The sequence below is a fragment of the Pseudorca crassidens genome, chromosome 6 (assembly GCF_039906515.1).
Source record: "Pseudorca crassidens isolate mPseCra1 chromosome 6, mPseCra1.hap1, whole genome shotgun sequence".
Lineage (NCBI taxonomy): Eukaryota > Metazoa > Chordata > Mammalia > Artiodactyla > Delphinidae > Pseudorca > Pseudorca crassidens.
Genome location: NC_090301.1, coordinates 129485227 through 129555045, shown reverse-complemented (window position 1 = coordinate 129555045; position 69819 = coordinate 129485227).

The following is a 69819-nucleotide window of genomic DNA, read 5'->3' as shown; positions in this document are numbered from 1 at the left end:
AAAGCCACCTGCATTGAGGTGAACACTCTGCTCAGCGTTCTTTCCGGGAGCTCACAATTGCCCCCTCTCTAGGTTAAGCAGGATGTCGAGGTGAGGTCCAAACTGAGCAAAGAGCACAATTGCTCACTTTGCAGTGGTAGTCGTCGTAAGAGGCATTGCCTACTAGGCCTTGCTAAGGTCTTCGTTCTGTTAGGGAAGTCGCCACACTTAGACGCCTGTAAAGGAAACTTTATTCAGCGAAGTTCTCAGTGTCTTGCGACGGTCTCCCTTCGCAGGGCCAATACAGCAGGGACTTAGGTTTGCTGCTAACAGGGCTAGGTGACCCTGCATACAGAAGCAGGCGTTTCCCTTTGGAAGCTTGGATCCCGGTTTCTCAGGGGCTGCTTGCAAGACCCTGCTATTGCCCAGCATCTCTCCTCTGCCCCTACGACCGGGTAGGAAGCGAGTATTTTAGCCTGAGAAGCAGGGCTCTTGCAACTCTGGCGGAGAGCTAATCCTGCAGCCCACGTTCGTCCTGGGAAACCGCAAGGCGACCCTTGGCCTCAGTGTAGTGGCGAAATGGCCGCCGGACAGGTCTTGCCTGCCGCGGTTTCCGTGAGTTCTCCACCGTCTTCGGGCTTAAATGGAGAGCGAGGAGAGCTGTCGGCTCTCACAGAACTCTGGCCTCCGCACTGTTTGCCATGCAGCCGAACGCAAGACCACACGTCTCCTCCCGGCCTGCTGAGAAACAGGCCGCCGTGCAGGCCCTTCGTAACACTTCTTGGCATGTAGACTCCAAGGCGACACGCTGTCCTCTTCCTTGGAAACCTACGTTGCCCCAGCATGCCAAAGCTCACGAAGGCAGTCCGAGCCCGTCTCATGTGCTGGGCCACTTGCATTCAGTGAGGAAAAGCCACCTGCATTGAGGTGAACACTCTGCTCAGCGTTCTTTCCGGGAGCTCACACTTGCCGCCTCTCTAGGTTAAGCAGGAAGTCGTAGTGAGGACCAACCTGAGCAAAGAGCACAATTCCTCACGTTACACTGGTAGTCGTCGTAAGAGGAATTGCCAACTACGCCTGGCTGAGGCCTTCCCTGTGTTAAGGAACCAGCCACACTTAGAGGCCTTGAAAGAACAATTTATTCAGCGAAGTTCCCATTGTTTGGCGATGGTCAACCTTTGCAGCGCCAGTACTGCAGGGACTTAGGTTTGCTGCTAACAGGGCTAGGTGACCCTGCATACAGAAGCAGGCGTTTCCCTTTGGAAGCTTGGATCCCGGTTTCTCAGGGGCTGCTTGCAAGACCCTGCTATTGCCCAGCATCTCTCCTCTGCCCCTACGCCCGGGTAGGAAGCGAGTATTTTAGCCTGAGAAGCAGGGCTCTTGCAACTCTGGAGGAGAGCTAATCCTGCAGCCCACGTTCGTCCTGGGAAACCGCAAGGCGACCCTTGGCCTCAGTGTAGTGGCGAAATGGCCGCCGGACAGGTCTTGCCTGCCGCGGTTTCCGTGAGTTCTCCACCGTCTTCGGGCTTAAATGGAGAGCGAGGAGAGCTGTCGGCTCTCACAGAACTCTGGCCTCCGCACTGTTTGCCATGCAACTGCACGCAAGACCACACGTCTCCTCCCGACCTGCTGAGAAACAGGCATCCGTGTAGGCCCTTGTTAACATTTCCTGGCGTGCAGAGTCCAAGGCGACACGCTGTCCTCTGCCTTGGAAACCTACGTTGCCACAGCTTGCCAAACGCTACCGAAGGCAGTCCTAACCAGTCTCGTGTGCTGCGCAACTTTGATTCGGTTACGAAAAGCCACCTGCATTGAGGTGAACACTCTGCTCAGCGTTCTTTCCGGGAGCTCACAATTGCCCCCTCTCTAGGTTAAGCAGGATGTCGAGGTGAGGTCCAAACTGAGCAAAGAGCACAATTGCTCACTTTGCAGTGGTAGTCGTCGTAAGAGGCATTGCCTACTAGGCCTTGCTAAGGTCTTCGTTCTGTTAGGGAAGTCGCCACACTTAGACGCCTGTAAAGGAAACTTTATTCAGCGAAGTTCCCAGTGTCTTGCGACGGTCTCCCTTCGCAGGGCCAATACCGCAGGGACTTAGGTTTGCTGCTAACTAGGCTAGGTGACCCTGCATACAGAAGCAGGCGTTTCCCTTTGGAAGCTTGGATCCCGGTTTCTCAGGGGCTGCTTGCAAGACCCTGCTATTGCCCAGCATCTCTCCTCTGCCCCTACGCCCGGGTAGGAAGCGAGTATTTTAGCCTGAGAAGCAGGGCTCTTGCAACTCTGGAGGAGAGCTAATCCTGCAGCCCACGTTCATCCTGGGAAACCGCAAGGCGACCCTTGGCCTCAGTGTAGTGGCGAAATGGCCGCCGGACAGGTCTTGCCTGCCGCGGTTTCCGTGAGTTCTCCACCGTCTTCGGGCTTAAATGGAGAGCGAGGAGAGCTGTCGGCTCTCACAGAACTCTGGCCTCCGCACTGTTTGCCATGCAGCCGAACGCAGGACCACACGTCTCCTCCCGACCTGCTGAGAAACAGGCCGCCGTGGAGGCCCTTCGTAACACTTCTTGGCATGTAGACTCCAAGGCGACACGCTGTCCTCTTCCTTGGAAACCTACGTTGCCCCAGCATGCCAACGCTCACGAAGGCAGTCCGAGCCCGTCTCATGTGCTGGGCCACTTGCATTCAGTGAGGAAAAGCCACCTGCATTGAGGTGAACATTCTGCTCAGCGTTCTTTCCGGGAGCTCACACTTGCCGCCTCTCTAGGTTAAGCAGGAAGTCGTAGTGAGGACCAACCTGAGCAAAGAGCACAATTCCTCACGTTACACTGGTAGTCGTCGTAAGAGGAATTGCCAACTACGCCTGGCTGAGGCCTTCCCTGTGTTAAGGAACCAGCCACACTTAGAGGCCTTGAAAGAACAATTTATTCAGCGAAGTTCCCATTGTTTGGCGATGGTCAACCTTTGCAGCGCCAGTACTGCAGGGACTTAGGTTTGCTGCTAACAGGGCTAGGTGACCCTGCATACAGAAGCAGGCGTTTCCCTTTGGAAGCTTGGATCCCGGTTTCTCAGGGGCTGCTTGCAAGACCCTGCTATTGCCCAGCATCTCTCCTCTGCCCCTACGCCCGGGTAGGAAGCGAGTATTTTAGCCTGAGAAGCAGGGCTCTTGCAACTCTGGAGGAGAGCTAATCCTGCAGCCCACGTTTGTCCTGGGAAACCGCAAGGCGACCCTTGGCCTCAGTGTAGTGGCGAAATGGCCGCCGGACAGGTCTTGCCTGCCGCGGTTTCCGTGAGTTCTCCACCGTCTTCGGGCTTAAATGGAGAGCGAGGAGAGCTGTCGGCTCTCACAGAACTCTGGCCTCCGCACTGTTTGCCATGCAACTGCACGCAAGACCACACGTCTCCTCCCGACCTGCTGAGAAACAGGCATCCGTGTAGGCCCTTGTTAACATTTCCTGGCGTGCAGAGTCCAAGGCGACACGCTGTCCTCTGCCTTGGAAACCTACGTTGCCACAGCTTGCCAAACGCTACCGAAGGCAGTCCTAACCAGTCTCGTGTGCTGCGCAGCTTTGATTCGGTTACGAAAAGCCACCTGCATTGAGGTGAACACTCTGCTCAGCGTTCTTTCCGGGAGCTCACAATTGCCCCCTCTCTAGGTTAAGCAGGATGTCGAGGTGAGGTCCAAACTGAGCAAAGAGCACAATTGCTCACTTTGCAGTGGTAGTCGTCGTAAGAGGCATTGCCTACTAGGCCTTGCTAAGGTCTTCGTTCTGTTAGGGAAGTCGCCACACTTAGACGCCTGTAAAGGAAACTTTATTCAGCGAAGTTCCCAGTGTCTTGCGACGGTCTCCCTTCGCAGGGCCAATACAGCAGGGACTTAGGTTTGCTGCTTACTAGGCTAGGTGACCCTGCATACAGAAACAGGCGTTTCCCATTGGAAGCTTGGATCCCGGTTTCTCAGGGGCTGCTTGCAAGACCCTGCTATTGCCCAGCATCTCTCCTCTGCCCCTACGCCCGGGTAGGAAGCGAGTATTTTAGCCTGAGAAGCAGGGCTCTTGCAACTCTGGCGGAGAGCTAATCCTGCAGCCCACGTTCGTCCTGGGAAACCGCAAGGCGACCCTTGGCCTCAGTGTAGTGGCGAAATGGCCGCCAGACAGGTCTTGCCTGCCGCGGTTTCCGTGAGTTCTCCACCGTCTTCGGGCTTAAATGGAGAGCGAGGAGAGCTGTCAGCTCTCACAGAACTCTGGCCTCCGCACTGTTTGCCATGCAGCCGGAAGCAAGACCGCACGTCTCCTCCCGGCCGGCTGAGAAACAGGCCGCCGTGCAGGCCCTTCGTAACACTTCTTGGCATGTAGACTCCAAGGCGACACGCTGTCCTCTTCCTTGGAAACCTACGTTGCCCCAGCATGCCAACGCTCACGAAGGCAGTCCGAGCCCGTCTCATGTGCTGGGCCACTTGCATTCAGTGAGGAAAAGCCACCTGCATTGAGGTGAACACTCTGCTCAGCGTTCTTTCCGGGAGCTCACACTTGCCGCCTCTCTAGGTTAAGCAGGAAGTCGTAGTGAGGACCAACCTGAGCAAAGAGCACAATTCCTCACGTTACACTGGTAGTCGTCGTAAGAGGAATTGCCAACTACGCCTGGCTGAGGCCTTCCCTGTGTTAAGGAACCAGCCACACTTAGAGGCCTTGAAAAAACAATTTATTCAGCGAAGTTCCCATTGTTTGGCGATGGTCAACCTTTGCAGCGCCAGTACTGCAGGGACTTAGGTTTGCTGCTAACAGGGCTAGGTGACCCTGCATACAGAAGCAGGCGTTTCCCTTTGGAAGCTTGGATCCCGGTTTCTCAGGGGCTGCTTGCAAGACCCTGCTATTGCCCAGCATCTCTCCTCTGCCCCTACGCCCGGGTAGGAAGCGAGTATTTTAGCCTGAGAAGCAGGGCTCTTGCAACTCTGGAGGAGAGCTAATCCTGCAGCCCACGTTCGTCCTGGGAAACCGCAAGGCGACCCTTGGCCTCAGTGTAGTGGCGAAATGGCCGCCGGACAGGTCTTGCCTGCCGCGGTTTCCGTGAGTTCTCCACCGTCTTCGGGCTTAAATGGAGAGCGAGGAGAGCTGTCGGCTCTCACAGAACTCTGGCCTCCGCACTGTTTGCCATGCAACTGCACGCAAGACCACACGTCTCCTCCCGACCTGCTGAGAAACAGGCATCCGTGTAGGCCCTTGTTAACATTTCCTGGCGTGCAGAGTCCAAGGCGACACGCTGTCCTCTGCCTTGGAAACCTACGTTGCCACAGCTTGCCAAACGCTACCGAAGGCAGTACTAACCAGTCTCGTGTGCTGCGCAGCTTTGATTCGGTTACGAAAAGCCACCTGCATTGAGGTGAACACTCTGCTCAGCGTTCTTTCCGGGAGCTCACAATTGCCCCCTCTCTAGGTTAAGCAGGATGTCGAGGTGAGGTCCAAACTGAGCAAAGAGCACAATTGCTCACTTTGCAGTGGTAGTCGTCGTAAGAGGCATTGCCTACTAGGCCTTGCTAAGGTCTTCGTTCTGTTAGGGAAGTCGCCACACTTAGACGCCTGTAAAGGAAACTTTATTCAGCGAAGTTCCCAGTGTCTTGCGACGGTCTCCCTTCGCAGGGCCAATACAGCAGGGACTTAGGTTTGCTGCTAACTAGGCTAGGTGACCCTGCATACAGAAGCAGGCGTTTCCCTTTGGAAGCTTGGATCCCGGTTTCTCAGGGGCTGCTTGCAAGACCCTGCTATTGCCCAGCATCTCTCCTCTGCCCCTACGCCCGGGTAGGAAGCGAGTATTTTAGCCTGAAAAGCAGGGCTCTTGCAACTCTGGCAGAGAGCTAATCCTGCAGCCCACGTTCGTCCTGGGAAACCGCAAGGCGACCCTTGGCCTCAGTGTAGTGGCGAAATGGCCGCCGGACAGGTCTTGCCTGCCGCGGTTTCCGTGAGTTCTCCACCGTCTTCGGGCTTAAATGGAGAGCGAGGAGAGCAGTCAGCTCTCACAGAACTCTGGCCTCCGCACTGTTTGCCATGCAGCCGGAAGCAAGACCGCACGTCTCCTCCCGGCCTGCTGAGAAACAGGCCGCCGTGCAGGCCCTTCGTAACACTTCTTGGCATGTAGACTCCAAGGCGACACGCTGTCCTCTTCCTTGGAAACCTACGTTGCCCCAGCATGCCAACGCTCACGAAGGCAGTCCGAGCCCGTCTCATGTGCTGGGCCACTTGCATTCAGTGAGGAAAAGCCACCTGCATTGAGGTGAACACTCTGCTCAGCGTTCTTTCCGGGAGCTCACACTTGCCGCCTCTCTAGGTTAAGCAGGAAGTCGTAGTGAGGACCAACCTGAGCAAAGAGCACAATTCCTCACGTTACACTGGTAGTCGTCGTAAGAGGAATTGCCAACTACGCCTGGCTGAGGCCTTCCCTGTGTTAAGGAACCAGCCACACTTAGAGGCCTTGAAAGAACAATTTATTCAGCGAAGTTCCCATTGTTTGGCGATGGTCAACCTTTGCAGCGCCAGTACTGCAGGGACTTAGGTTTGCTGCTAACAGGGCTAGGTGACCCTGCATACAGAAGCAGGCGTTTCCCTTTGGAAGCTTGGATCCCGGTTTCTCAGGGGCTGCTTGCAAGACCCTGCTATTGCCCAGCATCTCTCCTCTGCCCCTACGCCCGGGTAGGAAGCGAGTATTTTAGCCTGAGAAGCAGGGCTCTTGCAACTCTGGCGGAGAGCTAATCCTGCAGCCCACGTTCGTCCTGGGAAACCGCAAGGCGACCCTTGGCCTCAGTGTAGTGGCGAAATGGCCGCCAGACAGGTCTTGCCTGCCGCGGTTTCCGTGAGTTCTCCACCGTCTTCGGGCTTAAATGGAGAGCGAGGAGAGCTGTCAGCTCTCACAGAACTCTGGCCTCCGCACTGTTTGCCATGCAGCCGGAAGCAAGACCGCACGTCTCCTCCCGGCCGGCTGAGAAACAGGCCGCCGTGCAGGCCCTTCGTAACACTTCTTGGCATGTAGACTCCAAGGCGACACGCTGTCCTCTTCCTTGGAAACCTACGTTGCCCCAGCATGCCAACGCTCACGAAGGCAGTCCGAGCCCGTCTCATGTGCTGGGCCACTTGCATTCAGTGAGGAAAAGCCACCTGCATTGAGGTGAACACTCTGCTCAGCGTTCTTTCCGGGAGCTCACACTTGCCGCCTCTCTAGGTTAAGCAGGAAGTCGTAGTGAGGACCAACCTGAGCAAAGAGCACAATTCCTCACGTTACACTGGTAGTCGTCGTAAGAGGAATTGCCAACTACACCTGGCTGAGGCCTTCCCTGTGTTAAGGAACCAGCCACACTTAGAGGCCTTGAAAGAACAATTTATTCAGCGAAGTTCCCATTGTTTGGCGATGGTCAACCTTTGCAGCGCCAGTACTGCAGGGACTTAGGTTTGCTGCTAACAGGGCTAGGTGACCCTGCATACAGAAGCAGGCGTTTCCCTTTGGAAGCTTGGATCCCGGTTTCTCAGGGGCTGCTTGCAAGACCCTGCTATTGCCCAGCATCTCTCCTCTGCCCCTACGCCCGGGTAGGAAGCGAGTATTTTAGCCTGAGAAGCAGGGCTCTTGCAACTCTGGAGGAGAGCTAATCCTGCAGCCCACGTTCGTCCTGGGAAACCGCAAGGCGACCCTTGGCCTCAGTGTAGTGGCGAAATGGCCGCCGGACAGGTCTTGCCTGCCGCGGTTTCCGTGAGTTCTCCACCGTCTTCGGGCTTAAATGGAGAGCGAGGAGAGCTGTCGGCTCTCACAGAACTCTGGCCTCCGCACTGTTTGCCATGCAACTGCACGCAAGACCACACGTCTCCTCCCGACCTGCTGAGAAACAGGCATCCGTGTAGGCCCTTGTTAACATTTCCTGGCGTGCAGAGTCCAAGGCGACACGCTGTCCTCTGCCTTGGAAACCTACGTTGCCACAGCTTGCCAAACGCTACCGAAGGCAGTCCTAACCAGTCTCGTGTGCTGCGCAGCTTTGATTCGGTTACGAAAAGCCACCTGCATTGAGGTGAACACTCTGCTCAGCGTTCTTTCCGGGAGCTCACAATTGCCCCCTCTCTAGGTTAAGCAGGATGTCGAGGTGAGGTCCAAACTGAGCAAAGAGCACAATTGCTCACTTTGCAGTGGTAGTCGTCGTAAGAGGCATTGCCTACTAGGCCTTGCTAAGGTCTTCGTTCTGTTAGGGAAGTCGCCACACTTAGACGCCTGTAAAGGAAACTTTATTCAGCGAAGTTCCCAGTGTCTTGCGACGGTCTCCCTTCGCAGGGCCAATACAGCAGGGACTTAGGTTTGCTGCTAACTAGGCTAGGTGACCCTGCATACAGAAGCAGGCGTTTCCCTTTGGAAGCTTGGATCCCGGTTTCTCAGGGGCTGCTTGCAAGACCCTGCTATTGCCCAGCATCTCTCCTCTGCCCCTACGCCCGTGTAGGAAGCGAGTATTTTAGCCTGAGAAGCAGGGCTCTTGCAACTCTGGCGGAGAGCTAATCCTGCAGCCCACGTTCGTCCTGGGAAACCGCAAGGCGACCCTTGGCCTCAGTGTAGTGGCGAAATGGCCGCCAGACAGTTCTTGCCTGCCGCGGTTTCCGTGAGTTCTCCACCGTCTTCGGGCTTAAATGGAGAGCGAGGAGAGCTGTCGGCTCTCACAGAACTCTGGCCTCCGCACTGTTTGCCATGCAGCCGAACGCAAGACCACACGTCTCCTCCCGGCCTGCTGAGAAACAGGCCGCCGTGCAGGCCCTTCGTAACACTTCTTGGCATGTAGACTCCAAGGCGACACGCTGTCCTCTTCCTTGGAAACCTACGTTGCCCCAGCATGCCAACGCTCACGAAGGCAGTCCGAGCCCGTCTCATGTGCTGGGCCACTTGCATTCAGTGAGGAAAAGCCACCTGCATTGAGGTGAACACTCTGCTCAGCGTTCTTTCCGGGAGCTCACACTTGCCGCCTCTCTAGGTTAAGCAGGAAGTCGTAGTGAGGACCAACCTGAGCAAAGAGCACAATTCCTCACGTTACACTGGTAGTCGTCGTAAGAGGAATTGCCAACTACGCCTGGCTGAGGCCTTCCCTGTGTTAAGGAACCAGCCACACTTAGAGGCCTTGAAAGAACAATTTATTCAGCGAAGTTCCCATTGTTTGGCGATGGTCAACCTTTGCAGCGCCAGTACTGCAGGGACTTAGGTTTGCTGCTAACAGGGCTAGGTGACCCTGCATACAGAAGCAGGCGTTTCCCTTTGGAAGCTTGGATCCCGGTTTCTCAGGGGCTGCTTGCAAGACCCTGCTATTGCCCAGCATCTCTCCTCTGCCCCTACACCCGGGTAGGAAGCATTTTAGCCTGAGAAGCAGGGCTCTTGCAACTCTGGCGGAGAGCTAATCCTGCAGCCCACGTTCGTCCTGGGAAACCGCAAGGTGACCCTTGGCCTCAGTGTAGTGGCGAAATGGCCGCCGGACAGGTCTTGCCTGCCGCGGTTTCCGTGAGTTCTCCACCGTCTTCGGGCTTAAATGGAGAGCGAGGAGAGCTGTCGGCTCTCACAGAACTCTGGCCTCCGCACTGTTTGCCATGCAACTGCACGCAAGACCACACGTCTCCTCCCGACCTGCTGAGAAACAGGCATCCGTGTAGGCCCTTGTTAACATTTCCTGGCGTGCAGAGTCCAAGGCGACACGCTGTCCTCTGCCTTGGAAACCTACGTTGCCACAGCTTGCCAAACGCTACCGAAGGCAGTCCTAACCAGTCTCGTGTGCTGCGCAGCTTTGATTCGGTTACGAAAAGCCACCTGCATTGAGGTGAACACTCTGCTCAGCGTTCTTTCCGGGAGCTCACAATTGCCCCCTCTCTAGGTTAAGCAGGATGTCGAGGTGAGGTCCAAACTGAGCAAAGAGCACAATTGCTCACTTTGCAGTGGTAGTCGTTGTAAGAGGCATTGCCTACTAGGCCTTGCTAAGGTCTTCGTTCTGTTAGGGAAGTCGCCACACTTAGACGCCTGTAAAGGAAACTTTATTCAGCGAAGTTCCCAGTGTCTTGCGACGGTCTCCCTTCGCAGGGCCAATACAGCAGGGACTTAGGTTTGCTGCTAACTAGGCTAGGTGACCCTGCATACAGAAGCAGGCGTTTCCCTTTGGAAGCTTGGATCCCGGTTTCTCAGGGGCTGCTTGCAAGACCCTGCTATTGCCCAGCATCTCTCCTCTGCCCCTACGCCCGGGTAGGAAGCGAGTATTTTAGCCTGAGAAGCAGGGCTCTTGCAACTCTGGCGGAGAGCTAATCCTGCAGCCCACGTTCGTCCTGGGAAACCACAAGGGGACCCTTGGCCTCAGTGTAGTGGCGAAATGGCCGCCGGACAGGTCTTGCCTGCCGCGGTTTCCGTGAGTTCTCCACCGTCTTCGGGCTTAAATGGAGAGCGAGGAGAGCTGTCGGCTCTCACAGAACTCTGGCCTCCGCACTGTTTGCCATGCAGCCGAACGCAAGACCACACGTCTCCTCCCGGCCTGCTGAGAAACAGGCCGCCGTGCAGGCCCTTCGTAACACTTCTTGGCATGTAGACTCCAAGGCGACACGCTGTCCTCTTCCTTGGAAACCTACGTTGCCCCAGCATGCCAACGCTCACGAAGGCAGTCCGAGCCCGTCTCATGTGCTGGGCCACTTGCATTCAGTGAGGAAAAGCCACCTGCATTGAGGTGAACACTCTGCTCAGCGTTCTTTCCGGGAGCTCACACTTGCCACCTCTCTAGGTTAAGCAGGAAGTCGTAGTGAGGACCAACCTGAGCAAAGAGCACAATTCCTCACGTTACACTGGTAGTCGTCGTAAGAGGAATTGCCAACTACGCCTGGCTGAGGCCTTCCCTGTGTTAAGGAACCAGCCACACTTAGAGGCCTTGAAAGAACAATTTATTCATTGAAGTTCCCATTGTTTGGCGATGGTCAACCTTTGCAGCGCCAGTACTGCAGGGACTTAGGTTTGCTGCTAACAGGGCTAGGTGACCCTGCATACAGAAGCAGGCGTTTCCCTTTGGAAGCTTGGATCCCGGTTTCTCAGGGGCTGCTTGCAAGACCCTGTTATTGCCCAGCATCTCTCCTCTGCCCCTACACCCGGGTAGGAAGCGAGTATTTTAGCCTGAGAAGCAGGGCTCTTGCAACTCTGGAGGAGAGCTAATCCTGCAGCCCACGTTCGTCCTGGGAAACCGCAAGGCGACCCTTGGCCTCAGTGTAGTGGCGAAATGGCCGCCGTACAGGTCTTGCCTGCCGCGGTTTCCGTGAGTTCTCCACCGTCTTCGGGCTTAAATGGAGAGCGAGGAGAGCTGTCGGCTCTCACAGAACTCTGGCCTCCGCACTGTTTGCCATGCAACTGCACGCAAGACCACACGTCTCCTCCCGACCTGCTGAGAAACAGGCATCCGTGTAGGCCCTTGTTAACATTTCCTGGTGTGCAGAGTCCAAGGCGACACGCTGTCCTCTGCCTTGGAAACCTATGTTGCCACAGCTTGCCAAACGCTACCGAAGGCAGTCCTAACCAGTCTCGTGTGCTGCGCAGCTTTGATTCGGTTACGAAAAGCCACCTGCATTGAGGTGAACACTCTGCTCAGCGTTCTTTCCGGGAGCTCACAATTGCCCCCTCTCTAGGTTAAGCAGGATGTCGAGGTGAGGTCCAAACTGAGCAAAGAGCACAATTGCTCACTTTGCAGTGGTAGTCGTCGTAAGAGGCATTGCCTACTAGGCCTTGCTAAGGTCTTCGTTCTGTTAGGGAAGTCGCCACACTTAGACGCCTGTAAAGGAAATTTTATTCAGCGAAGTTCCCAGTGTCTTGCGACGGTCTCCCTTCGCAGGGCCAATACAGCAGGGACTTAGGTTTGCTGCTAACTAGGCTAGGTGACCCTGCATACAGAAGCAGGCGTTTCCCTTTGGAAGCTTGGATCCCGGTTTCTCAGGGGCTGCTTGCAAGACCCTGCTATTGCCCAGCATCTCTCCTCTGCCCCTACGCCCGGGTAGGAAGCGAGTATTTTAGCCTGAGAAGCAGGGCTCTTGCAACTCTGGCGGAGAGCTAATCCTGCAGCCCACGTTCATCCTGGGAAACCGCAAGGCGACCCTTGGCCTCAGTGTAGTGGCGAAATGGCCGCCGGACAGGTCTTGCCTGCCGCAGTTTCCGTGAGTTCTCCACCGTCTTCGGGCTTAAATGGAGAGCGAGGAGAGCTGTCGGCTCTCACAGAACTCTGGCCTCCGCACTGTTTGCCATGCAGCCGAACGCAAGACCACACGTCTCCTCCCCTCCTGCTGAGAAACAGGCCGCCGTGCAGGCCCTTCGTAACACTTCTTGGCATGTAGACTCCAAGGCGACACGCTGTCCTCTTCCTTGGAAACCTACGTTGCCCCAGCATGCCAACGCTCATGAAGGCAGTCCGAGCCCGTCTCATGTGCTGGGCCACTTGCATTCAGTGAGGAAAAGCCACCTGCATTGAGGTGAACACTCTGCTCAGCGTTCTTTCCGGGAGCTCACACTTGCCGCCTCTCTAGGTTAAGCAGGAAGTCGTAGTGAGGACCAACCTGAGCAAAGAGCACAATTCCTCACGTTACACTGGTAGTCGTCGTAAGAGGAATTGCCAACTACGCCTGGCTGAGGCCTTCCCTGTGTTAAGGAACCAGCCACACTTAGAGGCCTTGAAAGAACAATTTATTCAGCGAAGTTCCCATTGTTTGGCGATGGTCAACCTTTGCAGCGCCAGTACTGCAGGGACTTAGGTTTGCTGCTAACAGGGCTAGGTGACCCTGCATACAGAAGCAGGCATTTCCCTTTGGAAGCTTGGATCCCGGTTTCTCAGGGGCTGCTTGCAAGACCCTGCTATTGCCCAGCATCTCTCCTCTGCCCCTACGCCCGGGTAGGAAGCGAGTATTTTAGCCTGAGAAGCAGGGCTCTTGCAACTCTGGCGGAGAGCTAATCCTGCAGCCCACGTTCGTCCTGGGAAACCGCAAGGCGACCCTTGGCCTCAGTGTAGTGGCGAAATGGCCGCCAGACAGGTCTTGCCTGCCGCGGTTTCCGTGAGTTCTCCACCGTCTTCGGGCTTAAATGGAGAGCGAGGAGAGCTGTCAGCTCTCACAGAACTCTGGCCTCCGCACTGTTTGCCATGCAACTGCACGCGAGACCGCACGTCTCCTCCCGGCCTGCTGAGAAACAGGCCGCCGTGCAGGCCCTTCGTAACACTTCTTGGCATGTAGACTCCAAGGCGACACGCTGTCCTCTTCCTTGGAAACCTACGTTGCCCCAGCATGCCAACGCTCACGAAGGCAGTCCGAGCCCGTCTCATGTGCTGGGCCACTTGCATTCAGTGAGGAAAAGCCACCTGCATTGAGGTGAACACTCTGCTCAGCGTTCTTTCCGGGAGCTCACACTTGCCGCCTCTCTAGGTTAAGCAGGAAGTCGTAGTGAGGACCAACCTGAGCAAAGAGCACAATTCCTCACGTTACACTGGTAGTCGTCGTAAGAGGAATTGCCAACTACGCCTGGCTGAGGCCTTCCCTGTGTTAAGGAACCAGCCACACTTAGAGGCCTTGAAAGAACAATTTATTCAGCGAAGTTCCCATTGTTTGGCGATGGTCAACCTTTGCAGCGCCAGTACTGCAGGGACTTAGGTTTGCTGCTAACAGGGCTAGGTGACCCTGCATACAGAAGCAGGCGTTTCCCTTTGGAAGCTTGGATCCCGGTTTCTCAGGGGCTGCTTGCAAGACCCTGCTATTGCCCAGCATCTCTCCTCTGCCCCTACGCCCGGGTAGGAAGCGAGTATTTTAGCCTGAGAAGCAGGGCTCTTGCAACTCTGGCGGAGAGCTAATCCTGCAGCCCACGTTCGTCCTGGGAAACCGCAAGGCGACCCTTGGCCTCAGTGTAGTGGCGAAATGGCCGCCAGACAGGTCTTGCCTGCCGCGGTTTCCGTGAGTTCTCCACCGTCTTCGGGCTTAAATGGAGAGCGAGGAGAGCTGTCAGCTCTCACAGAACTCTGGCCTCCGCACTGTTTGCCATGCAGCCGGAAGCAAGACCGCACGTCTCCTCCCGGCCGGCTGAGAAACAGGCCGCCGTGCAGGCCCTTCGTAACACTTCTTGGCATGTAGACTCCAAGGCGACACGCTGTCCTCTTCCTTGGAAACCTACGTTGCCCCAGCATGCCAACGCTCACGAAGGCAGTCCGAGCCCGTCTCATGTGCTGGGCCACTTGCATTCAGTGAGGAAAAGCCACCTGCATTGAGGTGAACACTCTGCTCAGCGTTCTTTCCGGGAGCTCACACTTGCCGCCTCTCTAGGTTAAGCAGGAAGTCGTAGTGAGGACCAACCTGAGCAAAGAGCACAATTCCTCACGTTACACTGGTAGTCGTCGTAAGAGGAATTGCCAACTACGCCTGGCTGAGGCCTTCCCTGTGTTAAGGAACCAGCCACACTTAGAGGCCTTGAAAGAACAATTTATTCAGCGAAGTTCCCATTGTTTGGCGATGGTCAACCTTTGCAGCGCCAGTACTGCAGGGACTTAGGTTTGCTGCTAACAGGGCTAGGTGACCCTGCATACAGAAGCAGGCGTTTCCCTTTGGAAGCTTGGATCCCGGTTTCTCAGGGGCTGCTTGCAAGACCCTGCTATTGCCCAGCATCTCTCCTCTGCCCCTACGCCCGGGTAGGAAGCGAGTATTTTAGCCTGAGAAGCAGGGCTCTTGCAACTCTGGCGGAGAGCTAATCCTGCAGCCCACGTTCGTCCTGGGAAACCGCAAGGCGACCCTTGGCCTCAGTGTAGTGGCGAAATGGCCGCCAGACAGGTCTTGCCTGCCGCGGTTTCCGTGAGTTCTCCACCGTCTTCGGGCTTAAATGGAGAGCGAGGAGAGCTGTCAGCTCTCACAGAACTCTGGCCTCCGCACTGTTTGCCATGCAGCCGGAAGCAAGACCGCACGTCTCCTCCCGGCCTGCTGAGAAACAGGCCGCCGTGCAGGCCCTTCGTAACACTTCTTGGCATGTAGACTCCAAGGCGACACGCTGTCCTCTTCCTTGGAAACCTACGTTGCCCCAGCATGCCAACGCTCACGAAGGCAGTCCGAGCCCGTCTCATGTGCTGGGCCACTTGCATTCAGTGAGGAAAAGCCACCTGCATTGAGGTGAACATTCTGCTCAGCGTTCTTTACGGGAGCTCACACTTGCCGCCTCTCTAGGTTAAGCAGGAAGTCGTAGTGAGGACCAACCTGAGCAAAGAGCACAATTCCTCACGTTACACTGGTAGTCGTCGTAAGAGGAATTGCCAACTACGCCTGGCTGAGGCCTTCCCTGTGTTAAGGAACCAGCCACACTTAGAGGCCTTGAAAGAACAATTTATTCAGCGAAGTTCCCATTGTTTGGCGATGGTCAACCTTTGCAGCGCCAGTACTGCAGGGACTTAGGTTTGCTGCTAACAGGGCTAGGTGACCCTGCATACAGAAGCAGGCGTTTCCCTTTGGAAGCTTGGATCCCGGTTTCTCAGGGGCTGCTTGCAAGACCCTGCTATTGCCCAGCATCTCTCCTCTGCCCCTACGCCCGGGTAGGAAGCGAGTATTTTAGCCTGAGAAGCAGGGCTCTTGCAACTCTGGAGGAGAGCTAATCCTGCAGCCCACGTTCGTCCTGGGAAACCGCAAGGCGACCCTTGGCCTCAGTGTAGTGGCGAAATGGCCGCCAGACAGGTCTTGCCTGCCGCGGTTTCCGTGAGTTCTCCACCGTCTTCGGGCTTAAATGGAGAGCGAGGAGAGCTGTCGGCTCTCACAGAACTCTGGCCTCCGAAATGTTTGCCATGCAACTGCACGCAAGACCACACGTCTCCTCCCGACCTGCTGAGAAACAGGCATCCGTGTAGGCCCTTGTTAACATTTCCTGGCGTGCAGAGTCCAAGGCGACACGCTGTCCTCTGCCTTGGAAACCTACGTTGCCACAGCTTGCCAAACGCTACCGAAGGCAGTCCTAACCAGTCTCGTGTGCTGCGCAACTTTGATTCGGTTACGAAAAGCCACCTGCATTGAGGTGAACACTCTGCTCAGTGTTCTTTCCGGGAGCTCACAATTGCCCCCTCTCTAGGTTAAGCAGGATGTCGAGGTGAGGTCCAAACTGAGCAAAGAGCACAATTGCTCACTTTGCAGTGGTAGTCGTCGTAAGAGGCATTGCCTACTAGGCCTTGCTAAGGTCTTCGTTCTGTTAGGGAAGTCGCCACACTTAGACGCCTGTAAAGGAAACTTTATTCAGTAAAGTTCCCAGTGTCTTGCGACGGTCTCCCTTCGCAGGGCCAATACAGCAGGGACTTAGGTTTGCTGCTAACTAGGCTAGGTGACCCTGCATACAGAAGCAGGCTTTTCCCTTTGGAAGCTTGGATCCCGGTTTCTCAGGGGCTGCTTGCAAGACCCTGTTATTGCCCAGCATCTCTCCTCTGACCCTACGCCCGGGTAGGAAGCGAGTATTTTAGCCTGAGAAGCAGGGCTCTTGCAACTCTGGAGGAGAGCTAATCCTGCAGCCCACGTTCGTCCTGGGAAACCGCAAGGCGACCCTTGGCCTCAGTGTAGTGGCAAAATGGCCGCCGGAGAGGTCTTGCCTGCCACGGTTTCCGTGAGTTCTCCACCGTCTTCGGGCTTAAATGGAGAGCGAGGAGAGCTGTCGGCTCTCACAGAACTCTGGCCTCCGCACTGTTTGCCATGCAGCCGAACGCAAGACCACACGTCTCCTCCCGGCCTGCTGAGAAACAGGCCGCCGTGCAGGCCCTTCGTAACACTTCTTGGCATGTAGACTCCAAGGCGACACGCTGTCCTCTTCCTTGGAAACCTACGTTGCCCCAGCATGCCAACGCTCACGAAGGCAGTCCGAGCCCGTCTCATGTGCTGGGCCACTTGCATTCAGTGAGGAAAAGCCACCTGCATTGAGGTGAACACTCTGCTCAGCGTTCTTTCCGGGAGCTCACACTTGCCGCCTCTCTAGGTTAAGCAGGAAGTCGTAGTGAGGACCAACCTGAGCAAAGAGCACAATTCCTCACGTTACACTGGTAGTCGTCGTAAGAGGAATTGCCAACTACGCCTGGCTGAGGCCTTCCCTGTGTTAAGGAACCAGCCACACTTAGAGGCCTTGAAAGAACAATTTATTCAGCGAAGTTCCCATTGTTTGGCGATGGTCAACCTTTGCAGCGCCAGTACTGCAGGGACTTAGGTTTGCTGCTAACAGGGCTAGGTGACCTTGCATACAGAAGCAGGCGTTTCCCTTTGGAAGCTTGGATCCCGGTTTCTCAGGGGCTGCTTGCAAGACCCTGCTATTGCCCAGCATCTCTCCTCTGCCCCTACACCCGGGTAGGAAGCATTTTAGCCTGAGAAGCAGGGCTCTTGCAACTCTGGCGGAGAGCTAATCCTGCAGCCCACGTTCGTCCTGGGAAACCACAAGGCGACCCTTGGCCTCAGTGTAGTGGCGAAATGGCTGCCGGAGAGGTCTTGCCTGCCGCGGTTTCCGTGAGTTCTCCACCGTCTTCGGGCTTAAATGGAGAGCGAGGAGAGCTGTCGGCTCTCACAGAACTCTGGCCTCCGCACTGTTTGCCATGCAACTGCACGCAAGACCACACGTCTCCTGCCGACCTGCTGAGAAACAGGCATCCGTGTAGGTCCTTGTTAACATTTCCTGGCGTGCAGAGTCCAAGGCAACACGCTGTCCTCTGCCTTGGAAACCTACATTGCCCCAGCATGCCAACGCTCATGAAGGCAGTCCGAGCCCGTCTCATGTGCTGGGCCACTTGCATTCAGTGAGGAAAAGCCACCTGCATTGAGGTGAACACTCTTCTCAGCGTTCTTTCCGGGAGCTCACACTTGCCGCCTCTCTAGGTTAAGCAGGAAGTCGTAGTGAGGACCAACCTGAGCAAAGAGCACAATTCCTCACGTTACACTGGTAGTCGTCGTAAGAGGAATTGCCAACTACGCCTGGCTGAGGCCTTCCCTGTGTTAAGGAACCAGCCACACTTAGAGGCCTTGAAAGAACAATTTATTCAGCGAAGTTCCCATTGTTTGGCGATGGTCAACCTTTGCAGTGCCAGTACTGCAGGGACTTAGGTTTGCTGCTAACAGGGCTAGGTGACCCTGCATACAGAAGCAGGCGTTTCCCTTTGGAAGCTTGGATCCCGGTTTCTCAGGGGCTGCTTGCAAGACCCTGCTATTGCCCAGCATCTCTCCTCTGCCCCTACGCCCGGGTAGGAAGCGAGTATTTTAGCCTGAGAAGCAGGGCTCTTGCAACTCTGGAGGAGAGCTAATCCTGCAGCCCACGTTCGTCCTGGGAAACCGCAAGGAGACAGTTGGCCTCAGTGTAGTGGTGAAATGGCCGCCGGACAGGTCTTGCCTGCCGCGGTTTCCGTGAGTTCTCCACCGGCTTCGGGCTTAAATGGAGAGCGAGGAGAGCTGTCGGCTCTCACAGAACTCTGGCCTCCGCACTGTTTGCCATGCAACTGCACGCAAGACCACACGTCTCCTCCCGACCTGCTGAGAAACAGGCATCCGTGTAGGCCCTTGTTAACATTTCCTGGCGTGCAGAGTCCAAGGCGACACGCTGTCCTCTGCCTTGGAAACCTACGTTGCCACAGCTTGCCAAACGCTACCGAAGGCAGTCCTAACCAGTCTCGTGTGCTGCGCAGCTTTGATTCGGTTACGAAAAGCCACCTGCATTGAGGTGAACACTCTGCTCAGCGTTCTTTCCGGGAGCTCACAATTGCCCCCTCTCTAGGTTAAGCAGGATGTCGAGGTGAGGTCCAAACTGAGCAAAGAGCACAATTGCTCACTTTGCAGTGGTAGTCGTCGTAAGAGGCATTGCCTACTAGGCCTTGCTAAGGTCTTCGTTCTGTTAGGGAAGTCGCCACACTTAGACGCCTGTAAAGGAAACTTTATTCAGCGAAGTTCCCAGTGTCTTGCGACGGTCTCCCTTCGCAGGGCCAATACAGCAGGGACTTAGGTTTGCTGCTAACTAGGCTAGGTGACCCTGCATACAGAAGCAGGCATTTCCCTTTGGAAGCTTGGATCCCGGTTTCTCAGGGGCTGCTTGCAAGACCCTGCTATTGCCCAGCATCTCTCCTCTGCCCCTACGCCCGGGTAGGAAGCGAGTATTTTAGCCTGAGAAGCAGGGCTCTTGCAACTCTGGCGGAGAGCTAATCCTGCAGCCCACGTTCGTCCTGGGAAACCGCAAGGCGACCCTTGGCCTCAGTGTAGTGGCGAAATGGCCGCCAGACAGGTCTTGCCTGCCGCGGTTTCCGTGAGTTCTCCACCGTCTTCGGGCTTAAATGGAGAGCGAGGAGAGCAGTCAGCTCTCACAGAACTCTGGCCTCCGCACTGTTTGCCATGCAGCCGGAAGAAAGACCGCACGTCTCCTCCCGGCCTGCTGAGAAACAGGCCACCGTGCAGGCCCTTCGTAACACTTCTTGGCATGTAGACTCCAAGGCGACACGCTGTCCTCTTCCTTGGAAACCTACGTTGCCCCAGCATGCCAACGCTCACGAAGGCAGTCCGAGCCCGTCTCATGTGCTGGGCCACTTGCATTCAGTGAGGAAAAGCCACCTGCATTGAGGTGAACACTCTGCTCAGCGTTCTTTCCGGGAGCTCACACTTGCCGCCTCTCTAGGTTAAGCAGGAAGTCGTAGTGAGGACCAACCTGAGCAAAGAGCACAATTCCTCACGTTACACTGGTAGTCGTCGTAAGAGGAATTGCCAACTACGCCTGGCTGAGGCCTTCCCTGTGTTAAGGAACCAGCCACACTTAGAGGCCTTGAAAGAACAATTTATTCAGCGAAGTTCCCATTGTTTGGCGATGGTCAACCTTTGCAGCGCCAGTACTGCAGGGACTTAGGTTTGCTGCTAACAGGGCTAGGTGACCCTGCATACAGAAGCAGGCGTTTCCCTTTGGAAGCTTGGATCCCGGTTTCTCAGGGGCTGCTTGCAAGACCCTGCTATTGCCCAGCATCTCTCCTCTGCCCCTACGCCCGGGTAGGAAGCGAGTATTTTAGCCTGAGAAGCAGGGCTCTTGCAACTCTGGCGGAGAGCTAATCCTGCAGCCCACGTTCGTCCTGGGAAACCGCAAGGCGACCCTTGGCCTCAGTGTAGTGGCGAAATGGCCGCCAGACAGGTCTTGCCTGCCGCGGTTTCCGTGAGTTCTCCACCGTCTTCGGGCTTAAATGGAGAGCGAGGAGAGCAGTCAGCTCTCACAGAACTCTGGCCTCCGCACTGTTTGCCATGCAGCCGGAAGCAAGACCGCACGTCTCCTCCCGGCCGGCTGAGAAACAGGCCGCCGTGCAGGCCCTTCGTAACACTTCTTGGCATGTAGACTCCAAGGCGACACGCTGTCCTCTTCCTTGGAAACCTACGTTGCCCCAGCATGCCAACGCTCACGAAGGCAGTCCGAGCCCGTCTCATGTGCTGGGCCACTTGCATTCAGTGAGGAAAAGCCACCTGCATTGAGGTGAACACTCTGCTCAGCGTTCTTTCCGGGAGCTCACACTTGCCGCCTCTCTAGGTTAAGCAGGAAGTCGTAGTGAGGACCAACCTGAGCAAAGAGCACAATTCCTCACGTTACACTGGTAGTCGTCGTAAGAGGAATTGCCAACTACGCCTGGCTGAGGCCTTCCCTGTGTTAAGGAACCAGCCACACTTAGAGGCCTTGAAAGAACAATTTATTCAGCGAAGTTCCCATTGTTTGGCGATGGTCAACCTTTGCAGCGCCAGTACTGCAGGGACTTAGGTTTGCTGCTAACAGGGCTAGGTGACCCTGCATACATACAGAAGCAGGCGTTTCCCTTTGGAAGCTTGGATCCCGGTTTCTCAGGGGCTGCTTGCAAGACCCTGCTATTGCCCAGCATCTCTCCTCTGCCCCTACGCCCGGGTAGGAAGCGAGTATTTTAGCCTGAGAAGCAGGGCTCTTGCAACTCTGGAGGAGAGCTAATCCTGCAGCCCACGTTCGTCCTGGGAAACCGCAAGGCGACCCTTGGCCTCAGTGTAGTGGCGAAATGGCCGCCGGACAGGTCTTGCCTGCCGCGGTTTCCGTGAGTTCTCCACCGTCTTCGGGCTTAAATGGAGAGCGAGGAGAGCTGTCGGCTCTCACAGAACTCTGGCCTCCGCACTGTTTGCCATGCAGCCGAACGCAAGACCACACGTCTCCTCCCGGCCTGCTGAGAAACAGTCCACCGTGCAGGCCCTTCGTAACACTTCTTGGCATGTAGACTCCAAGGCGACACGCTGTCCTCTTCCTTGGAAACCTACGTTGCCCCAGCATGCCAAAGCTCACGAAGGCAGTCCGAGCCCGTCTCATGTGCTGGGCCACTTGCATTCAGTGAGGAAAAGCCACCTGCATTGAGGTGAACACTCTGCTCAGCGTTCTTTCCGGGAGCTCACACTTGCCGCCTCTCTAGGTTAAGCAGGAAGTCGTAGTGAGGACCAACCTGAGCAAAGAGCACAATTCCTCACGTTACACTGGTAGTCATCGTAAGAGGAATTGCCAACTACGCCTGGCTGAGGCCTTCCCTGTGTTAAGGAACCAGCCACACTTAGAGGCCTTGAAAGAACAATTTATTCAGCGAAGTTCCCATTGTTTGGCAATGGTCAACCTTTGCAGCGCCAGTACTGCAGGGACTTAGGTTTGCTGCTAACAGGGCTAGGTGACCCTGCATACAGAAGCAGGCGTTTCCGTTTGGAAGCTTGGATCCCGGTTTCTCAGGGGCTGCTTGCAAGACCCTGCTATTGCCCAGCATCTCTCCTCTGCCCCTACGCCCGGGTAGGAAGCGAGTATTTTAGCCTGAGAAGCAGGGCTCTTGCAACTCTGGAGGAGAGCTAATCCTGCAGCCCACGTTCGTCCTGGGAAACCGCAAGGCGACCCTTGGCCTCAGTGTAGTGGCGAAATGGCCGCCGGACAGGTCTTGCCTGCCGCGGTTTCCGTGAGTTCTCCACCGTCTTCGGGCTTAAATGGAGAGCGAGGAGAGCTGTCGGCTCTCACAGAACTCTGGCCTCCGCACTGTTTGCCATGCAACTGCACGCAAGACCACACGTCTCCTCCCGACCTGCTGAGAAACAGGCATCCGTGTAGGCCCTTGTTAACATTTCCTGGCGTGCAGAGTCCAAGGCGACACGCTGTCCTCTGCCTTGGAAACCTACGTTGCCACAGCTTGCCAAACGCTACCGAAGGCAGTACTAACCAGTCTCGTGTGCTGCGCAGCTTTGATTCGGTTACGAAAAGCCACCTGCATTGAGGTGAACACTCTGCTCAGCGTTCTTTCCGGGAGCTCACAATTGCCCCCTCTCTAGGTTAAGCAGGATGTCGAGGTGAGGTCCAAACTGAGCAAAGAGCACAATTGCTCACTTTGCAGTGGTAGTCGTCGTAAGAGGCATTGCCTACTAGGCCTTGCTAAGGTCTTCGTTCTGTTAGGGAAGTCGCCACACTTAGACGCCTGTAAAGGAAACTTTATTCAGCGAAGTTCCCAGTGTCTTGCGACGGTCTCCCTTCGCAGGGCCAATACAGCAGGGACTTAGGTTTGCTGCTAACTAGGCTAGGTGACCCTGCATACAGAAGCAGGCGTTTCCCTTTGGAAGCTTGGATCCCGGTTTCTCAGGGGCTGCTTGCAAGACCCTGCTATTGCCCAGCATCTCTCCTCTGCCCCTACGCCCGGGTAGGAAGCGAGTATTTTAGCCTGAGAAGCAGGGCTCTTGCAACTCTGGCGGAGAGCTAATCCTGCAGCCCACGTTCGTCCTGGGAAACCGCAAGGCGACCCTTGGCCTCAGTGTAGTGGCGAAATGGCCGCCGGACAGGTCTTGCCTGCCGCGGTTTCCGTGAGTTCTCCACCGTCTTCGGGCTTAAATGGAGAGCGAGGAGAGCTGTCGGCTCTCACAGAACTCTGGCCTCCGCACTGTTTGCCATGCAGCCGAACGCAAGACCGCACGTCTCCTCCCGGCCTGCTGAGAAACAGGCCGCCGTGCAGGCCCTTCGTAACACTTCTTGGCATGTAGACTCCAAGGCGACACGCTGTCCTCTTCCTTGGAAACCTACGTTGCCCCAGCATGCCAACGCTCACGAAGGCAGTCCGAGCCCGTCTCATGTGCTGGGCCACTTGCATTCAGTGAGGAAAAGCCACCTGCATTGAGGTGAACACTCTGCTCAGCGTTCTTTCCGGGAGCTCACACTTGCCGCCTCTCTAGGTTAAGCAGGAAGTCGTAGTGAGGACCAACCTGAGCAAAGAGCACAATTCCTCACGTTACACTGGTAGTCGTCGTAAGAGGAATTGCCAACTACGCCTGGCTGAGGCCTTCCCTGTGTTAAGGAACCAGCCACACTTAGAGGCCTTGAAAGAACAATTTATTCAGCGAAGTTCCCATTGTTTGGCGATGGTCAACCTTTGCAGCGCCAGTACTGCAGGGACTTAGGTTTGCTGCTAACAGGGCTAGGTGACCCTGCATACAGAAGCAGGCGTTTCCCTTTGGAAGCTTGGATCCCGGTTTCTCAGGGGCTGCTTGCAAGACCCTGTTATTGCCCAGCATCTCTCCTCTGCCCCTACACCCGGGTAGGAAGCGAGTATTTTAGCCTGAGAAGCAGGGCTCTTGCAACTCTGGAGGAGAGCTAATCCTGCAGCCCACGTTCGTCCTGGGAAACCGCAAGGCGACCCTTGGCCTCAGTGTAGTGGCGAAATGGCCGCCGGACAGGTCTTGCCTGCCGCGGTTTCCGTGAGTTCTCCACCGTCTTCGGGCTTAAATGGAGAGCGAGGAGAGCTGTCGGCTCTCACAGAACTCTGGCCTCCGCACTGTTTGCCATGCAACTGCACGCAAGACCACACGTCTCCTCCCGACCTGCTGAGAAACAGGCATCCGTGTAGGCCCTTGTTAACATTTCCTGGTGTGCAGAGTCCAAGGCGACACGCTGTCCTCTGCCTTGGAAACCTATGTTGCCACAGCTTGCCAAACGCTACCGAAGGCAGTCCTAACCAGTCTCGTGTGCTGCGCAGCTTTGATTCGGTTACGAAAAGCCACCTGCATTGAGGTGAACACTCTGCTCAGCGTTCTTTCCGGGAGCTCACAATTGCCCCCTCTCTAGGTTAAGCAGGATGTCGAGGTGAGGTCCAAACTGAGCAAAGAGCACAATTGCTCACTTTGCAGTGGTAGTCGTCGTAAGAGGCATTGCCTACTAGGCCTTGCTAAGGTCTTCGTTCTGTTAGGGAAGTCGCCACACTTAGACGCCTGTAAAGGAAATTTTATTCAGCGAAGTTCCCAGTGTCTTGCGACGGTCTCCCTTCGCAGGGCCAATACAGCAGGGACTTAGGTTTGCTGCTAACTAGGCTAGGTGACCCTGCATACAGAAGCAGGCGTTTCCCTTTGGAAGCTTGGATCCCGGTTTCTCAGGGGCTGCTTGCAAGACCCTGCTATTGCCCAGCATCTCTCCTCTGCCCCTACGCCCGGGTAGGAAGCGAGTATTTTAGCCTGAGAAGCAGGGCTCTTGCAACTCTGGCGGAGAGCTAATCCTGCAGCCCACGTTCATACTGGGAAACCGCAAGGCGACCCTTGGCCTCTGTGTAGTGGCGAAATGGCCGCCCGACAGGTCTTGCCTGCCGCAGTTTCCGTGAGTTCTCCACCGTCTTCGGGCTTAAATGGAGAGCGAGGAGAGCTGTCGGCTCTCACAGAACTCTGGCGTCCGCACTGTTTGCCATGCAGCCGAACGCAAGACCACACGTCTCCTCCCGGCCTGCTGAGAAACAGGCCGCCGTGCAGGCCCTTCGTAACACTTCTTGGCATGTAGACTCCAAGGCGACACGCTGTCCTCTTCCTTGGAAACCTACGTTGCCCCAGCATGCCAACGCTCATGAAGGCAGTCCGAGCCCGTCTCATGTGCTGGGCCACTTGCATTCAGTGAGGAAAAGCCACCTGCATTGAGGTGAACACTCTGCTCAGCGTTCTTTCCGGGAGCTCACACTTGCCGCCTCTCTAGGTTAAGCAGGAAGTCGTAGTGAGGACCAACCTGAGCAAAGAGCACAATTCCTCACGTTACACTGGTAGTCGTCGTAAGAGGAATTGCCAACTACGCCTGGCTGAGGCCTTCCCTGTGTTAAGGAACCAGCCACACTTAGAGGCCTTGAAAGAACAATTTATTCAGCGAAGTTCCCATTGTTTGGCGATGGTCAACCTTTGCAGCGCCAGTACTGCAGGGACTTAGGTTTGCTGCTAACAGGGCTAGGTGACCCTGCATACAGAAGCAGGCGTTTCCCTTTGGAAGCTTGGATCCCGGTTTCTCAGGGGCTGCTTGCAAGACCCTGCTATTGCCCAGCATCTGTCCTCTGCCCCTACGCCCGGGTAGGAAGCGAGTATTTTAGCCTGAGAAGCAGGGCTCTTGCAACTCTGGAGGAGAGCTAATCCTGCAGCCCACGTTCGTCCTGGGAAACCGCAAGGCGACCCTTGGCCTCAGTGTAGTGGCGAAATGGCCGCCGGACAGGTCTTGCCTGCCGCGGTTTCCGTGAGTTCTCCACCGTCTTCGGGCTTAAATGGAGAGCGAGGAGAGCTGTCGGCTCTCACAGAACTCTGGCCTCCGCACTGTTTGCCATGCAACTGCACGCAAGACCACACATCTCCTCCCGACCTGCTGAGAAACAGGCATCCGTGTAGGCCCTTGTTAACATTTCCTGGCGTGCAGAGTCCAAGGCGACACGCTGTCCTCTGCCTTGGAAACCTACGTTGCCACAGCTTGCCAAACGCTACCGAAGGCAGTCCTAACCAGTCTCGTGTGCTGCGCAGCTTTGATTCGGTTACGAAAAGCCACCTGCATTGAGGTGAACACTCTGCTCAGCGTTCTTTCCGGGAGCTCACAATTGCCCCCTCTCTAGGTTAAGCAGGATGTCGAGGTGAGGTCCAAACTGAGCAAAGAGCACAATTGCTCACTTTGCAGTGGTAGTCGTCGTAAGAGGCATTGCCTACTAGGCCTTGCTAAGGTCTTCGTTCTGTTAGGGAAGTCGCCACACTTAGACGCCTGTAAAGGAAACTTTATTCAGCGAAGTTCCCAGTGTCTTGCGACGGTCTCCCTTCGCAGGGCCAATACAGCAGGGACTTAGGTTTGCTGCTAACTAGGCTAGGTGACCCTGCATACAGAAGCAGGCGTTTCCCTTTGGAAGCTTGGATCCCGGTTTCTCAGGGGCTGCTTGCAAGACCCTGCTATTGCCCAGCATCTCTCCTCTGCCCCTACGCCCGGGTAGGAAGCGAGTATTTTAGCCTGAGAAGCAGGGCTCTTGCAACTCTGGCGGAGAGCTAATCCTGCAGCCCACGTTCGTCCTGGGAAACCGCAAGGCGACCCTTGGCCTCAGTGTAGTGGCGAAATGGCCGCCGGACAGGTCTTGCCTGCCGCGGTTTCCGTGAGTTCTCCACCGTCTTCGGGCTTAAATGGAGAGCGAGGAGAGCTGTCGGCTCTCACAGAACTCTGGCCTCCGCACTGTTTGCCATGCAGCCGAACGCAAGACCGCACGTCTCCTCCCGGCCTGCTGAGAAACAGGCCGCCGTGCAGGCCCTTCGTAACACTTCTTGGCATGTAGACTCCAAGGCGACACGCTGTCCTCTTCCTTGGAAACCTACGTTGCCCCAGCATGCCAACGCTCACGAAGGCAGTCCGAGCCCGTCTCATGTGCTGGGCCACTTGCATTCAGTGAGGAAAAGCCACCTGCATTGAGGTGAACACTCTGCTCAGCGTTCTTTCCGGGAGCTCACACTTGCCGCCTCTCTAGGTTAAGCAGGAAGTCGTAGTGAGGACCAACCTGAGCAAAGAGCACAATTCCTCACGTTACACTGGTAGTCGTCGTAAGAGGAATTGCCAACTACGCCTGGCTGAGGCCTTCCCTGTGTTAAGGAACCAGCCACACTTAGAGGCCTTGAAAGAGCAATTTATTCAGCGAAGTTCCCATTGTTTGGCGATGGTCAACCTTTGCAGCGCCAGTACTGCAGGGACTTAGGTTTGCTGCTAACAGGGCTAGGTGACCCTGCATACAGAAGCAGGCGTTTCCCTTTGGAAGCTTGGATCCCGGTTTCTCAGGGGCTGCTTGCAAGACCCTGCTATTGCCCAGCATCTCTCCTCTGCCCCTACACCCGGGTAGGAACCGAGTATTTTAGCCTGAGAAGCAGGGCTCTTGCAACTCTGGTGGAGAGCTAATCCTGCAGCCCACGTTCGTCCTGGGAAACCGCAAGGCGACCCTTGGCCTCAGTGTAGTGGCGAAATGGCCGCCGGACAGGTCTTGCCTGCCGCGGTTTCCGTGAGTTCTCCACCGTCTTCTGGCTTAAATGGAGAGTGAGGAGAGCTGTCGGCTCTCACAGAACTCTGGCCTCCGCACTGTTTGCCATGCAACTGCACGCAAGACCACACGTCTCCTCCCGACCTGCTGAGAAACAGGCATCCGTGTAGGACCTTGTTAACATTTCCTGGCATGCAGAGTCCAAGGCGACACGCTGTCCTCTGCCTTGGAAACCTACATTGCCACAGCTTGCCAAACGCTACCGAAGGCAGTCCTAACCAGTCTCGTGTGCTGCGCAGCTTTGATTCGGTTACGAAAAGCCACCTGCATTGAGGTGAACACTCTGCTCAGCGTTCTTTCCGGGAGCTCACAATTGCCCCCTCTCTAGGTTAAGCAGGATGTCGAGGTGAGGTCCAAACTGAGCAAAGAGCACAATTGCTCACTTTGCAGTGGTAGTCGTCGTAAGAGGCATTGCCTACTAGGCCTTGCTAAGGTCTTCGTTCTGTTAGGGAAGTCGCCACACTTAGACGCCTGTAAAGGAAACTTTATTCAGCGAAGTTCCCAGTGTCTTGCGACGGTCTCCCTTCGCAGGGCCAATACAGCAGGTTCTTAGGTTTGCTGCTAACTAGGCTAGGTGACCCTGCATACAGAAGCAGGCTTTTCCCTTTGGAAGCTTGGATCCCGGTTTCTCAGGGGCTGCTTGCAAGACCCTGCTATTGCCCAGCATCTCTCCTCTGCCCCTACGCCCGGGTAGGAAGCGAGTATTTTAGCCTGAGAAGCAGGGCTCTTGCAACTCTGGAGGAGAGCTAATCCTGCAGCCCACGTTCGTCCTGGGAAACCGCAAGGCGACCCTTGGCCTCAGTGTAGTGGCAAAATGGCCGCCGGGAAAGTCTTGCCTGCCGCGGTTACCGTGAGTTCTCCACCGTCTTCGGGCTTAAATGGAGAGCGAGGAGAGCTGTCGGCTCTCACAGAACTCTGGCCTCCGCACTGTTTGCCATGCAGCTGAACGCAAGACCACACGTCTCCTCCCGGCCTGCTGAGAAACAGGCCGCCGTGCAGGACCTTCGTAACACTTCTTGGCATGTAGACTCCAAGGCGACACGCTGTCCTCTTCCTTGGAAACCTACGTTGCCCCAGCATGCCAACGCTCACGAAGGCAGTCCGAGCCCGTCTCATGTGCTGGGCCACTTGCATTCAGTGAGGAAAAGCCACCTGCATTGAGGTGAACACTCTGCTCAACGTTCTTTCCGGGAGCTCACACTTGCCGCCTCTCTAGGTTAAGCAGGAAGTCGTAGTGAGGACCAACCTGAGCAAAGAGCACAATTCCTCACGTTACACTGGTAGTCGTCGTAAGAGGAATTGCCAACTACGCCTGGCTGAGGCCTTCCCTGTGTTAAGGAACCAGCCACACTTAGAGGCCTTGAAAGAACAATTTATTCAGCGAAGTTCCCATTGTTTGGCGATGGTCAACCTTTGCAGCGCCAGTACTGCAGGGACTTAGGTTTGCTGCTAACAGGGCTAGGTGACCCTGCATACAGAAGCAGGCGTTTCCCTTTGGAAGCTTGGATCCCGGTTTCTCAGGGGCTGTTTGCAAGACCCTGCTATTTCCCAGCATCTCTCCTCTGCCCCTACGCCCGGGTAGGAAGCGAGTATTTTAGCCTGAGAAGCAGGGCTCTTGCAACTCTGGAGGAGAGCTAATCCTGCAGCCCATGTTCGTCCTGGGAAACCGCAAGGAGACCCTTGGCCTCAGTGTAGTGGCGAAATGGCCGCCGGACAGGTCTTGCCTGCCGCGGTTTCCGTGAGTTCTCCACCGTCTTCGGGCTTAAATGGAGAGCGAGGAGAGCTGTCGGCTCTCACAGAACTCTGGCCTCCGCACTGTTTGCCATGCAACTGCACGCAAGACCACACGTCTCCTCCCGACCTGCTGAGAAACAGGCATCCGTGTAGGCCCTTGTTAACATTTCCTGGCGTGCAGAGTCCAAGGCGACACGCTGTCCTCTGCCTTGGAAACCTACGTTGCCACAGCTTGCCAAACGCTACCGAAGGCAGTCCTAACCAGTCTCGTGTGCTGCGCAGCTTTGATTCGGTTACGAAAAGCCACCTGCATTGAGGTGAACACTCTGCTCAGCGTTCTTTCCGGGAGCTCACAATTGCCCCCTCTCTAGGTTAAGCAGGATGTCGAGGTGAGGTCCAAACTGAGCAAAGAGCACAATTGCTCACTTTGCAGTGGTAGTCGTCGTAAGAGGCATTGCCTACTAGGCCTTGCTAAGGTCTTCGTTCTGTTAGGGAAGTCGCCACACTTAGACGCCTGTAAAGGAAACTTTATTCAGCGAAGTTCCCAGTGTCTTGCGACGGTCTCCCTTCGCAGGGCCAATACAGCAGGGACTTAGGTTTGCTGCTAACTAGGCTAGGTGACCCTGCATACAGAAGCAGGCGTTTCCCTTTGGAAGCTTGGATCCCGGTTTCTCAGGGGCTGCTTGCAAGACCCTGCTATTGCCCAGCATCTCTCCTCTGCCCCTACACCCAGGTAGGAAGCGAGTATTTTAGCCTGAGAAGCAGGGCTGTTGCAACTCTGGAGGAGAGCTAATCCTGCAGCCCACGTTCGTCCTGGGAAACTGCAAGGCGACCCTTGGCCTCAGTGTAGTGGCGAAATGGCCGCCGGACAGGTCTTGCCTGCCACGGTTTCCGTGAGTTCTCCAGCGTCTTCAGGCTTAAATGGAGAGCGAGGAGAGCTTTCGGCTCTCACAGAACTCTGGCCTCCGCACTGTTTGCCATGCAGCCGAACGCAAGACCACACGTCTCCTCCTGGCCTGCTGAGAAACAGGCCGCCGTGCAGGCCCTTCGTAACACTTCTTGGCATGTAGACTCCAAGGCGACACGCTGTCCTCTTCCTTGGAAACCTACGTTGCCCCAGCATGCCAACGCTCACGAAGGCAGTCCGAGCCCGTCTCATGTGCTGGGCCACTTGCATTCAGTGAGGAAAAGCCACCTGCATTGAGGTGAACACTCTGCTCAGCGTTCTTTCCGGGAGCTCACACTTGCCGCCTCTCTAGGTTAAGCAGGAAGTCATAGTGAGGACCAACCTGAGCAAAGAGCACAATTCCTCACGTTACACTGGTAGTCGTCATAAGAGGAATTGCCAACTACGCCTGGCTGAGGCCTTCCCTGTGTTAAGGAACCAGCCACACTTAGAGGCCTTGAAAGAACAATTTATTCAGCGAAGTTCCCATTGTTTGGCGATGGTCAACCTTTGCAGCGCCAGTACTGCAGGGACTTAGGTTTGCTGCTAACAGGGCTAGGTGACCCTGCATACAGAAGCAGGCGTTTCCCTTTGGAAGCTTGGATCCCGGTTTCTCAGGGGCTGCTTGCAAGACCCTGCTATTGCCCAGCATCTGTCCTCTGCCCCTACGCCCGGGTAGGAAGCGAGTATTTTAGCCTGAGAAGCAGGGCTCTTGCAACTCTGGAGGAGAGCTAATCCTGCAGCCCACGTTCGTCCTGGGAAACCGCAAGGCGACCCTTGGCCTCAGTGTAGTGGCAAAATGGCCGCCGGACAGGTCTTGCCTGCCGCGGTTTCCGTGAGTTCTCCACCGTCTTCGGGCTTAAATGGAGAGCGAGGAGAGCTGTCGGCTCTCACAGAACTCTGGCCTCCGCACTGTTTGCCATGCAACTGCACGCAAGACCACACGTCTCCTCCTGACCTGCTGAGAAACAGGCATCCGTGTAGGCCCTTGTTAACATTTCCTGGCGTGCAGAGTCCAAGGCGACACGCTGTCCTCTGCCTTGGAAACCTACGTTGCCACAGCTTGCCAAACGCTACCGAAGGCAGTCCTAACCAGTCTCGTGTGCTGCGCAACTTTGATTCGGTTACGAAAAGCCACCTGCATTGAGGTGAACACTCTGCTCAGCGTTCTTTCCGGGAGCTCACAATTGCCCCCTCTCTAGGTTAAGCAGGATGTCGAGGTGAGGTCCAAACTGAGCAAAGAGCACAATTGCTCACTTTGCAGTGGTAGTCATCGTAAGAGGCATTGCCTACTAGGCCTTGCTAAGGTCTTCGTTCTGTTAGGGAAGTCGCCACACTTAGACGCCTGTAAAGGAAACTTTATTCAGCGAAGTTCCCAGTGTCTTGCGACGGTCTCCCTTCGCAGGGCCAATACAGCAGGGACTTAGGTTTGCTGCTAACTAGGCTAGGTGACCCTGCATACAGAAGCAGGCGTTTCCCTTTGGAAGCTTGGATCCCGGTTTCTCAGGGGCTGCTTGCAAGACCCTGCTATTGCCCAGCATCTCTCCTCTGCCCCTACGCCCGGGTAGGAAGCGAGTATTTTAGCCTGAGAAGCAGGGCTCTTGCAACTCTGGCGGAGAGCTAATCCTGCAGCCCACGTTCATCCTGGGAAACCGCAAGGCGACCCTTGGCCTCAGTGTAGTGCCGAAATGGCCGCCGGGAAGGTCTTGCCTGCCACGGTTTCCGTGAGTTCTCCAGCGTCTTCGGGCTTAAATGGAGAGCGAGGAGAGCTGTCGGCTCTCACAGAACTCTGGCCTCCGCACTGTTTGCCATGCAGCCGAACGCAAGACCACACGTCTCCTCCCGGCCTGCTGAGAAACAGGCCGCCGTGCAGGCCCTTCGTAACACTTCTTGGCATGTAGACTCCAAGGCGACACGCTGTCCTCTTCCTTGGAAACCTACGTTGCCCCAGCATGCCAACGCTCACGAAGGCAGTCCGAGCCCGTCTCATGTGCTGGGCCACTTGCATTCAGTGAGGAAAAGCCACCTGCATTGAGGTGAACACTCTGCTCAGCGTTCTTTCCGGGAGCTCACACTTGCCGCCTCTCTAGGTTAAGCAGGAAGTCGTAGTGAGGACCAACCTGAGCAAAGAGCACAATTCCTCACGTTACACTGGTAGTCGTCGTAAGAGGAATTGCCAACTACGCCTGGCTGAGGCCTTCCCTGTGTTAAGGAACCAGCCACACTTAGAGGCCTTGAAAGAACAATTTATTCAACGAAGTTCCCATTGTTTGGCGATGGTCAACCTTTGCAGCGCCAGTACTGCAGGGACTTAGGTTTGCTGCTAACAGGGCTAGGTGACCCTGCATACAGAAGCAGGCGTTTCCCTTTGGAAGCTTGGATCCCGGTTTCTCAGGGGCTGCTTGCAAGACCCTGCTATTGCCCAGCATCTCTCCTCTGCCCCTACACCCGGGTAGGAACCGAGTATTTTAGCCTGAGAAGCAGGGCTCTTGCAACTCTGGTGGAGAGCTAATCCTGCAGCCCACGTTCGTCCTGGGAAACCGCAAGGCGACCCTTGGCCTCAGTGTAGTGGCGAAATGGCCGCCGGACAGGTCTTGCCTGCCGCGGTTTCCGTGAGTTCTCCACCGTCTTCGGGCTTAAATGGAGAGTGAGGAGAGCTGTCGGCTCTCACAGAACTCTGGCCTCCGCACTGTTTGCCATGCAACTGCACGCAAGACCACACGTCTCCTCCCGACCTGCTGAGAAACAGGCATCCGTGTAGGACCTTGTTAACATTTCCTGGCATGCAGAGTCCAAGGCGACACGCTGTCCTCTGCCTTGGAAACCTACATTGCCACAGCTTGCCAAACGCTACCGAAGGCAGTCCTAACCAGTCTCGTGTGCTGCGCAGCTTTGATTCGGTTACGAAAAGCCACCTGCATTGAGGTGAACACTCTGCTCAGCGTTCTTTCCGGGAGCTCACAATTGCCCCCTCTCTAGGTTAAGCAGGATGTCGAGGTGAGGTCCAAACTGAGCAAAGAGCACAATTGCTCACTTTGCAGTGGTAGTCGTCGTAAGAGGCATTGCCTACTAGGCCTTGCTAAGGTCTTCGTTCTGTTAGGGAAGTCGCCACACTTAGACGCCTGTAAAGGAAACTTTATTCAGCGAAGTTCCCAGTGTCTTGCGACGGTCTCCCTTCGCAGGGCCAATACAGCAGGTTCTTAGGTTTGCTGCTAACTAGGCTAGGTGACCCTGCATACAGAAGCAGGCTTTTCCCTTTGGAAGCTTGGATCCCGGTTTCTCAGGGGCTGCTTGCAAGACCCTGCTATTGCCCAGCATCTCTCCTCTGCCCCTACGCCCGGGTAGGAAGCGAGTATTTTAGCCTGAGAAGCAGGGCTCTTGCAACTCTGGAGGAGAGCTAATCCTGCAGCCCACGTTCGTCCTGGGAAACCGCAAGGCGACCCTTGGCCTCAGTGTAGTGGCAAAATGGCCGCCGGGAAAGTCTTGCCTGCCGCGGTTACCGTGAGTTCTCCACCGTCTTCGGGCTTAAATGGAGAGCGAGGAGAGCTGTCGGCTCTCACAGAACTCTGGCCTCCGCACTGTTTGCCATGCAGCTGAACGCAAGACCACACGTCTCCTCCCGGCCTGCTGAGAAACAGGCCGCCGTGCAGGACCTTCGTAACACTTCTTGGCATGTAGACTCCAAGGCGACACGCTGTCCTCTTCCTTGGAAACCTACGTTGCCCCAGCATGCCAACGCTCACGAAGGCAGTCCGAGCCCGTCTCATGTGCTGGGCCACTTGCATTCAGTGAGGAAAAGCCACCTGCATTGAGGTGAACACTCTGCTCAGCGTTCTTTCCGGGAGCTCACACTTGCCGCCTCTCTAGGTTAAGCAGGAAGTCGTAGTGAGGACCAACCTGAGCAAAGAGCACAATTCCTCACGTTACACTGGTAGTCGTCATAAGAGGAATTGCCAACTACGCCTGGCTGAGGCCTTCCCTGTGTTAAGGAACCAGCCACACTTAGAGGCCTTGAAAGAACAATTTATTCAGCGAAGTTCCCATTGTTTGGCGATGGTCAACCTTTGCAGCGCCAGTACTGCAGGGACTTAGGTTTGCTGCTAACAGGGCTAGGTGACCCTGCATACAGAAGCAGGCGTTTCCCTTTGGAAGCTTGGATCCCGGTTTCTCAGGGGCTGCTTGCAAGACCCTGCTATTGCCCAGCATCTGTCCTCTGCCCCTACGCCCGGGTAGGAAGCGAGTATTTTAGCCTGAGAAGCAGGGCTCTTGCAACTCTGGAGGAGAGCTAATCCTGCAGCCCACGTTCGTCCTGGGAAACCGCAAGGCGACCCTTGGCCTCAGTGTAGTGGCAAAATGGCCGCCGGACAGGTCTTGCCTGCCGCGGTTTCCGTGAGTTCTCCACCGTCTTCGGGCTTAAATGGAGAGCGAGGAGAGCTGTCGGCTCTCACAGAACTCTGGCCTCCGCACTGTTTGCCATGCAACTGCACGCAAGACCACACGTCTCCTCCCGACCTGCTGAGAAACAGGCATCCGTGTAGGCCCTTGTTAACATTTCCTGGCGTGCAGAGTCCAAGGCGACACGCTGTCCTCTGCCTTGGAAACCTACGTTGCCACAGCTTGCCAAACGCTACCGAAGGCAGTCCTAACCAGTCTCGTGTGCTGCGCAACTTTGATTCGGTTACGAAAAGCCACCTGCATTGAGGTGAACACTCTGCTCAGCGTTCTTTCCGGGAGCTCACAATTGCCCCCTCTCTAGGTTAAGCAGGATGTCGAGGTGAGGTCCAAACTGAGCAAAGAGCACAATTGCTCACTTTGCAGTGGTAGTCGTCGTAAGAGGCATTGCCTACTAGGCCTTGCTAAGGTCTTCGTTCTGTTAGGGAAGTCGCCACACTTAGACGCCTGTAAAGGAAACTTTATTCAGCGAAGTTCCCAGTGTCTTGCGACGGTCTCCCTTCGCAGGGCCAATACAGCAGGGACTTAGGTTTGCTGCTAACTAGGCTAGGTGACCCTGCATACAGAAGCAGGCGTTTCCCTTTGGAAGCTTGGATCCCGGTTTCTCAGGGGCTGCTTGCAAGACCCTGCTATTGCCCAGCATCTCTCCTCTGCCCCTACGCCCGGGTAGGAAGCGAGTATTTTAGCCTGAGAAGCAGGGCTCTTGCAACTCTGGCGGAGAGCTAATCCTGCAGCCCACGTTCGTCCTGGGAAACCGCAAGGCGACCCTTGGCCTCAGTGTAGTGGCGAAATGGCCACCGGGAAGGTCTTGCCTGCCACGGTTTCCGTGAGTTCTCCAGCGTCTTCGGGCTTAAATGGAGAGCGAAGAGAGCTGTCGGCTCTCACAGAACTCTGGCCTCCGCACTGTTTGCCATGCAGCTGAACGCAAGACCACACGTCTCCTCCCGGCCTGCTGAGAAACAGGCCGCCGTGCAGGCCCTTCGTAACACTTCTTGGCATGTAGACTCCAAGGCGACACGCTGTCCTCTTCCTTGGAAACCTACGTTGCCCCAGCATGCCAACGCTCACGAAGGCAGTCCGAGCCCGTCTCATGTGCTGGGCCACTTGCATTCAGTGAGGAAAAGCCACCTGCATTGAGGTGAACACTCTGCTCAGCGTTCTTTCCGGGAGCTCACACTTGCCGCCTCTCTAGGTTAAGCAGGAAGTCGTAGTGAGGACCAACCTGAGCAAAGAGCACAATTCCTCACGTTACACTGGTAGTCGTCGTAAGAGGAATTGCCAACTACGCCTGGCTGAGGCCTTCCCTGTGTTAAGGAACCAGCCACACTTAGAGGCCTTGAAAGAACAATTTATTCAGCGAAGTTCCCATTGTTTGGCGATGGTCAACCTTTGCAGCGCCAGTACTGCAGGGACTTAGGTTTGCTGCTAACAGGGCTAGGTGACCCTGCATACAGAAGCAGGCGTTTCCCTTTGGAAGCTTGGATCCCGGTTTCTCAGGGGCTGCTTGCAAGACCCTGCTATTGCCCAGCATCTGTCTTCTGCCCCTACGCCCGGGTAGGAAGCGAGTATTTTAGCCTGAGAAGCAGGGCTCTTGCAACTCTGGAGGAGAGCTAATCCTGCAGCCCACGTTCGTCCTGGGAAACCGCAAGGCGACCCTTGGCCTCAGTGTAGTGGCGAAATGGCCGCCGGACAGTTCTTGCCTGCCGCGGTTTCCGTGAGTTCTCCACCATCTTCGGGCTTAAATGGAGAGCGAGGAGAGCTGTCGGCTCTCACAGAACTCTGGCCTCCGCACTGTTTGCCATGCAACTGCACGCAAGACCACACGTCTCCTCCCGACCTGCTGAGAAACAGGCATCCGTGTAGGCCCTTGTTAACATTTCCTGGCGTGCAGAGTCCAAGGCGACACGCTGTCCTCTGCCTTGGAAACCTACGTTGCCACAGCTTGCCAAACGCTACCGAAGGCAGTCCTAACCAGTCTCGTGTGCTGCGCAGCTTTGATTCGGTTACGAAAAGCCACCTGCATTGAGGTGAACACTCTGCTCAGCGTTCTTTCCGGGAGCTCACAATTGCCCCCTCTCTAGGTTAAGCAGGATGTCGAGGTGAGGTCCAAACTGAGCAAAGAGCACAATTGCTCACTTTGCAGTGGTAGTCGTCGTAAGAGGCATTGCCTACTAGGCCTTGCTAAGGTCTTCGTTCTGTTACGGAAGTCGCCACACTTAGACGCCTGTAAAGGAAACTTTATTCAGCGAAGTTCCCAGTGTCTTGCGACGGTCTCCCTTCGCAGGGCCAATACAGCAGGGACTTAGGTTTGCTGCTAACTAGGCTAGGTGACCCTGCATACAGAAGCAGGCGTTTCCCTTTGGAAGCTTGGATCCCGGTTTCTCAGGGGCTGCTTGCAAGACCCTGCTATTGCCCAGCATCTCTCCTCTGCCCCTACGCCTGGGTAGGAAGCGAGTATTTTAGCCTGAGAAGCAGGGCTCTTGCAACTCTGGTGGAGAGCTAATCCTGCAGCCCACGTTCGTCCTGGGAAACTGCAAGGCGACCCTTGGCCTCACTGTAGTGGCGAAATGGCCGCCGGACAGGTCTTGCCTGCCGCGGTTTCCGTGAGTTCTCCACCGTCTTCGGGCTTAAATGGAGAGCGTGGAGAGCTGTCGGCTCTCACAGAACTCTGGCCTCCGCACTGTTTGCCATGCAGCTGAACGCAAGACCGCACGATTCCTCCCGGCCTGCTGAGAAACAGGCCGCCGTGCAGGCCCTTCGTAACACTTCTTGGCATGTAGACTCCAAGGCGACACGCTGTCCTCTTCCTTGGAAACCTACGTTGCCCCAGCATGCCAACGCTCACGAAGGCAGTCCGAGCCCGTCTCATGTGCTGGGCCACTTGCATTCAGTGAGGAAAAGCCACCTGCATTGAGGTGAACACTCTGCTCAGCGTTCTTTCCGGGAGCTCACACTTGCCGCCTCTCTAGGTTAAGCAGGAAGTCGTAGTGAGGACCAACCTGAGCAAAGAGCACAATTCCTCACGTTACACTGGTAGTCGTCGTAAGAGGAATTGCCAACTACGCCTGGCTGAGGCCTTCCCTGTGTTAAGGAACCAGCCACACTTAGAGGCCTTGAAAGAACAATTTATTCAGCGAAGTTCCCATTGTTTGGCGATGGTCAACCTTTGCAGCGCCAGTACTGCAGGGACTTAGGTTTGCTGCTAACAGGGCTAGGTGACCCTGCATACAGAAGCAGGCGTTTCCCTTTGGAAGCTTGGATCCCGGTTTCTCAGGGGCTGCTTGCAAGACCCTGCTATTGCCCAGCATCTCTCCTCTGCCCCTACGCCCGGGTAGGAAGCGAGTATTTTAGCCTGAGAAGCAGGGCTCTTGCAACTCTGGCGGAGAGCTAATCCTGCAGCCCACGTTCGTCCTGGGAAACCGCAAGGTGACCCTTGGCCTCAGTGTAGTGGCGAAATGGCCGCCGGACAGGTCTTGCCTGCCGCGGTTTCCGTGAGTTCTCCACCATCTTCGGGCTTAAATGGAGAGCGAGGAGAGCTGTCGGCTCTCACAGAACTCTGGCCTCCGCACTGTTTGCCATGCAACTGCACGCAAGACCACACGTCTCCTCCCGACCTGCTGAGAAACAGGCATCCGTGTAGGCCCTTGTTAACATTTCCTGGCGTGCAGAGTCCAAGGCGACACGCTGTCCTCTGCCTTGGAAACCTACGTTGCCACAGCTTGCCAAACGCTACCAAAGGCAGTCCTAACCAGTCTCGTGTGCTGCGCAGCTTTGATTCGGTTACGAAAAGCCACCTGCATTGAGGTGAACACTCTGCTCAGCGTTCTTTCCGGGAGCTCACAATTGCCCCCTCTCTAGGTTAAGCAGGATGTCGAGGTGAGGTCCAAACTGAGCAAAGAGCACAATTGCTCACTTTGCAGTGGTAGTCGTCGTAAGAGGCATTGCCTACTAGGCCTTGCTAAGGTCTTCGTTCTGTTAGGGAAGTCGCCACACTTAGACGCCTGTAAAGGAAACTTTATTCAGCGAAGTTCCCAGTGTCTTGCGACGGTCTCCCTTCGCAGGGCCAATACAGCAGGGACTTAGGTTTGCTGCTAACTAGGCTAGGTGACCCTGCATACAGAAGCAGGCGTTTCCCTTTGGAAGCTTGGATCCCGGTTTCTCAGGGGCTGCTTGCAAGACCCTGCTATTGCCCAGCATCTCTCCTCTGCCCCTACGCCCGGGTAGGAAGCGAGTATTTTAGCCTGAGAAGCAGGGCTCTTGCAACTCTGGCGGAGAGCTAATCCTGCAGCCCACGTTCGTCCTGGGAAACCGCAAGGCGACCCTTGGCCTCAGTGTAGTGGCGAAATGGCCGCCGGGAAGGTCTTGCCTGCCGCGGTTTCCGTGAGTTCTCCACCGTCTTCGGGCTTAAATGGAGAGCGAGGAGAGCTGTCGGCTCTCACAGAACTCTGGCCACTGCACTGTTTGCCATGCAGCTGAACGCAAGACCACACGTCTCCTCCCGGCCTGCTGAGAAACAGGCCGCCGTGCAGGCCCTTCGTAACACTTCTTGGCATGTAGATTCCAAGGCGACACGCTGTCCTCTTCCTTGGAAACCTACGTTGCCCCAGCATGCCAATGCTCACGAAGGCAGTCCGAGCCCGTCTTATGTGCTGGGCCACTTGCATTCAGTGAGGAAAAGCCACCTGCATTGAGGTGAACACTCTGCTCAGCGTTCTTTCCGGGAGCTCACACTTGCTGCCTCTCTAGGTTAAGCAGGAAGTCGTAGTGAGGACCAACCTGAGCAAAGAGCACAATTCCTCACGTTACACTGGTAGTCGTCGTAAGAGGAATTGCCAACTACGCCTAGCTGAGGCCTTCCCTGTGTTAAGGAACCAGCCACACTTAGAGGCCTTGAAAGAACAATTTATTCAGCGAAGTTCCCATTGTTTGGCGATGGTCAACCTTTGCAGCGCCAGTACTGCAGGGACTTAGGTTTGCTGCTAACAGGGCTAGGTGACCCTGCATACAGAAGCAGGCGTTTCCCTTTGGAAGCTTGGATCCCGGTTTCTCAGGGGCTGCTTGCAAGACCCTGCTATTGCCCAGCATCTCTCCTCTGCCCCTACGCCCGGGTAGGAAGCGAGTATTTTAGCCTGAGAAGCAGGGCTCTTGCAACTCTGGAGGAGAGCTAATCCTGCAGCCCACGTTCGTCCTGGGAAACCGCAAGGCGACCCTTGGCCTCAGTGTAGTGGCGAAATGGCCGCCGGACAGGTCTTGCCTGCCGCGGTTTCCGTGAGTTCTCCACCGTCTTCGGGCTTAAATGGAGAGCGAGGAGAGCTGTCGGCTCTCACAGAACTCTGGCCTCCGCACTGTTTGCCATGCAACTGCACGCAAGACCACACGTCTCCTCCCGACCTGCTGAGAAACAGGCATCCGTGTAGGCCCTTGTTAACATTTCCTGGCGTGCAGAGTCCAAGGCGACACGCTGTCCTCTGCCTTGGAAACCTACGTTGCCACAGCTTGCCAAACGCTACCGAAGGCAGTCCTAACCAGTCTCGTGTGCTGCGCAACTTTGATTCGGTTACGAAAAGCCACCTGCATTGAGGTGAACACTCTGCTCAGCGTTCTTTCCGGGAGCTCACAATTGCCCCCTCTCTAGGTTAAGCAGGATGTCGAGGTGAGGTCCAAACTGAGCAAAGAGCACAATTGCTCACTTTGCAGTGGTAGTCGTCGTAAGAGGCATTGCCTACTAGGCCTTGCTAAGGTCTTCGTTCTGTTACGGAAGTCACCACACTTAGACGCCTGTAAAGGAAACTTTATTCAGCGAAGTTCCCAGTGTCTTGCGACGGTCTCCCTTCGCAGGGCCAATACAGCAGGGACTTAGGTTTGCTGCTAACTAGGCTAGGTGACCCTGCATACAGAAGCAGGCGTTTCCCTTTGGAAGCTTGGATCCCGGTTTCTCAGGGGCTGCTTGCAAGACCCTGCTATTGCCCAGCATCTCTCCTCTGCCCCTACGCCTGGGTAGGAAGTGAGTATTTTAGCCTGAGAAGCAGGGCTCTTGCAACTCTGGTGGAGAGCTAATCCTGCAGCCCACGTTCGTCCTGGGAAACTGCAAGGCGACCCTTGGCCTCACTGTAGTGGCGAAATGGCCGCCGGACAGGTCTTGCCTGCCGCGGTTTCCGTGAGTTCTCCACCGTCTTCGGGCTTAAATGGAGAGCGTGGAGAGCTGTCGGCTCTCACAGAACTCTGGCCTCCGCACTGTTTGCCATGCAGCTGAACGCAAGACCGCACGATTCCTCCCGGCCTGCTGAGAAACAGGCCGCCGTGCAGGCCCTTCGTAACACTTCTTGGCATGTAGACTCCAAGGCGACACGCTGTCCTCTTCCTTGGAAACCTACGTTGCCCCAGCATGCCAACGCTCACAAAGGCAGTCCGAGCCCGTCTCATGTGCTGGGCCACTTGCATTCAGTGAGGAAAAGCCACCTGCATTGAGGTGAACACTCTGCTCAGCGTTCTTTCCGGGAGCTCACACTTGCCGCCTCTCTAGGTTAAGCAGGAAGTCGTAGTGAGGACCAACCTGAGCAAAGAGCACAATTCCTCACGTTACACTGGTAGTCGTCGTAAGAGGAATTGCCAACTACGCCTGGCTGAGGCCTTCCCTGTGTTAAGGAACCAGCCACACTTAGAGGCCTTGAAAGAACAATTTATTCAGCGAAGTTCCCATTGTTTGGCGATGGTCAACCTTTGCAGCGCCAGTACTGCAGGGACTTAGGTTTGCTGCTAACAGGGCTAGGTGACCCTGCATACAGAAGCAGGCGTTTCCCTTTGGAAGCTTGGATCCCGGTTTCTCAGGGGCTGCTTGCAAGACCCTGCTATTGCCCAGCATCTCTCCTCTGCCCCTACGCCCGGGTAGGAAGCGAGTATTTTAGCCTGAGAAGCAGGGCTCTTGCAACTCTGGCGGAGAGCTAATCCTGCAGCCCACGTTCGTCCTGGGAAACCGCAAGGTGACCCTTGGCCTCAGTGTAGTGGCGAAATGGCCGCCGGACAGGTCTTGCCTGCCGCGGTTTCCGTGAGTTCTCCACCATCTTCGGGCTTAAATGGAGAGCGAGGAGAGCTGTCGGCTCTCACAGAACTCTGGCCTCCGCACTGTTTGCCATGCAACTGCACGCAAGACCACACGTCTCCTCCCGACCTGCTGAGAAACAGGCATCCGTGTAGGCCCTTGTTAACATTTCCTGGCGTGCAGAGTCCAAGGCGACACGCTGTCCTCTGCCTTGGAAACCTACGTTGCCACAGCTTGCCAAACGCTACCGAAGGCAGTCCTAACCAGTCTCGTGTGCTGCGCAGCTTTGATTCGGTTACGAAAAGCCACCTGCATTGAGGTGAACACTCTGCTCAGCGTTCTTTCCGGGAGCTCACAATTGCCCCCTCTCTAGGTTAAGCAGGATGTCGAGGTGAGGTCCAAACTGAGCAAAGAGCACAATTACTCACTTTGCAGTGGTAGTCGTCGTAAGAGGCATTGCCTACTAGGCCTTGCTAAGGTCTTCGTTCTGTTAGGGAAGTCGCCACACTTAGACGCCTGTAAAGGAAACTTTATTCAGCGAAGTTCCCAGTGTCTTGCGACGGTCTCCCTTCGCAGGGCCAATACAGCAGGGACTTAGGTTTGCTGCTAACTAGGCTAGGTGACCCTGCATACAGAAGCAGGCGTTTCCCTTTGGAAGCTTGGATCCCGGTTTCTCAGGGGCTGCTTGCAAGACCCTGCTATTGCCCAGCATCTCTCCTCTGCCCCTACGCCCGGGTAGGAAGCGAGTATTTTAGCCTGAGAAGCAGGGCTCTTGCAACTCTGGCGGAGAGCTAATCCTGCAGCCCACGTTCGTCCTGGGAAACCGCAAGGCGACCCTTGGCCTCAGTGTAGTGGCGAAATGGCCGCCGGGAAGGTCTTGCCTGCCGCGGTTTCCGTGAGTTCTCCACCGTCTTCGGGCTTAAATGGAGAGCGAGGAGAGCTGTCGGCTCTCACAGAACTCTGGCCACTGCACTGTTTGCCATGCAGCTGAACGCAAGACCACACGTCTCCTCCCGGCCTGCTGAGAAACAGGCCGCCGTGCAGGCCCTTCGTAACACTTCTTGGCATGTAGACTCCAAGGCGACACGCTGTCCTCTTCCTTGGAAACCTACGTTGCCCCAGCATGCCAATGCTCACGAAGGCAGTCCGAGCCCGTCTTATGTGCTGGGCCACTTGCATTCAGTGAGGAAAAGCCACCTGCATTGAGGTGAACACTCTGCTCAGCGTTCTTTCCGGGAGCTCACACTTGCTGCCTCTCTAGGTTAAGCAGGAAGTCGTAGTGAGGACCAACCTGAGCAAAGAGCACAATTCCTCACGTTACACTGGTAGTCGTCGTAAGAGGAATTGCTAACTACACCTGGCTGAGGCCTTCCCTGTGTTAAGGAACCAGCCACACTTAGAGGCCTTGAAAGAACAATTTATTCAGCGAAGTTCCCATTGTTTGGCGATGGTCAACCTTTGCAGCGCCAGTACTGCAGGGACTTAGGTTTGCTGCTAACAGGGCTAGGTGACCCTGCATACAGAAGCAGGCGTTTCCCTTTGGAAGCTTGGATCCCGGTTTCTCAGGGGCTGCTTGCAAGACCCTGCTATTGCCCAGCATCTCTCCTCTGCCCCTACGCCCGTGTAGGAAGCGAGTATTTTAGCCTGAGAAGCAGGGCTCTTGCAACTCTGGAGGAGAGCTAATCCTGCAGCCCACGTTCGTCCTGGGAAACCGCAAGGCGACCCTTGGCCTCAGTGTAGTGGCGAAATGGCCGCCGGACAGGTCTTGCCTGCCGCGGTTTCCGTGAGTTCTCCACCGTCTTCGGGCTTAAATGGAGAGCGAGGAGAGCTGTCGGCTCTCACAGAACTCTGGCCTCCGCACTGTTTGCCATGCAACTGCACGCAAGACCACACGTCTCCTCCCGACCTGCTGAGAAACAGGCATCCGTGTAGGCCCTTGTTAACATTTCCTGGCGTGCAGAGTCCAAGGCGACACGCTGTCCTCTGCCTTGGAAACCTACGTTGCCACAGCTTGCCAAACGCTACCGAAGGCAGTCCTAACCAGTCTCGTGTGCTGCGCAACTTTGATTCGGTTACGAAAAGCCACCTGCATTGAGGTGAACACTCTGCTCAGCGTTCTTTCCGGGAGCTCACAATTGCCCCCTCTCTAGGTTAAGCAGGATGTCGAGGTGAGGTCCAAACTGAGCAAAGAGCACAATTGCTCACTTTGCAGTGGTAGTCGTCGTAAGAGGCATTGCCTACTAGGCCTTGCTAAGGTCTTCGTTCTGTTACGGAAGTCGCCACACTTAGACGCCTGTAAAGGAAACTTTATTCAGCGAAGTTCCCAGTGTCTTGCGACGGTCTCCCTTCGCAGGGCCAATACAGCAGGGACTTAGGTTTGCTGCTAACTAGGCTAGGTGACCCTGCATACAGAAGCAGGCGTTTCCCTTTGGAAGCTTGGATCCCGGTTTCTCAGGGGCTGCTTGCAAGACCCTGCTATTGCCCAGCATCTCTCCTCTGCCCCTACGCCCGGGTAGGAAGCGAGTATTTTAGCCTGAGAAGCAGGGCTCTTGCAACTCTGGCGGAGAGCTAATCCTGCAGCCCACGTTCGTCCTGGGAAACCGCAAGGCGACCCTTGGCCTCAGTGTAGTGGCGAAATGGCCGCCAGACAGGTCTTGCCTGCCGCGGTTTCCGTGAGTTCTCCACCATCTTCGGGCTTAAATGGAGAGCGAGGAGAGCTGTCGGCTCTCACAGAACTCTGGCCTCCGCACTGTTTGCCATGCAGCCGGAAGCAAGACCGCACGTCTCCTCCCGGCCTGCTGAGAAACAGGCCGCCGTGCAGACCCTTCGTAACACTTCTTGGCATGTAGACTCCAAGGCGACACGCTGTCCTCTTCCTTGGAAACCTACGTTGCCCCAGCATGCCAACGCTCACGAAGGCAGTCCGAGCCCGTCTCATGTGCTGGGCCACTTGCATTCAGTGAGGAAAAGCCACCTGCATTGAGGTGAACACTCTGCTCAGCGTTCTTTCCGGGAGCTCACACTTGCCGCCTCTCTAGGTTAAGCAGGAAGTCGTAGTGAGGACCAACCTGAGCAAAGAGCACAATTCCTCACGTTACACTGGTAGTCGTCGTAAGAGGAATTGCCAACTACGCCTGGCTGAGGCCTTCCCTGTGTTAAGGAACCAGCCACACTTAGAGGCCTTGAAAGAACAATTTATTCAGCGAAGTTCCCATTGTTTGGCGATGGTCAACCTTTGCAGCGCCAGTACTGCAGGGACTTAGGTTTGCTGCTAACTAGGCTAGGTGACCCTGCATACAGAAGCAGGCGTTTCCCTTTGGAAGCTTGGATCCCGGTTTCTCAGGGGCTACTTGCAAGACCCTGCTATTGCCCAGCATCTCTCCTCTGCCCCTACGCCCGGGTAGGAAGCGAGTATTTTAGCCTGAGAAGCAGGGCTCTTGCAACTCTGGAGGAGAGCTAATCCTGCAGCCCACGTTCGTCCTGGGAAACCGCAAGGCGACCCTTGGCCTCAGTGTAGTGGCGAAATGGCCGCCGGGCAGGTCTTGCCTGCCGCGGTTTCCGTGAGTTCTCCACCGTCTTCGGGCTTAAATGGAGAGCGAGGAGAGCTGTCGGCTCTCACAGAACTCTGGCCTCCGCACTGTTTGCCATGCAACTGCACGCAAGACCACACGTCTCCTCCCGACCTGCTGAGAAACAGGCATCCGTGTAGGCCCTTGTTAACATTTCCTGGCGTGCAGAGTCCAAGGCGACACGCTGTCCTCTGCCTTGGAAACCTACGTTGCCACAGCTTGCCAAACGCTACCGAAGGCAGTCCTAACCAGTCTCGTGTGCTGCGCAACTTTGATTCGGTTACGAAAAGCCACCTGCATTGAGGTGAACACTCTGCTCAGCGTTCTTTCCGGGAGCTCACAATTGCCCCCTCTCTAGGTTAAGCAGGATGTCGAGGTGAGGTCCAAACTGAGCAAAGAGCACAATTGCTCACTTTGCAGTGGTAGTCGTCGTAAGAGGCATTGCCTACTAGGCCTTGCTAAGGTCTTCGTTCTGTTACGGAAGTCGCCACACTTAGACGCCTGTAAAGGAAACTTTATTCAGCGAAGTTCCCAGTGTCTTGCGACGGTCTCCCTTCGCAGGGCCAATACAGCAGGGACTTAGGTTTGCTGCTAACTAGGCTAGGTGACCCTGCATACAGAAGCAGGCGTTTCCCTTTGGAAGCTTGGATCCCGGTTTCTCAGGGGCTGCTTGCAAGACCCTGCTATTGCCCAGCATCTCTCCTCTGCCCCTACGCCCGGGTAGGAAGCGAGTATTTTAGCCTGAGAAGCAGGGCTCTTGCAACTCTGGCGGAGAGCTAATCCTGCAGCCCACGTTCGTCCTGGGAAACCGCAAGGCGACCCTTGGCCTCAGTGTAGTGGCGAAATGGCCGCCAGACAGGTCTTGCCTGCCGCGGTTTCCGTGAGTTCTCCACCGTCTTCGGGCTTAAATGGAGAGCGAGGAGAGCTGTCGGCTCTCACAGAACTCTGGCCTCCGCACTGTTTGCCATGCAGCCGGAAGCAAGACCGCACGTCTCCTCCCGGCCTGCTGAGAAACAGGCCGCCGTGCAGACCCTTCGTAACACTTCTTGGCATGTAGACTCCAAGGCGACACGCTGTCCTCTTCCTTGGAAACCTACGTTGCCCCAGCATGCCAACGCTCACGAAGGCAGTCCGAGCCCGTCTCATGTGCTGGGCCACTTGCATTCAGTGAGGAAAAGCCACCTGCATTGAGGTGAACACTCTGCTCAGCGTTCTTTCTGGGAGCTCACACTTGCCGCCTCTCTAGGTTAAGCAGGAAGTCGTAGTGAGGACCAACCTGAGCAAAGAGCACAATTCCTCACGTTACACTGGTAGTCGTCGTAAGAGGAATTGCCAACTACGCCTGGCTGAGGCCTTCCCTGTGTTAAGGAACCAGCCACACTTAGAGGCCTTGAAAGAACAATTTATTCAGCGAAGTTCCCATTGTTTGGCGATGGTCAACCTTTGCAGCGCCAGTACTGCAGGGACTTAGGTTTGCTGCTAACTAGGCTAGGTGACCCTGCATACAGAAGCAGGCGTTTCCCTTTGGAAGCTTGGATCCCGGTTTCTCAGGGGCTACTTGCAAGACCCTGCTATTGCCCAGCATCTCTCCTCTGCCCCTACGCCCGGGTAGGAAGCGAGTATTTTAGCCTGAGAAGCAGGGCTCTTGCAACTCTGGAGGAGAGCTAATCCTGCAGCCCACGTTCGTCCTGGGAAACCGCAAGGCGACCCTTGGCCTCAGTGTAGTGGCGAAATGGCCGCCGGGCAGGTCTTGCCTGCCGCGGTTTCCGTGAGTTCTCCACCGTCTTCGGGCTTAAATGGAGAGCGAGGAGAGCTGTCGGCTCTCACAGAACTCTGGCCTCCGCACTGTTTGCCATGCAACTGCACGCAAGACCACACGTCTCCTCCCGACCTGCTGAGAAACAGGCATCCGTGTAGGCCCTTGTTAACATTTCCTGGCGTGCAGAGTCCAAGGCGACACGCTGTCCTCTGCCTTGGAAACCTACGTTGCCACAGCTTGCCAAACGCTACCGAAGGCAGTCCTAACCAGTCTCGTGTGCTGCGCAACTTTGATTCGGTTACGAAAAGCCACCTGCATTGAGGTGAACACTCTGCTCAGCGTTCTTTCCGGGAGCTCACAATTGCCCCCTCTCTAGGTTAAGCAGGATGTCGAGGTGAGGTCCAAACTGAGCAAAGAGCACAATTGCTCACTTTGCAGTGGTAGTCGTCGTAAGAGGCATTGCCTACTAGGCCTTGCTAAGGTCTTCGTTCTGTTAGGGAAGTCGCCACACTTAGACGCCTGTAAAGGAAACTTTATTCAGCGAAGTTCCCAGTGTCTTGCGACAGTCTCCCTTCGCAGGGCCAATACAGCAGGGACTTAGGTTTGCTGCTAACTAGGCTAGGTGACCCTGCATACAGAAGCAGGCGTTTCCCTTTGGAAGCTTGGATCCCGGTTTCTCAGGGGCTGCTTGCAAGACCCTGCTATTGCCCAGCATCTCTCCTCTGCCCCTACGCCCGGGTAGGAAGCGAGTATTTTAGCCTGAGAAGCAGGGCTCTTGCAACTCTGGTGGAGAGCTAATCCTGCAGCCCACGTTCGTCCTGGGAAACTGCAAGGCGACCCTTGGCCTCAGTGTAGTGGCGAAATGGCCGCCGGACAGGTCTTGCCTGCCGCGGTTTCCGTGAGTTCTCCACCGTCTTCGGGCTTAAATGGAGAGCGAGGAGAGCTGTCGGCTCTCACAGAACTCTGGCCTCCGCACTGTTTGCCATGCAACTGCACGCAAGACCACACGTCTCCTCCCGACCTGCTGAGAAACAGGCATCCGTGTAGGCCCTTGTTAACATTTCCTGGCGTGCAGAGTCCAAGGCGACACGCTGTCCTCTGCCTTGGAAACCTACGTTGCCACAGCTTGCCAAACGCTACCGAAGGCAGTCCTAACCAGTCTCGTGTGCTGCGCAACTTTGATTCGGTTACGAAAAGCCACCTGCATTGAGGTGAACACTCTGCTCAGCGTTCTTTCCGGGAGCTCACAATTGCCCCCTCTCTAGGTTAAGCAGGATGTCGAGGTGAGGTCCAAACTGAGCAAAGAGCACAATTGCTCACTTTGCAGTGGTAGTCGTCATAAGAGACATTGCCTACTAGGCCTTGCTAAGGTCTTCGTTCTGTTAGGGAAGTCGCCACACTTAGACGCCTGTAAAGGAAACTTTATTCAGCGAATTTCCCAGTGTCTTGCGACGGTCTCCCTTCGCAGGGCCAATACAGCAGGGACTTAGGTTTGCTGCTAACTAGGCTAGGTGACCCTGCATACAGAAGCAGGCTTTTCCCTTTGGAAGCTTGGATCCCGGTTTCTCAGGGGCTGCTTGCAAGACCCTGCTATTGCCCAGCATCTCTCCTCTGCCCCTACGCCCGGGTAGGAAGCGAGTATTTTAGCCTGAGAAGCAGGGCTCTTGCAACTCTGGAGGAGAGCTAATCCTGCAGCCCACGTTCGTCCTGAGAAACCGCAAGGCGACCCTTGGCCTCAGTGTAGTGGCGAAATGGCCGCCGGAAAGGTCTTGCCTGCCGCGGTTTCCGTGAGTTCTCCAGCGTCTTCGGGCTTAAATGGAGAGCGAGGAGAGCTGTCAGTTCTCACAGAACTCTGGCCTCCGCACTGTTTGCCATGCAGCCGAACGCAAGACCACACGTCTCCTCCCGGCCTGCTGAGAAACAGGCCGCCGTGCAGGCCCTTCGTAACACTTCTTGGCATGTAGACTCCAAGGCGACACGCTGTCCTCTTCCTTGGAAACCTACGTTGCCCCAGCATGCCAACGCTCACGAAGGCAGTCCGAGCCCGTCTCATGTGCTGGGCCACTTGCATTCAGTGAGGAAAAGCCACCTGCATTGAGGTGAACACTCTGCTCAGCGTTCTTTCCGGGAGCTCACACTTGCCGCCTCTCTAGGTTAAGCAGGAAGTCGTAGTGAGGACCAACCTGAGCAAAGAGCACAATTCCTCACGTTACACTGGTAGTCGTCGTAAGAGGAATTGCCAACTACGCCTGGCTGAGGCCTTCCCTGTGTTAAGGAACCAGCCACACTTAGAGGCCTTGAAAGAACAATTTATTCAGCGAAGTTCCCATTGTTTGGCGATGGTCAACCTTTGCAGCGCCAGTACTGCAGGGACTTAGGTTTGCTGCTAACAGGGCTAGGTGACCCTGCATACAGAAGCAGGCGTTTCCCTTTGGAAGCTTGGATCCCGGTTTCTCAGGGGCTGCTTGCAAGACCCTGCTATTGCCCAGCATCTGTCCTCTGCCCCTACGCCCGGGTAGGAAGCGAGTATTTTAGCCTGAGAAGCAGGGCTCTTGCAACTCTGGAGGAGAGCTAATCCTGCAGCCCACGTTCGTCCTGGGAAACCACAAGGCGACCCTTGGCCTCAGTGTAGTGGCGAAATGGCCGCCGGACAGGTCTTGCCTGCCGCGGTTTCCGTGAGTTCTCCACCGTCTTCGGGCTTAAATGGAGAGCGAGGAGAGCTGTCGGCTCTCACAGAACTCTGGCCTCCGCACTGTTTGCCATGCAACTGCACGCAAGACCACACGTCTCCTCCCGACCTGCTGAGAAACAGGCATCCGTGTAGGCCCTTGTTAACATTTCCTGGCGTGCAGAGTCCAAGGCGACACGCTGTCCTCTGCCTTGGAAACCTACGTTGCCACAGCTTGCCAAACGCTACCGAAGGCAGTCCTAACCAGTCTCGTGTGCTGCGCAGCTTTGATTCGGTTACGAAAAGCCACCTGCATTGAGGTGAACACTCTGCTCAGCGTTCTTTCCGGGAGCTCACAATTGCCCCCTCTCTAGGTTAAGCAGGATGTCGAGGTGAGGTCCAAACTGAGCAAAGAGCACAATTGCTCACATTTCAGTGGTAGTCGTCGTAAGAGGCATTGCCTACTAGGCCTTGCTAAGGTCTTCGTTCTGTTAGGGAAGTCGCCACACTTAGACGCCTGTAAAGGAAACTTTATTCAGCGAAGTTCCCAGTGTCTTGCGACGGTCTCCCTTCGCAGGGTCAATACAGCAGGGACTTAGGTTTGCTGCTAACTAGGCTAGGTGACCCTGCATACAGAAGCAGGCGTTTCCCTTTGGAAGCTTGGATCCCGGTTTCTCAGGGGCTGCTTGCAAGACCCTGCTATTGCCCAGCATCTCTCCTCTGCCCCTACGCCCGGGTAGGAAGCGAGTATTTTAGCCTGAGAAGCAGGGCTCTTGCAACTCTGGTGGAGAGCTAATCGTGCAGCCCACGTTCGTCCTGGGAAACTGCAAGGCGACCCTTGGCCTCAGTGTAGTGGCGAAATGGCCGCCGGACAGGTCTTGCCTGCCGCGGTTTCCGTGAGTTCTCCACCGTCTTCGGGCTTAAATGGAGAGCGAGGAGAGCTGTCGGCTCTCACAGAACTCTGGCCTCCGCACTGTTTGCCATGCAGCTGAACGCAAGACCGCACGTCTCCTCCCTGCCTGCTGAGAAACAGGCCGCCGTGCAGGCCCTTCGTAACACTTCTTGGCATGTAGACTCCAAGGCGACACGCTGTCCTCTTCCTTGAAAACCTACGTTGCCCCAGCATGCCAACGCTCACGAAGGCAGTCCGAGCCCGTCTCATGTGCTGGGCCACTTGCATTCAGTGAGGAAAAGCCACCTGCATTGAGGTGAACACTCTGCTCAGCGTTCTTTCCGGGAGCTCACACTTGCCGCCTCTCTAGGTTAAGCAGGAAGTCGTAGTGAGGACCAACCTGAGCAAAGAGCACAATTCCTCACGTTACACTGGTAGTCGTCGTAAGAGGAATTGCCAACTACGCCTGGCTGAGGCCTTCCCTGTGTTAAGGAACCAGCCACACTTAGAGGCCTTGAAAGAACAATTTATTCAGCGAAGTTCCCATTGTTTGGCGATGGTCAACCTTTGCAGCGCCAGTACTGCAGGGACTTAGGTTTGCTGCTAACAGGGCTAGGTGACCCTGCATACAGAAGCAGGCGTTTCCCTTTGGAAGCTTGGATCCCGGTTTCTCAGGGGCTGCTTGCAAGACCCTGCTATTGCCCAGCATCTCTCCTCTGCCCCTACGCCCGGGTAGGAAGCGAGTATTTTAGCCTGAGAAGCAGGGCTCTTGCAACTCTGGAGGAGAGCTAATCCTGCAGCCCACGTTCGTCCTGGGAAACCGCAAGGCGACCCTTGGCCTCAGTGTAGTGGCGAAATGGCCGCCGGAAAGGTCTTGCCTGCCGCGGTTTCCGTGAGCTCTCCAGCGTCTTCGGGCTTAAATGGAGAGCGAGGAGAGCTGTCAGTTCTCACAGAACTCTGGCCTCCGCACTGTTTGCCATGCAGCCGAACGCAAGACCACACGTCTCCTCCCGGCCTGCTGAGAAACAGGCCGCCGTGCAGGCCCTTCGTAACACTTCTTGGCATGTAGACTCCAAGGCGACACGCTGTCCTCTTCCTTGGAAACCTACGTTGCCCCAGCATGCCAACGCTCACGAAGGCAGTCCGAGCCCGTCTCATGTGCTGGGCCACTTGCATTCAGTGAGGAAAAGCCACCTGCATTGAGGTGAACACTCTGCTCAGCGTTCTTTCCGGGAGCTCACACTTGCCGCCTCTCTAGGTTAAGCAGGAAGTCGTAGTGAGGACCAACCTGAGCAAAGAGCACAATTGCTCACTTTGCAGTGGTAGTCGTCGTAAGAGGAATTGCCAACTACGCCTGGCTGAGGCCTTCCCTGTGTTAAGGAACCAGCCACACTTAGAGGCCTTGAAAGAACAATTTATTCAGCGAAGTTCCCATTGTTTGGCGATGGTCAACCTTTGCAGCGCCAGTACTGCAGGGACTTAGGTTTGCTGCTAACAGGGCTAGGTGACCCTGCATACAGAAGCAGGCGTTTCCCTTTGGAAGCTTGGATCCCGGTTTCTCAGGGGCTGCTTGCAAGACCCTGCTATTGCCCAGCATCTCTCCTCTGCCCCTACGCCCGGGTAGGAAGCGAGTATTTTAGCCTGAGAAGCAGGGCTCTTGCAACTCTGGCGGAGAGCTAATCCTGCAGCCCACGTGCGTCCTGGGAAACCGCAAGGCGACCCTTGGCCTCAGTGTAGTGGCGAAATGGCCGCCGGACAGGTCTTGCCTGCCGCGGTTTCCGTGAGTTCTCCACCGTCTTCGGGCTTAAATGGAGAGCGAGGAGAGCTGTCGGCTCTCACAGAACTCTGGCCTCCGCACTGTTTGCCATGCAGCTGATCGCAAGACCACACGTCTCCTCCCGACCTGCTGAGAAACAGGCATCCGTGTAGGCCCTTGTTAACATTTCCTGGCGTGCAGAGTCCAAGGCGACACGCTGTCCTCTGCCTTGGAAACCTACGTTGCCACAGCTTGCCAAACGCTACCGAAGGCAGTCCTAACCAGTCTCGTGTGCTGCGCAGCTTTGATTCGGTTACGAAAAGCCACCTGCATTGAGGTGAACACTCTGCTCAGCGTTCTTTCCGGGAGCTCACAATTGCCCCCTCTCTAGGTTAAGCAGGATGTCGAGGTGAGGTCCAAACTGAGCAAAGAGCACAATTGCTCACTTTGCAGTGGTAGTCGTCGTAAGAGGCATTGCCTACTAGGCCTTGCTAAGGTCTTCGTTCTGTTAGGGAAGTCGCCACACTTAGACGCCTGTAAAGGAAACTTTATTCAGCGAAGTTCCCAGTGTCTTGTGACGGTCTCCCTTCGCAGGGCCAATACAGCAGGGACTTAGGTTTGCTGCTAACTAGGCTAGGTGACCCTGCATACAGAAGCAGGCGTTTCCCTTTGGAAGCTTGGATCCCGGTTTCTCAGGGGCTGCTTGCAAGACCCTGCTATTGCCCAGCATCTCTCCTCTGCCCCTACGCCCGGGTAGGAAGCGAGTATTTTAGCCTGAGAAGCAGGGCTCTTGCAACTCTGGTGGAGAGCTAATCGTGCAGCCCACGTTCGTCCTGGGAAACTGCAAGGCGACCCTTGGCCTCAGTGTAGTGGCGAAATGGCCGCCGGACAGGTCTTGCCTGCCGCGGTTTCCGTGAGTTATCCACCGTCTTCGGGCTTAAATGGAGAGCGAGGAGAGCTGTCGGCTCTCACAGAACTCTGGCCTCCGCACTGTTTGCCATGCAGCCGAACGCAAGACCACACGTCTCCTCCCGGCCTGCTGAGAAACAGGCCGCCGTGCAGGCCCTTCGTAACACTTCTTGGCATGTAGACTCCAAGGCGACACGCTGTCCTCTTCCTTGGAAACCTACGTTGCCCCAGCATGCCAACGCTCACGAAGGCAGTCCGAGCCCGTCTCATGTGCTGGGCCACTTGCATTCAGTGAGGAAAAGCCACCTGCATTGAGGTGAACACTCTGCTCAGCGTTCTTTCCGGGAGCTCACACTTGCCGCCTCTCTAGGTTAAGCAGGAAGTCGTAGTGAGGACCAACCTGAGCAAAGAGCACAATTCCTCACGTTACACTGGTAGTCGTCGTAAGAGGAATTGCCAACTACGCCTGGCTGAGGCCTTCCCTGTGTTAAGGAACCAGCCACACTTAGAGGCCTTGAAAGAACAATTTATTCAGCGAAGTTCCCATTGTTTGGCGATGGTCAACCTTTGCAGCGCCAGTACTGCAGGGACTTAGGTTTGCTGCTAACAGGGCTAGGTGACCCTGCATACAGAAGCAGGCGTTTCCCTTTGGAAGCTTGGATCCCGGTTTCTCAGGGGCTGCTTGCAAGACCCTGCTATTGCCCAGCATCTCTCCTCTGCCCCTACGCCCGGGTAGGAAGCGAGTATTTTAGCCTGAGAAGCAGGGCTCTTGCAACTCTGGAGGAGAGCTAATCCTGCAGCCCACGTGCGTCCTGGGAAACCGCAAGGCGACCCTTGGCCTCAGTGTAGTGGCGAAATGGCCGCCGGACAGGTCTTGCCTGCCGCGGTTTCCGTGAGTTCTCCACCGTCTTCGGGCTTAAATGGAGAGCGAGGAGAGCTGTCGGCTCTCACAGAACTCTGGCCTCCGCACTGTTTGCCATGCAACTGCACGCAAGACCACACGTCTCCTCCCGACCTGCTGAGAAACAGGCATCCGTGTAGGCCCTTGTTAACATTTCCTGGCGTGCAGAGTCCAAGGCGACACGCTGTCCTCTGCCTTGGAAACCTACGTTGCCACAGCTTGCCAAACGCTACCGAAGGCAGTCCTAACCAGTCTCGTGTGCTGCGCAGCTTTGATTCGGTTACGAAAAGCCACCTGCATTGAGGTGAACACTCTGCTCAGCGTTCTTTCCGGGAGCTCACAATTGCCCCCTCTCTAGGTTAAGCAGGATGTCGAGGTGAGGTCCAAACTGAGCAAAGAGCACAATTGCTCACTTTGCAGTGGTAGTCGTCGTAAGAGGCATTGCCTACTAGGCCTTGCTAAGGTCTTCGTTCTGTTAGGGAAGTCGCCACACTTAGACGCCTGTAAAGGAAACTTTATTCAGCGAAGTTCCCAGTGTCTTGTGACGGTCTCCCTTCGCAGGGCCAATACAGCAGGGACTTAGGTTTGCTGCTAACTAGGCTAGGTGACCCTGCATACAGAAGCAGGCGTTTCCCTTTGGAAGCTTGGATCCCGGTTTCTCAGGGGCTGCTTGCAAGACCCTGCTATTGCCCAGCATCTCTCCTCTGCCCCTACGCCCGGGTAGGAAGCGAGTATTTTAGCCTGAGAAGCAGGGCTCTTGCAACTCTGGTGGAGAGCTAATCGTGCAGCCCACGTTCGTCCTGGGAAACTGCAAGGCGACCCTTGGCCTCAGTGTAGTGGCGAAATGGCCGCCGGAAAGGTCTTGCCTGCCGCGGTTTCCGTGAGTTCTCCACCGTCTTCGGGCTTAAATGGAGAGCGAGGAGAGCTGTCGGCTCTCACAGAACTCTGGCCTCCGCACTGTTTGCCATGCAGCTGAACGCAAGACCGCACGTCTCCTCCCGGCCTGCTGAGAAACAGGCCGCCGTGCAGGCCCTTCGTAACACTTCTTGGCATGTAGACTCCAAGGCGACACGCTGTCCTCTTCCTTGGAAACCTACGTTGCCCCAGCATGCCAACGCTCACGAAGGCAGTCCGAGCCCGTCTCATGTGCTGGGCCACTTGCATTCAGTGAGGAAAAGCCACCTGCATTGAGGTGAACACTCTGCTCAGCGTTCTTTCCGGGAGCTCACACTTGCCGCCTCTCTAGGTTAAGCAGGAAGTCGTAGTGAGGACCAACCTGAGCAAAGAGCACAATTCCTCACGTTACACTGGTAGTCGTCGTAAGAGGAATTGCCAACTACGCCTGGCTGAGGCCTTCCCTGTGTTAAGGAACCAGCCACACTTAGAGGCCTTGAAAGAACAATTTATTCAGCGAAGTTCCCATTGTTTGGCGATGGTCAACCTTTGCAGCGCCAGTACTGCAGGGACTTAGGTTTGCTGCTAACAGGGCTAGGTGACCCTGCATACAGAAGCAGGCGTTTCCCTTTGGAAGCTTGGATCCCGGTTTCTCAGGGGCTGCTTGCAAGACCCTGCTATTGCCCAGCATCTCTCCTCTGCCCCTACGCCCGGGTAGGAAGCGAGTATTTTAGCCTGAGAAGCAGGGCTCTTGCAACTCTGGAGGAGAGCTAATCCTGCAGCCCACGTTCGTCCTGGGAAACCGCAAGGCGACCCTTGGCCTCAGTGTAGTGGCGATATGGCCGCCGGACAGGTCTTGCCTGCCGCGGTTTCCGTGAGTTCTCCACCGTCTTCGGGCTTAAATGGAGAGCGAGGAGAGCTGTCGGCTCTCACAGAACTCTGGCCTCCGCACTGTTTGCCATGCAGCTGAACGCAAGACCGCACGTCTCCTCCCGGCCTGCTGAGAAACAGGCCGCCGTGCAGGCCCTTCGTAACACTTCTTGGCATGTAGACTCCAAGGCGACACGCTGTCCTCTTCCTTGGAAACCTACGTTGCCCCAGCATGCCAACGCTCACGAAGGCAGTCCGAGCCCGTCTCATGTGCTGGGCCACTTGCATTCAGTGAGGAAAAGCCACCTGCATTGAGGTGAACACTCTGCTCAGCGTTCTTTCCGGGAGCTCACACTTGCCGCCTCTCTAGGTTAAGCAGGAAGTCGTAGTGAGGACCAACCTGAGCAAAGAGCACAATTCCTCACGTTACACTGGTAGTCGTCGTAAGAGGAATTGCCAACTACGCCTGGCTGAGGCCTTCCCTGTGTTAAGGAACCAGCCACACTTAGAGGCCTTGAAAGAACAATTTATTCAGCGAAGTTCCCATTGTTTGGCGATGGTCAACCTTTGCAGCGCCAGTACTGCAGGGACTTAGGTTTGCTGCTAACAGGGCTAGGTGACCCTGCATACAGAAGCAGGCGTTTCCCTTTGGAAGCTTGGATCCCGGTTTCTCAGGGGCTGCTTGCAAGACCCTGCTATTGCCCAGCATCTGTCCTCTGCCCCTACGCCCGGGTAGGAAGCGAGTATTTTAGCCTGAGAAGCAGGGCTCTTGCAACTCTGGAGGAGAGCTAATCCTGCAGCCCACGTTCGTCCTGGGAAACCGCAAGGCGACCCTTGGCCTCAGTGTAGTGGCGAAATGGCCGCCGGACAGGTCTTGCCTGCCGCGGTTTCCGTGAGTTCTCCACCGTCTTCGGGCTTAAATGGAGAGCGAGGAGAGCTGTCGGCTCTCACAGAACTCTGGCCTCCGCACTGTTTGCCATGCAACTGCACGCAAGACCACACGTCTCCTCCCAACCTGCTGAGAAACAGGCATCCGTGTAGGCCCTTGTTAACATTTCCTGGCGTGCAGAGTCCAAGGCGACACGCTGTCCTCTGCCTTGGAAACCTACGTTGCCACAGCTTGCCAAACGCTACCGAAGGCAGTCCTAACCAGTCTCGTGTGCTGCGCAGCTTTGATTCGGTTACGAAAAGCCACCTGCATTGAGGTGAACACTCTGCTCAGCGTTCTTTCCGGGAGCTCACAATTGCCCCCTCTCTAGGTTAAGCAGGATGTCGAGGTGAGGTCCAAACTGAGCAAAGAGCACAATTGCTCACTTTGCAGTGGTAGTCGTCGTAAGAGGCATTGCCTACTAGGCCTTGCTAAGGTCTTCGTTCTGTTAGGGAAGTCGCCACACTTAGACGCCTGTAAAGGAAACTTTATTCAGCGAAGTTCCCAGTGTCTTGCGACGGTCTCCCTTCGCAGGGCCAATACAGCAGGGACTTAGGTTTGCTGCTAACTAGGCTAGGTGACCCTGCATACAGAAGCAGGCGTTTCCCTTTGGAAGCTTGGATCCCGGTTTCTCAGGGGCTGCTTGCAAGACCCTGCTATTGCCCAGCATCTCTCCTCTGCCCCTACGCCCGGGTAGGAAGCGAGTATTTTAGCCTGAGAAGCAGGGCTCTTGCAACTCTGGTGGAGAGCTAATCGTGCAGCCCACGTTCGTCCTGGGAAACTGCAAGGCGACCCTTGGCCTCAGTGTAGTGGCGAAATGGCCCCCGGACAGGTCTTGCCTGCCGCGGTTTCCGTGAGTTCTCCACCGTCTTCGGGCTTAAATGGAGAGCGAGGAGAGCTGTCGGCTCTCACAGAACTCTGGCCTCCGCACTGTTTGCCATGCAGCTGAACGCAAGACCGCACGTCTCCTCCCTGCCTGCTGAGAAACAGGCCGCCGTGCAGGCCCTTCGTAACACTTCTTGGCATGTAGACTCCAAGGCGACACGCTGTCCTCTTCCTTGGAAACCTACGTTGCCCCAGCATGCCAACGCTCACGAAGGCAGTCCGAGCCCGTCTCATGTGCTGGGCCACTTGCATTCAGTGAGGAAAAGCCACCTGCATTGAGGTGAACACTCTGCTCAGTGTTCTTTCCGGGAGCTCACACTTGCCGCCTCTCTAGGTTAAGCAGGAAGTCGTAGTGAGGACCAACCTGAGCAAAGAGCACAATTCCTCACGTTACACTGGTAGTCGTCGTAAGAGGAATTGCCAACTACGCCTGGCTGAGGCCTTCCCTGTGTTAAGGAACCAGCCACACTTAGAGGCCTTGAAAGAACAATTTATTCAGCGAAGTTCCCATTGTTTGGCGATGGTCAACCTTTGCAGCGCCAGTACTGCAGGGACTTAGGTTTGCTGCTAACAGGGCTAGGTGACCCTGCATACAGAAGCAGGCGTTTCCCTTTGGAAGCTTGGATCCCGGTTTCTCAGGGGCTGCTTGCAAGACCCTGCTATTGCCCAGCATCTCTCCTCTGCCCCTACGCCCGGGTAGGAAGCGAGTATTTTAGCCTGAGAAGCAGGGCTCTTGCAACTCTGGAGGAGAGCTAATCCTGCAGCCCACGTTCGTCCTGGGAAACCGCAAGGCGACCCTTGGCCTCAGTGTAGTGGCGAAATGGCCGCCGGACAGGTCTTGCCTGCCGCGGTTTCCGTGAGTTCTCCACCGTCTTCGGGCTTAAATGGAGAGCGAGGAGAGCTGTCGGCTCTCACAGAACTCTGGCCTCCGCACTGTTTGCCATGCAGCTGAACGCAAGACCGCACGTCTCCTCCCGGCCTGCTGAGAAACAGGCCGCCGTGCAGGCCCTTCGTAACACTTCTTGGCATGTAGACTCCAAGGCGACACGCTGTCCTCTTCCTTGGAAACCTACGTTGCCCCAGCATGCCAATGCTCACGAAGGCAGTCCGAGCCCGTCTCATGTGCTGGGCCACTTGCATTCAGTGAGGAAAAGCCACCTGCATTGAGGTGAACACTCTGCTCAGCGTTCTTTCCGGGAGCTCACACTTGCCGCCTCTCTAGGTTAAGCAGGAAGTCGTAGTGAGGACCAACCTGAGCAAAGAGCACAATTCCTCACGTTACACTGGTAGTCGTCGTAAGAGGAATTGCCAACTACGCCTGGCTGAGGCCTTCCCTGTGTTAAGGAACCAGCCACACTTAGAGGCCTTGAAAGAACAATTTATTCAGCGAAGTTCCCATTGTTTGGCGATGGTCAACCTTTGCAGCGCCAGTACTGCAGGGACTTAGGTTTGCTGCTAACAGGGCTAGGTGACCCTGCATACAGAAGCAGGCGTTTCCCTTTGGAAGCTTGGATCCCGGTTTCTCAGGGGCTGCTTGCAAGACCCTGCTATTGCCCAGCATCTGTCCTCTGCCCCTACGCCCGGGTAGGAAGCGAGTATTTTAGCCTGAGAAGCAGGGCTCTTGCAACTCTGGAGGAGAGCTAATCCTGCAGCCCACGTTCGTCCTGGGAAACCGCAAGGCGACCCTTGGCCTCAGTGTAGTGGCGAAATGGCCGCCGGACAGGTCTTGCCTGCCGCGGTTTCCGTGAGTTCTCCACCGTCTTCGGGCTTAAATGGAGAGCGAGGAGAGCTGTCGGCTCTCACAGAACTCTGGCCTCCGCACTGTTTGCCATGCAACTGCACGCAAGACCACACGTCTCCTCCCGACCTGCTGAGAAACAGGCATCCGTGTAGGCCCTTGTTAACATTTCCTGGCGTGCAGAGTCCAAGGCGACACGCTGTCCTCTGCCTTGGAAACCTACGTTGCCACAGCTTGCCAAACGCTACCGAAGGCAGTCCTAACCAGTCTCGTGTGCTGCGCAGCTTTGATTCGGTTACGAAAAGCCACCTGCATTGAGGTGAACACTCTGCTCAGCGTTCTTTCCGGGAGCTCACAATTGCCCCCTCTCTAGGTTAAGCAGGATGTCGAGGTGAGGTCCAAACTGAGCAAAGAGCACAATTGCTCACTTTGCAGTGGTAGTCGTCGTAAGAGGCATTGCCTACTAGGCCTTGCTAAGGTCTTCGTTCTGTTAGGGAAGTCGCCACACTTAGACGCCTGTAAAGGAAACTTTATTCAGCGAAGTTCCCAGTGTCTTGCGACGGTCTCCCTTCGCAGGGCCAATACAGCAGGGACTTAGGTTTGCTGCTAACTAGGCTAGGTGACCCTGCATACAGAAGCAGGCGTTTCCCTTTGGAAGCTTGGATCCCGGTTTCTCAGGGGCTGCTTGCAAGACCCTGCTATTGCCCAGCATCTCTCCTCTGCCCCTACGCCCGGGTAGGAAGCGAGTATTTTAGCCTGAGAAGCAGGGCTCTTGCAACTCTGGTGGAGAGCTAATCGTGCAGCCCACGTTCGTCCTGGGAAACTGCAAGGCGACCCTTGGCCTCAGTGTAGTGGCGAAATGGCCCCCGGACAGGTCTTGCCTGCCGCGGTTTCCGTGAGTTCTCCACCGTCTTCGGGCTTAAATGGAGAGCGAGGAGAGCTGTCGGCTCTCACAGAACTCTGGCCTCCGCACTGTTTGCCATGCAGCTGAACGCAAGACCGCACGTCTCCTCCCTGCCTGCTGAGAAACAGGCCGCCGTGCAGGCCCTTCGTAACACTTCTTGGCATGTAGACTCCAAGGCGACACGCTGTCCTCTTCCTTGGAAACCTACGTTGCCCCAGCATGCCAACGCTCACGAAGGCAGTCCGAGCCCGTCTCATGTGCTGGGCCACTTGCATTCAGTGAGGAAAAGCCACCTGCATTGAGGTGAACACTCTGCTCTGTGTTCTTTCCGGGAGCTCACACTTGCCGCCTCTCTAGGTTAAGCAGGAAGTCGTAGTGAGGACCAACCTGAGCAAAGAGCACAATTCCTCACGTTACACTGGTAGTCGTCGTAAGAGGAATTGCCAACTACGCCTGGCTGAGGCCTTCCCTGTGTTAAGGAACCAGCCACACTTAGAGGCCTTGAAAGAACAATTTATTCAGCGAAGTTCCCATTGTTTGGCGATGGTCAACCTTTGCAGCGCCAGTACTGCAGGGACTTAGGTTTGCTGCTAACAGGGCTAGGTGACCCTGCATACAGAAGCAGGCGTTTCCCTTTGGAAGCTTGGATCCCGGTTTCTCAGGGGCTGCTTGCAAGACCCTGCTATTGCCCAGCATCTCTCCTCTGCCCCTACGCCCGGGTAGGAAGCGAGTATTTTAGCCTGAGAAGCAGGGCTCTTGCAACTCTGGAGGAGAGCTAATCCTGCAGCCCACGTTCGTCCTGGGAAACCGCAAGGCGACCCTTGGCCTCAGTGTAGTGGCAAAATGGCCGCCGGACAGGTCTTGCCTGCCGCGGTTTCCGTGAGTTCTCCACCGTCTTCGGGCTTAAATGGAGAGCGAGGAGAGCTGTCGGCTCTCACAGAACTCTGGCCTCCGCACTGTTTGCCATGCAGCTGAACGCAAGACCGCACGTCTCCTCCCGGCCTGCTGAGAAACAGGCCGCCGTGCAGGCCCTTCGTAACACTTCTTGGCATGTAGACTCCAAGGCGACACGCTGTCCTCTTCCTTGGAAACCTACGTTGCCCCAGCATGCCAATGCTCACGAAGGCAGTCCGAGCCCGTCTCATGTGCTGGGCCACTTGCATTCAGTGAGGAAAAGCCACCTGCATTGAGGTGAACACTCTGCTCAGCGTTCTTTCCGGGAGCTCACACTTGCCGCCTCTCTAGGTTAAGCAGGAAGTCATAGTGAGGACCAACCTGAGCAAAGAGCACAATTCCTCACGTTACACTGGTAGTCGTCGTAAGAGGAATTGCCAACTACGCCTGGCTGAGGCCTTCCCTGTGTTAAGGAACCAGCCACACTTAGAGGCCTTGAAAGAACAATTTATTCAGCGAAGTTCCCATTGTTTGGCGATGGTCAACCTTTGCAGCGCCAGTACTGCAGGGACTTAGGTTTGCTGCTAACAGGGCTAGGTGACCCTGCATACAGAAGCAGGCGTTTCCCTTTGGAAGCTTGGATCCCGGTTTCTCAGGGGCTGCTTGCAAGACCCTGCTATTGCCCAGCATCTCTCCTCTGCCCCTACGCCCGGGTAGGAAGCGAATATTTTAGCCTGAGAAGCAGGGCTCTTGCAACTCTGGAGGAGAGCTAATCCTGCAGCCCACGTTCGTCCTGGGAAACCGCAAGGCGACCCTTGGCCTCAGTGTAGTGGCGAAATGGCCGCCGGACAGGTCTTGCCTGCCGCGGTTTCCGTGAGTTCTCCACCGTCTTCGGGCTTAAATGGAGAGCGAGGAGAGCTGTCGGCTCTCACAGAACTCTGGCCTCCGCACTGTTTGCCATGCAACTGCACGCAAGACCACACGTCTCCTCCCGACCTGCTGAGAAACAGGCATCCGTGTAGGCCCTTGTTAACATTTCCTGGCGTGCAGAGTCCAAGGCAACACGCTGTCCTCTGCCTTGGAAACCTACGTTGCCACAGCTTGCCAAATGCTACCGAAGGCAGTCCTAACCAGTCTCGTGTGCTGTGCAGCTTTGATTCGGTTACGAAAAGCCACCTGCATTGAGGTGAACACTCTGCTCAGCGTTCTTTCCGGGAGCTCACAATTGCCCCCTCTCTAGGTTAAGCAGGATGTCGAGGTGAGGTCCAAACTGAGCAAAGAGCACAATTGCTCACTTTGCAGTGGTAGTCGTCGTAAGAGGCATTGCCTACTAGGCCTTGCTAAGGTCTTCGTTCTGTTAGGGAAGTCGCCACACTTAGACGCCTGTAAAGGAAACTTTATTCAGCGAAGTTCCCAGTGTCTTGCGACGGTCTCCCTTCGCAGGGCCAATACAGCAGGGACTTAGGTTTGCTGCTAACTAGGCTAGGTGACCCTGCATACAGAAGCAGGCGTTTCCCTTTGGAAGCTTGGATCCCGGTTTCTCAGGGGCTGCTTGCAAGACCCTGCTATTGCCCAGCATCTCTCCTCTGCCCCTACGCCCGGGTAGGAAGCGAGTATTTTAGCCTGAGAAGCAGGGCTCTTGCAACTCTGGTGGAGAGCTAATCCTGCAGCCCACGTTCGTCCTGGGAAACCGCAAGGCGACCCTTGGCCTCAGTGTAGTGGCGAAATGGCCGCCGGACAGGTCTTGCCTGCTGCGGTTTCCGTGAGTTCTCCACCGTCTTCGGGCTTAAATGGAGAGCGAGGAGAGCTGTCGGCTCTCACAGAACTCTGGTCTCCGCACTGTTTGCCATGCAGCTGAACGCAAGACCGCACGTCTCCTCCCGGCCTGCTGAGAAACAGGCCGCCGTGCAGGCCCTTCGTAACACTTCTTGGCATGTAGACTCCAAGGCGACACGCTGTCCTCTTCCTTGGAAACCTACGTTGCCCCAGCATGCCAACGCTCACGAAGGCAGTCCGAGCCCGTCTCATGTGCTGGGCCACTTGCATTCAGTGAGGAAAAGCCACCTGCATTGAGGTGAACACTCTGCTCAGCGTTCTTTCCGGGAGCTCACACTTGCCGCCTCTCTAGGTTAAGCAGGAAGTCGTAGTGAGGACCAACCTGAGCAAAGAGCACAATTCCTCACGTTACACTGGTAGTCGTCGTAAGAGGAATTGCCAACTACGCCTGGCTGAGGCCTTCCCTGTGTTAAGGAACCAGCCACACTTAGAGGCCTTGAAAGAACAATTTATTCAGCGAAGTTCCCATTGTTTGGCGATGGTCAACCTTTGCAGCGCCAGTACTGCAGGGACTTAGGTTTGCTGCTAACAGGGCTAGGTGACCCTGCATACAGAAGCAGGCGTTTCCCTTTGGAAGCTTGGATCCCGGTTTCTCAGGGGCTGCTTGCAAGACCCTGCTATTGCCCAGCATCTCTCCTCTGCCCCTACGCCCGGGTAGGAAGCGAGTATTTTAGCCTGAGAAGCAGGGCTCTTGCAACTCTGGAGGAGAGCTAATCCTGCAGCCCACGTTCGTCCTGGGAAACCGCAAGGCGACCCTTGGCCTCAGTGTAGTGGCGAAATGGCCGCCGGACAGGTCTTGCCTGCCGCGGTTTCCGTGAGTTCTCCACCGTCTTCGGGCTTAAATGGAGAGCGAGGAGAGCTGTCGGCTCTCACAGAACTCTGGCCTCCGCACTGTTTGCCATGCAACTGCACGCAAGACCACACGTCTCCTCCCGACCTGCTGAGAAACAGGCATCCGTGTAGGCCCTTGTTAACATTTCCTGGCGTGCAGAGTCCAAGGCGACACGCTGTCCTCTGCCTTGGAAACCTACGTTGCCACAGCTTGCCAAACGCTACCGAAGGCAGTCCTAACCAGTCTCGTGTGCTGCGCAGCTTTGATTCGGTTACGAAAAGCCACCTGCATTGAGGTGAACACTCTGCTCAGCGTTCTTTCCGGGAGCTCACAATTGCCCCCTCTCTAGGTTAAGCAGGATGTCGAGGTGAGGTCCAAACTGAGCAAAGAGCACAATTGCTCACTTTGCAGTGGTAGTCGTCGTAAGAGGCATTGCCTACTAGGCCTTGCTAAGGTCTTCGTTCTGTTAGGGAAGTCGCCACACTTAGACGCCTGTAAAGGAAACTTTATTCAGCGAAGTTCCCAGTGTCTTGCGACGGTCTCCCTTCGCAGGGCCAATACAGCAGGGACTTAGGTTTGCTGCTAACTAGGCTAGGTGACCCTGCATACAGAAGCAGGCGTTTCCCTTTGGAAGCTTGGATCCCGGTTTCTCAGGGGCTGCTTGCAAGACCCTGCTATTGCCCAGCATCTCTCCTCTGCCCCTACGCCCGGGTAGGAAGCGAGTATTTTAGCCTGAGAAGCAGGGCTCTTGCAACTCTGGCGGAGAGCTAATCCTGCAGCCCACGTTCGTCCTGGGAATCCGCAAGGCGACCCTTGGCCTCAGTGTAGTGGCGAAATGGCCGCCAGACAGGTCTTGCCTGCCGCGGTTTCCGTGAGTTCTCCACCGTCTTCGGGCTTAAATGGAGAGCGAGGAGAGCTGTCGGCTCTCACAGAACTCTGGCCTCCGCACTGTTTGCCATGCAGCTGAACGCAAGACCGCACGACTCCTCCCGGCCTGCTGAGAAACAGGCCGCCGTGCAGGCCCTTCGTAACACTTCTTGGCATGTAGACTCCAAGGCGACACGCTGTCCTCTTCCTTGGAAACCTACGTTGCCCCAGCATGCCAACGCTCACGAAGGCAGTCCGAGCCCGTCTCATGTGCTGGGCCACTTGCATTCAGTGAGGAAAAGCCACCTGCATTGAGGTGAACACTCTGCTCAGCGTTCTTTCCGGGAGCTCACACTTGCCGCCTCTCTAGGTTAAGCAGGAAGTCGTAGTGAGGACCAACCTGAGCAAAGAGCACAATTCCTCACGTTACACTGGTAGTCGTCGTAAGAGGAATTGCCAACTACGCCTGGCTGAGGCCTTCCCTGTGTTAAGGAACCAGCCACACTTAGAGGCCTTGAAAGAACAATTTATTCAGCGAAGTTCCCATTGTTTGGCGATGGTCAACCTTTGCAGCGCCAGTACTGCAAGGGACTTAGGTTTGCTGCTAACAGGGCTAGGTGACCCTGCATACATACAGAAGCAGGCGTTTCCCTTTGGAAGCTTGGATCCCGGTTTCTCAGGGGCTGCTTGCAAGACCCTGCTATTGCCCAGCATCTCTCCTCTGCCCCTACGCCCGGGTAGGAAGCGAGTATTTTAGCCTGAGAAGCAGGGCTCTTGCAACTCTGGAGGAGAGATAATCCTGCAGCCCACGTTCGTCCTGGGAAACCGCAAGGCGACCCTTGGCCTCAGTGTAGTGGCGAAATGGCCGCCGGACAGGTCTTGCCTGCCGCGGTTTCCGTGAGTTCTCCACCGTCTTCGGGCTTAAATGGAGAGCGAGGAGAGCTGTCGGCTCTCACAGAACTCTGGCCTCCGCACTGTTTGCCATGCAACTGCACGCAAGACCACACGTCTCCTCCCGACCTGCTGAGAAACAGGCATCCGTGTAGGCCCTTGTTAACATTTCCTGGCGTGCAGAGTCCAAGGCGACACGCTGTCCTCTGCCTTGGAAACCTACGTTGCCACAGCTTGCCAAACGCTACCGAAGGCAGTCCTAACCAGTCTCGTGTGCTGCGCAGCTTTGATTCGGTTACGAAAAGCCACCTGCATTGAGGTGAACACTCTGCTCAGCATTCTTTCCGGGAGCTCACAATTGCCCCCTCTCTAGGTTAAGCAGGATGTCGAGGTGAGGTCCAAACTGAGCAAAGAGCACAATTGCTCACTTTGCAGTTGTAGTCGTCGTAAGAGGCATTGCCTACTAGGCCTTGCTAAGGTCTTCGTTCTGTTAGGGAAGTCGCCACACTTAGACGCCTGTAAAGGAAACTTTATTCAGCGAAGTTCCCAGTATCTTGCGACGGTCTCCCTTCGCAGGGCCAATACAGCAGGGACTTAGGTTTGCTGCTAACTAGGCTAGGTGACCCTGCATACAGAAGCAGGCTTTTCCCTTTGGAAGCTTGGATCCCGGTTTCTCAGGGGCTGCTTGCAAGACCCTGCTATTGCCCAGCATCTCTCCTCTGCCCCTACGACCGGGTAGGAAGCGAGTATTTTAGCCTGAAAAGCAGGGCTCTTGCAACTCTGGCGGAGAGCTAATCCTGCAGCCCACGTTCGTCCTGGGAAACCGCAAGGCGACCCTTGGCCTCAGTGTAGTGGCGAAATGGCCGCCGGACAGGTCTTGCCTGCCGCGGTTTCCGTGAGTTCTCCACCGTCTTCGGGCTTAAATGGAGAGCGAGGAGAGCTGTCGGCTCTCACAGAACTCTGGCCTCCGCACTGTTTGCTATGCAGCCGAACGCAAGACCGCACGTCTCCTCCCGGCCTGCTGAGAAACAGGCCGCCGTGCAGGCCCTTCGTAACACTTCTTGGCATGTAGACTCCAAGGCGACACGCTGTCCTCTTCCTTGGAAACCTACGTTGCCCCAGCATGCCAACGCTCACGAAGGCAGTCCGAGCCCGTCTCATGTGCTGGGCCACTTGCATTCAGTGAGGAAAAGCCACCTGCATTGAGGTGAACACTCTGCTCAGCGTTCTTTCCGGGAGCTCACACTTGCCGCCTCTCTAGGTTAAGCAGGAAGTCGTAGTGAGGACCAACCTGAGCAAAGAACACAATTCCTCACGTTACACTGGTAGTCGTCGTAAGAGGAATTGCCAACTACGCCTGGCTGAGGCCTTCCCTGTGTTAAGGAACCAGCCACACTTAGAGGCCTTGAAAGAACAATTTATTCAGCGAAGTTCCCATTGTTTGGCGATGGTCAACCTTTGCAGCGCCAGTACTGCAGGGACTTAGGTTTGCTGCTAACAGGGCTAGGTGACCCTGCATACAGAAGCAGGCGTTTCACTTTGGAAGCTTGGATCCCGGTTTCTCAGGGGCTGCTTGCAAGACCCTGCTATTGCCCAGCATCTCTCCTCTGCCCCTACACCCGGGTAGGAAGCATTTTAGCCTGAGAAGCAGGGCTCTTGCAACTCTGGCGGAGAGCTAATCCTGCAGCCCACGTTCGTCCCGGGAAACCGCAAGGTGACCCTTGGCCTCAGTGTAGTGGCGAAATGGCCGCCGGACAGGTCTTGCCTGCCGCGGTTTCCGTGAGTTCTCCACCGTCTTCGGGCTTAAATGGAGAGCGAGGAGAGCTGTCGGCTCTCACAGAACTCTGGCCTCCGCACTGTTTTCCATGCAACTGCACGCAAGACCACACGTCTCCTCCCGACCTGCTGAGAAACAGGCATCCGTGTAGGCCCTTGTTAACATTTCCTGGCGTGCAGAGTCCAAGGCGACACGCTGTCCTCTGCCTTGGAAACCTACGTTGCCACAGCTTGCCAAACGCTACCGAAGGCAGTCCTAACCAGTCTCGTGTGCTGCGCAGCTTTGATTCGGTTACGAAAAGCCACCTGCATTGAGGTGAACACTCTGCTCAGCGTTCTTTCCGGGAGCTCACAATTGCCCCCTCTCTAGGTTAAGCAGGATGTCGAGGTGAGGTCCAAACTGAGCAAAGAGCACAATTGCTCACTTTGCAGTGGTAGTCGTCGTAAGAGGCATTGCCTACTAGGCCTTGCTAAGGTCTTCGTTCTGTTAGGGAAGTCGCCACACTTAGACGCCTGTAAAGGAAACTTTATTCAGCGAAGTTCCCAGTGTCTTGCGATGGTCTCCCTTCGCAGGGCCAATACAGCAGGGACTTAGGTTTGCTGCTAACTAGGCTAGGTGACCCTGCATACAGAAGCAGGCATTTCCCTTTGGAAGCTTGGATCCCGGTTTCTCAGGGGCTGCTTGCAAGACCCTGCTATTGCCCAGCATCTCTCCTCTGCCCCTACGCCCGGGTAGGAAGCGAGTATTTTAGCCTGAGAAGCAGGGCTCTTGCAACTCTGGCGGAGAGCTAATCCTGCAGCCCACGTTCGTCCTGGGAAACCGCAAGGCGACCCTTGGCCTCAGTGTAGTGGCGAAATGGCCGCCAGACAGGTCTTGCCTGCCGCGGTTTCCGTGAGTTCTCCACCGTCTTCGGGCTTAAATGGAGAGCGAGGAGAGCAGTCAGCTCTCACAGAACTCTGGCCTCCGCACTGTTTGCCATGCAGCCGGAAGCAAGACCGCACGTCTCCTCCCGGCCTGCTGAGAAACAGGCCACCGTGCAGGCCCTTCGTAACACTTCTTGGCATGTAGACTCCAAGGCGACACGCTGTCCTCTTCCTTGGAAACCTACGTTGCCCCAGCATGCCAACGCTCACGAAGGCAGTCCGAGCCCGTCTCATGTGCTGGGCCACTTGCATTCAGTGAGGAAAAGCCACCTGCATTGAGGTGAACACTCTGCTCAGCGTTCTTTCCGGGAGCTCACACTTGCCGCCTCTCTAGGTTAAGCAGGAAGTCGTAGTGAGGACCAACCTGAGCAAAGAGCACAATTCCTCACGTTTCACTGGTAGTCGTCGTAAGAGGAATTGCCAACTACGCCTGGCTGAGGCCTTCCCTGTGTTAAGGAACCAGCCACACTTAGAGGCCTTGAAAGAACAATTTATTCAGTGAAGTTCCCATTGTTTGGCGATGGTCAACCTTTGCAGCGCCAGTACTGCAGGGACTTAGGTTTGCTGCTAACAGGGCTAGGTGACCCTGCATACAGAAGCAGGCGTTTCCCTTTGGAAGTTTGAATCCCGGTTTCTCAGGGGCTGCTTGCAAGACCCTGTTATTGCCCAGCATCTCTCCTCTGCCCCTACGCCCGGGTAGGAAGCGAGTATTTTAGCCTGAGAAGCAGGGCTCTTGCAACTCTGGAGGAGAGCTAATCCTGCAGCCCACGTTCGTCCTGGGAAACCGCAAGGCGACCCTTGGCCTCAGTGTAGTGGCGAAATGGCCGCCGGACAGGTCTTGCCTGCCGCGGTTTCCGTGAGTTCTCCACCGTCTTCGGGCTTAAATGGAGAGCGAGGAGAGCTGTCGGCTCTCACAGAACTCTGGACTCCGCACTGTTTGCCATGCAACTGCACGCAAAACCACACGTCTCCTCCCGACCTGCTGAGAAACAGGCATCCGTGTAGGCCCTTGTTAACATTTCCTGGCGTGCAGAGTCCAAGGCGACACGCTGTCCTCTGCCTTGGAAACCTACGTTGCCACAGCTTGCCAAACGCTACCGAAGGCAGTCCTAACCAGTCTCGTGTGCTGCGCAGCTTTGATTCGGTTACGAAAAGCCACCTGCATTGAGGTGAACACTCTGCTCAGCGTTCTTTCCGGGAGCTCACAATTGCCCCCTCTCTAGGTTAAGCAGGATGTCGAGGTGAGGTCCAAACTGAGCAAAGAGCACAATTGCTCACTTTGCAGTGGTAGTCGTCGTAAGAGGCATTGCCTACTAGGCCTTGCTAAGGTCTTCGTTCTGTTAGGGAAGTCGCCACACTTAGACGCCTGTAAAGGAAACTTTATTCAGCGAAGTTCCCAGTGTCTTGCGACGGTCTCCCTTCGCAGGGCCAATACAGCAGGGACTTAGGTTTGCTGCTAACTAGGCTAGGTGACCCTGCATACAGAAGCAGGCGTTTCCCTTTGGAAGCTTGGATCCCGGTTTCTCAGGGGCTGCTTGCAAGACCCTGCTATTGCCCAGCATCTGTCCTCTGCCCCTACGCCCGGGTAGGAAGCGAGTATTTTAGCCTGAGAAGCAGGGCTCTTGCAACTCTGGCGGAGAGCTAATCCTGCAGCCCACGTTCGTCCTGGGAAACC